This window comes from Oncorhynchus clarkii, chromosome 10 (genome assembly GCF_045791955.1).
Source record: "Oncorhynchus clarkii lewisi isolate Uvic-CL-2024 chromosome 10, UVic_Ocla_1.0, whole genome shotgun sequence".
In the NCBI taxonomy this organism is placed as follows: domain Eukaryota; kingdom Metazoa; phylum Chordata; class Actinopteri; order Salmoniformes; family Salmonidae; genus Oncorhynchus; species Oncorhynchus clarkii.
Window position 1 is genome coordinate 20683092 of NC_092156.1, and position 72089 is coordinate 20755180.

Genomic DNA, 72089 nt, shown 5'->3' on the forward strand with positions numbered 1-72089 from the left:
CGATATTCTCCAGCCTGAGCCCAGGGTCCTTCTCCGTTCAAAATCTTCTCCCATGTCCAGGAGTCCTGAGATTTCGGCCGCTGCTGCTGCTGCTGCTGCCCGTTACCACGCTGCTTGGTCCTTTGGTGGTGGGTGTTTCTGTAACGCTCGTCGTTGGGAGATAGAGAGGAGGACCAAGGTGCAGCGTGGTAGGTGTTCATATTCTCTTTTAATGAAAACGAATACTCGAACGAAAACAACAAAACACGAGAACGAAATGAAAACAGTCCAGAACGGTGAAATACAAACACAGAACAGAAAATAAACACCCACGAAACACAAGTGGAAAAAGGCTACCTAAGTATGATTCTCAAGCAGAGACAACTAACGACACCTGCCTCTGATTGAGAAACAAACCAGGCCAAACGCAAACACAACATAGAAAACGGAACATAGACCACCCACCCAACTCACGCCCTGACCATACTAAAACAAAGACAAATCAAAGGAACTAAGGTCAGAACGTGACAAATGGACGCCATTTAACCGATTGTCACAATCTCCGTACAATCAGCACGAACCCCTCGGGATGTAGTGCTCAACAGTGCATCCCACTTGTAAAGCAGCTGCTTCATCTTGATGTTATTCTTTATCAAAAGATACCCCAAAGCTTTTCCATTTCAAACAAGCGCTCTCTTCTAGCCACCATCGTCGTAGCCAACGTTCTTGTTGTTGTTGTTGTTGTTCTTCTTCTTCTTCTGTGGGTTTTATAGCGGACTACAACCCCAAAAGGTGTATTGCCGCCACCAACTGGACGGGTTGAAAAAAAAAGGTACAAAATCTAATCCATACATGATAGGGAAACTTAATCCACCCAAATAAAAATAGTAAATTGACAAAAACAAAACAAAACTCCCACTTCTCCATATCTCCTTCTCAGGCTCTAGGGCCTGAGAGTACGGCTTGTGACAATATTCCCTGTTCCTCCGCCGACAAATCTTTCACTCCCAGGAAATGCTCCGCCGCATCCACAATAATATATTTTTTCCTGCACCTTCTGGCAAAGATCACCATAGCTATAAAGGCCACCTTCTTAAAAATATCAAGGTCCTGCTAGTGAAAGGCAAACCCTGAAGCCTATCCACCAGCATGGACTTTTCAGGAGCACCATTCAAACCCTCAACACTTTAAACAACTGCTGCATATGAAATGCTCTGGACAAGCCTAACTTTGGCCACCTAATTTTCTTTCACCCTTGTCGGGCATTGAAATGACGTGGCTTCATGGTTCCCACCACAATCGCAACATGTCACATTTTCATCACTTTTATAACACGTGATGTTTTCCACAACTTGAATATCTCGGTTTCTCCCGTCTGCAAACACTTGAAATAATGACCAAAAGCTTTACAGTGATCCCACTGCATTGGTCTTGGGATAAATGCTCTGACTTTGTAGTTTATATACCCCAACTGCATTTTAGTAGGGAGAAACTTCAAATCAAAAAACGAAAGAACAGAAAAGCTCTTCACTTCATCATCATTCACCACACGATTCATCCGATGTGCATCAGTCACTCCAGGAATATTTTTCATCTCTTCAACATCGACTTTCAACGTAATGTCAGATATTACCATCTTGAAGGGTGCCCTGTTCCAAAGAGACACACACAACACGTCAAACTTATCAAATCGGTTGAAACGCAGCACACGTTCCTTCTGATCCGCAGAAGTACAAAAAAATCTAAACAAGCCCGCCTCTTGTGATCCTCACAGCCTTCACTTTACCCATAACACACTCCACCAGTGTGGATAGCTCAAATGGATTCTTCAAGATTGGTATTTCGATCAGCTGCGCCTCATTAACAAACCACACTCCTACAAGATATGAAGAGACATTCTCAGCACTGTACAATACTTTGCTCTGTTTTCCATTCTTTTGGACAATATTCCAATTCTCCTTCATTCTACCACCATTAGATTCACAATCCACTTCAGCGTCCGCTTCCGCCACCTTTCCACATTGTGGCCTCTCCAGGTTCCAACAGCTGGTTCTTCTTCTTCTTCTTCTTCTTCTTCTTCTATGCTATATTGGCGATCACACAATTTAATATGCATTCCGCCACCTACTGTGCGTGATGGGAAACATGATTCCAAAATATGGAAGAAAATAAAACAAAAAAATACCAAACTACCAAAATATAAATAAATAAACTAAATCAAACAACTTTTCAAAAAAATAAAAAAATAAAACACAAATCTGATCCCTACACAGGCTCAAAGGGAACCTGGGAGGGCGGGCCACCTTTTTAACACCCAGGATATCAAACATTTACTGCAGGCTGTGGTGTGTCCACCACTATGTCTTTACTAGCATGAATTGTTTTCTCAATTCTTTTAATCGCCTCCACATAGGAGATTCGATTGACCGCTCTAACTTTTGCCACCTCAATCTCCGTCACGCTTACAGGGCACTTCAGGTAATTGGGATCATGATCCCCACCACAATTGCAACACCGTCGTCCTTCTACACACCATTCTTCAATATACTCTGTCTGTCTGCACACACTTGAAACATGGCCAAATCCTTTACAATTCTACAACTGCAATGGTTTGGGGACAAAAGCTCTTACAGTGTATCTTGCATAACCAAGCTTCACATGCGTAGGTACTTGCTCTTTATAAAAAAAAAAACAGGACATACAGCATTTCTTCTCTTTCTCCATTTAACCAATGAGTCAGACGCCGGGCACCAACCACACCAGGAATTCTCTTCAGGGAGTTAACCTGAACATCCGTCGTCACCCCTGAGATGACTCCTTTGACCGGTGCTCTACTGCGAAGTTAAAACCACAAAACTTATTTTGTACGGATTCTTTTGAGGCTCACTGCAATCTTCCTCTGTTCTTCAGAAATACAATTAATCAAAATAAGACCCCTCCTGGTCACACTGATAGACTCCACTTTTCCCAATGCGTACTTCACAATTTTCAACACCTAAAATGGGTCTTCCACATATGCACCCCTACTCAATAAACACATCCCAACAAGAAGTGATTAATTATAATTCATACAAGTATCATCCACTCCAATTTTAGACAATTTCCTTTTTTTCCAGTTTTCAAAACTACTGTTGTCCCTTCAGAACATTAATCTTCACCAACTTTGCTCAACGCTCTGCTTGATTCAAACTCTTCATCCATCTTTCCCCAACCATTATTGAACCCTGCTTCTTCTTCTTCTTCTTCTTCTTCTTCTTCTTCTTCTTCTTCTTCTTCGGGATTGGGTTGGTGGATCGCATCTGACTTAAAGGTTCATACACCGCCACCTTCTGTACTAAAGTGTGAGGCCAGTCACGGCTGACCTACATTAAATTCTCTTCATTATTCCTGTTTCTAAAAGGAAAAACATGCACCACCAACTAACCCTACACCTATATACCACTATTTCATCAAAATTTAAATCACCACCCCATTTACCCTAACCCTAATCCTAAAATTGCATACACCCAGGTACTTCTCTGCAGCTGCCACCTAAACTCATGAAAACCCCACCAACCCATTCCACTACTTTGACCCTATTAGCTCCTGCTCTATGCCAACGGCCTGGGAGGACCTGACACCACCCCTCAACACACCCTGTAACCATTCTGAAGTCAAATCTCGTATACCCAAATACTTCTCTGCAGCTGCCACCACAACATCTATTCTCTATGGTTTACGTTCCATTTCTGCGGTACAGTTACTTAATAACCATTGCTATGAACGCCAAGAAGCCAACCTAACTGTTAGGACTTTTATGAATAAATGACTAAACAATATTCCCACTATAAATAGAACTGTAACTAAGTAAACGTATACTCTGTTTTATTATATCTGATTAACAATATGAATTCATAAGTGAGGGATTGTGGAGCCTGAAACAGGGGGTAATTAAATTAAATAAATACCATTCCAGCCAGGTTGGAGAAGATTGGAAGTTGGGGTTTTTAAGTAAGCAGAAAAGGTCATTAACCTATGGTTGAACCGACGCAACTTAGCTCTGGAAGGTTTAGATAAGGCAGTGAGTGCTTTCCCAAGTTTTCCGTTAACTGGAACTGTCAGCTAAGTGGTGATGGATAATGGTGAGGAGTCAAGAGTTAATTAAGTTATATTGTGTGTCATGTGTGTACGCTAGTAGGTCGGAATGAACTTTTAGACCTGCCTTGTCTTGGTCGAGAGGAGGAGATTCATTCTAGAACCAATGACGTCATATTTTGTATATAAACGGTTGTTCGTGGTTACATGGCAGCGCGCTCCGAGAATAAATACTATTATCTATTTTTCATAAGACTGGTCTCCGTCTATTTTATGCAAATAAGAATCTTACAAATTCTCATAAAATAGACTAAGTGAATTAAATTAATGAAAACATATTGGAATAATGAAATTATACCAACACTAACCCTCTGTGCTGGCACAAATCTACTACTATCCCTCACCCTTGACCCATCCTCCTCCACTTTCTTCATTACCTCAGCATACACCCTCTGCACTATTCTGACTCTGGCCACATCAACCTGCCTCTCTCGCACCTTACACCGCCGATCCGCCGGCAAGATGAGCACCCCTACCATTGACACACAACTTTATCCACCCAAACTATACAATCCTCTGTCCCATGCCCTCCTGCACAATTCACACATCTTGGAATCTCCTTCCTACACACTGCTGCAACATGACCATGAAACTCTAACAGGATAACTGATATATCCTAACATGACTTTGTCTGGTAGAGGCTCTGACAGGCTTTGGTTACGTAACTTGGGTTTCTTGCTTTGCTCTTCGGAACAGGGCATCATGGAAAGGAGTAGCGTTACGTTTGGAGGTGGAGCAATTTAAGTTGAAAATTCCTGGTGTTTGTGATGCCCGCCGTTTGGTGCGACGTAGAACCGGTGGGGAGCGTAGTAAAACTCTAAAGGGCTGACAATGACTCCTCTGTTTTACTACGCTCCCCACCGGTTCTACGTCGCACCAAACGGCGGGCATCACAAACACCAGGAATTTCAACTTAAATTGCTCCACCTCCAAACTTAACGTTACTCCTTTCCATGATGCCTTGTTCCTAAGAGCAAAGCAAGAAACAGATATTGACCCAAGTTACGTAACCCAAGCCTGTTCCCTCTGTTCAGAAGAAACACAAACAAATATCACAAGTCCACTACAGGCTACCTTCACTGTTTCAACTGCCCCCAACTCCTTTCTCACCCACCCTGAAACCACAAATAGATCAGCCAAAAGGCAAGGGTCTACTTTCTCCAAAAATGTAACTCCTACTGGTCCAGATTCTTCTTTATCATGTCTGATGCTTCCTAAACATTCATCTTCCCAATTACACTTAGCTCTTCATCTTCCTCGCTATCTATAAACACATCTAACACCACGCTCTTGCTGCACCTTCATCCACTACATTGCTTGTAGAGCACGCACTGATGGCGTTCCTCCAAACCCAACTTCTGTTAATTAGCCCACTAATGGCTATCGCTGACCTCTCCATGCTTCCTTCACCTTACAAACATTTACCACACCGACGACTGACTACATTACCCCAACCATGGTTCTAATATGGAAATAATAATGTCCCATAAATACTTTAATATTTTAAATTCTTCAGCATTTTGCTTTGATAGGCTATCGATTTATGACGTGGAAATGTCTCAATGTATTTATTTTGTCTCAAAGAGTCTCTCTCTCACACCATCGCACAAACACACCCTTTCTGGGCGGTGCAATGCTTAATAGGCTATACTCTTATCTATCCTGAGGGAGTTGCAGTGATCCTCCTAGCTACATTTTCCCCAGCAGATCCGAGCAGATTAGATGTGTTTGTCATTGGAAAGGGTTTCATTTCTATACAGTAAGTACTGTCTATCAACAGATAACAGATTAACATATATATTTACTATTAACAGATGGTTGTTCTAAGAATAAGGAAAGCCCACAAAAGACGTTATGCACTTTTATGTTTGAGCATTGTTGGCTTCATCATGTACCGGTACCTGGGGTAAGTAAGATAATAATATTTGACTTATTATTCATTCTATGGCATGTTTTATGAGCATGAATTGATAGACTGAAAAAATGTTTTGTCTTCACTTCAATGATTAGCCCTACTCTGAAGTATTGGACTTTCAGTATGTAAAAATGATGAATACAACTGTGTGTGGTTTCATGCATATCATTTCTTGATAGTGGATAACACAAAAGTACCTTATTTTATCCATATTATCTATTTATATGATTGGAGGACTATGTCCCATCTGGAACTTCAGCAAACTTGGGGTCTAAAAATAAAAAAATCTCCAAGCACAAGGCTATTAATTGGAGTAGCCTAGAAAGGAGTGCTACTTGTGTGACCTGTATTGTTCAATATTTATTGACCCAAATCAACGTGACACGGACAATTCTTGCCTAGTACTGCGCCCGGAGGCAGGAGAATGAGCAGGAGAGTAGGTTTGAGTGCCAACTCGTCCCAGTTCACCTTGGAGGGAGAAACATTCCGTATTCTGGGGGGATCCGTCCACTACTTCCGGGTCCCTAGAGCCTACTGGAGAGACCGCCTGATGAAAATGAAGGCTTGTGGCATCAACACCCTCACTACGTAGGTAGCATACAATCACTAAGGCAATCACTACCTTTGACCATCTGAAATGGCATGCTATTCATAGAGCACTACTTTTGACCAGAGTCCTATGGGTCCGAGTAGTGCACTATACTAAATAGGGTTCCAATTTGGTCGTGACTTAAGCCTACAGTACAATAGTTACTAATAAAATAAAATATAATTTTATTTGTCACACGCTTTGTAAACAACATGTGTAGACTAACAGTGAAATGCTTACTTACGGGTCCTTTTCAAACAATGCAGAATTAAAGATAAAAATAAATACATTTGAAATAGTAAACCGAGGAATTGAATAACGAATAACAATAATGAGTAAAAAAAACTTTGGCTGTACACAGGGAGTACCAGTACCGAGTCGATGTGCAGGGGTACAAGGTTGTTTATGTAGCTATGAATATATACAGTAGGTAGGGGTAAAGTGACTAGGCAACAGGATAGATAATAGACAGTAACTGCAGTATATGTGGTGAGTGTGAAAGTGTTTGTGTGAGTGTGTGTGTGTGTAGCATCAGTATGCATGTGTGTGTGTGTGTTCAGTGTGCCTGTGGCATCAGTGTGCGCATGTTATGTGTGTGTGTGTGTGTGTGTTTGTTGTAATAGTTCATGACTGGTCATTTGTTGGGCGATAATGAGGAGCATTCTGTTTATCTTGCAGATATGTACCATGGAGCTTACATCAGCCAGAGAGAGGGGTTTTCCACTTCCAAACAGAGTTGGATTTAGAGTAAGGACCCCCTGTTCCTCCTCTTCTCCATTTACAGTTGAACGTTTGCAGCTTTCCATTGCTCTATACAAACACAAACAATTGCCTTTCATCTTATTTATCCCCCCTGGCATTAATACTCAAACGACTGAAATGTATTGGCAATTTCATTCTACATCTTTTGGCATCAGGTGTTGTTATTACTCGAGCTGCCATGCTCATGGGAGTGAGTAGCAGATGCACTATCCTGACAACATCCAATGCATCTCCACAACAACAGCGCTTGCTGTGCAATTAATGGCACTGAGGTCAGGTCACATGATTCCCATGTTTCCAGGGGACTTGGGTTCACACCAATTTCATATGTCTATAGTTCACAGAATATATGCAAATCTGATGCTCAAGTGAAACTACACTCCAAAATCAGACCTCAGTCCAGAAGTGGACTTATTTTCATATCTGAAAAGAAAAGACAATCTTTGGTACAGAGTGATGTCCCTGTTTTTTCCACTGGTGTTGAGGTGATGTAACTGGTGTACCTGACTGATTATAACTCTTCATCGTGTCTTGTTTTCCCAGAGCCTACATTAACTTGGCTGCTGAGGTAGGACTCTGGGTGATCCTGCGTCCAGGGCCATACATTTGCTCTGAGCTCGACCTAGGAGGGCTGCCGAGGTCAGTCAGCTGTCGGTTTATCTATTTGTATGTTTGCCTGTCTATCTGTCTGTCTGACCTTCCATTTTTAAACCACTGCATTTGGAGTTTGGTGAAATTGAGGCCAACGGAGCCATCCATTTTGAATAGGAGACTCTGTCCTACACTACTTTACTGTTGAATTGTCTACTCTTAAGAGCCAGGACATTTCTGAGGCAACATTCCTCAGTAAATGTAATAAGGAAGTCGGAGCGTGTAAATGTGTTTTGCACAGAGGCACTTGATCTAGCAACACAAGGTACCATTTTGATTGTAATATGCGACCATGGGAACCAGGGTAAACAATTTATGCTATACCCCAGGGAGGAGTGGATTGGCTGTCTTCTACCTTTCTGTCCTCCTGGGAATATGACTCAACAGTTCATGAACAGTGAGTTTCACTGACTACAACACCCCCAATTATCTTTCTCCCTGGCAGATCTAATAATACTTTTCCACTCTCTTTTCTTCCCTCGGTTAAGTTGGCTTCTTCGTGACGAGAGTATGAGGTTGAGGACTACTCACCCAGGATTTGCTGAGGCAGTCAATACGTTCTTTGACAAGCTCATTCCAAAAGTGGTTCCTCTACAGGTCATTACTTGGTTCCTATTCGAATAGAACCTGGCTGTAGCCAAACTAAAGCTATAGCTAGGGAATATATTAGCGGTATAATTGTCCTATATCATTTGAAAATGTATTTTTGTTTTTTTCAGTTCAAGAAAGGAGGGCCCATCATTGCTGTACAGTTGGAAAATGAATATGGATCATTTGCAATGGATAACACTTACATGCCTTTCATCAAGGAGGTAATCATACACACACACGCACACACACACACACACACACACACACACACACACACACACACACACACACACACACACACACACACACACACACACACAATGTAATTACGGTATGTATGGCATTATCCAATTAGGTTTTATAATGTGTGGGTCATGTCCAGTATTGGTACTCACTACTGTGTTTCTTCATAGGCTCTACAGTCCAGAGGAATCAATGAGCTCTTACTGACGTCAGATAACCATGAGGGATTAAAAGAAGGGGGTGTGACGGGAGGTACAGTTTATCATTACAGTAGACGCACTTAGAGTCCTTATTTTACACCGTCCTTGTGTCCACTTTCACTGATCAAAGTTCTGCTGTCATTTTACAGTATATTCCTTTCATTCCAACCTATCTTATAGTAATCAGAACAGTGAATCTACAGAAACTAAATCAGGGGGACATCAAGTATTTGAATGCTATTCAGGTACGTCTCATCCACTCCACTTGCTCCTCATCTTCATATTAGAACATTTTCAACAAATGCTTAGCAAAGGTTACTAGGAAGATCAGCAAAGTATTTATACATTGGCCACATATTAAAATGACACAAGTCTGTATTGATCATGTGTATGTTGTGGACTGTATATTTATGCATGGCAGCCCAATAGCCCCATGATGGTGATGGAGTGCTGGACAGGCTGGTTTGATGCATGGGGAGACCTCCACCATGTCCTCGCTCAAGAGGGTAGGGTTGTATTTTTAAGCTTACTTACTTACTTAGGCTTTGTCGTGGTCCCTCCATTTCTCCCTATCCTGAACCTCTTTCCATGTGTTTACCTTCATCTTTCCAGTATATGCAGGATTCAGCAATGATTTAAAAGTAGCAGTCAGTGAAATGACTAATATTCCTTTAGCTTATTCTGTAGTTTTTCAGACTGTGGAGTTTTTCTGAAGCTGCTATTCATGAACATATTCTTGTGCCTGTCATTTCCACATTAACATGCTTCTACAAAATGTCAGTTATTAAATTGTTTGATATCTGCGATGAACATGAATGATCTCTTTGTTCGTCAGATATGGTTTCTGCTGTACGGGAGATTCTGAGACGCGGCATGTCCATCAACCTGTACATGTTCCACGGAGGGACTAACTTTGGCTTCATGAGTGGAGCACTGACAAACCCAATCTACAAGGCACTAATCACAAGCTATGGTATCTTATCCAGATATTTATTACAGGTTTTAGCAGCATTCCAATTTACACTAGTGGCAATGTGTTTTGAAGTTTCCTCTCACAATTTAGTTTTGTATTGTATTATCTTGTATTACACATTGCCACCAGGGAGTGGCAGTGTGTACCAACATGTCATAAGAGATCTTCCCTGTCCCGACTGATGATTGCTGTTATCCAGATTATGATGCACCTCTGTCCGAATCGGGAGAATACACGCCAAAGTATCACCTTCTCAGGGATCTATTCAGTCAGTACCACAGTAAGTTGATCACTAAACGTAAAAATAATAATTAAACAGCCCGACTTTTGTCAACTTTAAGGGCTGGTTTCCCAGACCAATAGAGAATCCCCATTGAAAATGTGTTCAAATCCAGGGTTAGTTTTACTGTAATCTGAGTCTCGAAGACTGTGTGTGACCTCACTGTCTGATGACTCCCTTGTCCTTGTGTGTCGGAGGTGAGAAGCTCCCTGATATGCCAGCCCTGCGTTGGAAGGAGACGTATGAGCCAGCCATCATGTACCAGCACCTCTCTCTGTGGGACGCCTTGACCTTCGCTGAGGAGGTATGCGTGTGCATATGTGTGTGTGTGTGTGTGTGTGTGTGTGTGTGTGTGTGTGTGTGTGTGTGTGTGTGTGTGTGTGTGTGCTGGTCCATGTGTAGGTCGGTCTGTGTGTGGGTGTGGGTCTGTTTGTGCCTCTGTGTGCATATGTGCGTATGTGTGTATGTACTGTATGCGTGTGTATGCGTATGCATGGGTCAGATCTACACCAAACTTACGCTTCACGACTGTGTGTGTGTGTGGCTCTTTATGTCTCTCTAGCCATTTAAATCACCAACCCCAGTCAACATGGAGAATCTCCCAGTGAACAGTGGGAATGGCCAGTCCTATGGCTATACCCTCTATGAGACCATTATAACCAGTGGAGGCTCCCTCAAGTCTGGAGACAATGTACGGGACAGAGCCCTGGTGGGTCTACACATCCTATAGACACGATGTCTTGTTAAAATATAGAGTTTATGACACAGTTCTATCACATTTTTTTATTCAAATGGTCCTGTTAATGTGGAAATCTATTATGATTATTTTATTTACCTTTATTTAACTAGGCAAGTCAGTTAAGAACAAATTCTTATTTTCAATGACGGCCTAGGAACAGTGGGTTAACTGCCTGTTCAGGGGCAGAACGACAGATTTGTACCTTGTCAGCTCGGGGGTTTGAACTTGCAACCTTCCGGTTACTAGACCAACGCTCTAACCACTAGGCTACCCTGCCGCCCCGATTATTTTATGATAAAGAAGATGGGAAAATACAGTCATGTTTGAAAGCATTTATTTGACAGATGTGAAGTTTGTTTTTAGGTGTTTGTGGACAGACACTACATTGGCATTTTCAAGCATCAGAATCTGGAGCTAGCGGTGCCTGATGGAAAGGTACTGCAAGATGAACACGAGGCCTACTGGAAGCTACTTCCAAATAGTACCTACAAGCTTTTCAAACTTTCATAATTGTCAACAACAAAAAGTATGGAGCCAAATAATGATTTAATATTCTAACTACAGGAGAAACGGACATTGAGCTTACTGGTTGAGAACTGTGGACGAGTTCACTATGGGAAAGCTCTAGATAAACAGCGCAAAGGTGCACACCTATTTTGCCTATATTATTCTACTGTAGCAGAAACCGATAACAATGTCCTTATTTTCAGCTTTGATGCCTTTTTATAGTCTGTGTTGTATTTTAGGTCTCGTAGGTGACATTCTATTGAACAACAGTCCTTTGAGGGACTTCACGATATACAGTCTGGATATGAAAACCAGCTTTATTGATAGGTTTGTACATTTTAATTTTCAACTTGTAGTACTTGTAAACAATCAAGTTCATAAAAAGTCATTTTTATGAGCTTGAGCACTACAGATACCAATCAAGTAAACCAATGTTTGCGTGTGGACATTTCATGGAACACATTTCTGTTGGTGGCCCAGTCTTTGATGGTATGCATGTACATATTAAACAGTGTGGCATTAATATATTTGTGACTATACCTTGAGTAATATCTATTTCAGCCTCAACCAGGCGCCTTGGATGTCCCTTCCGCACGTTCCCAGTTTCCCTGGATTCTTCCTGGGAAGAATGTTTACCTACGGCTATCCAAGTGACACCTTCGTCAAGCTACCAGTGAGTAAATACAGTCATATTATACTGTGATACTTTGGCTGTGACACTTGTTATGGTGTGCGTGCTTCTCTCTGATGCTATTGTATGTTTGTTATCGTGGAAGTGGAGCAGGGAAGTCTTGTGATTAAGGGCCTGATTTTCAGACTTAGGAAATGCACAATGAGCTCTTTGGGAGTGTCTCCCTTATGCGGACTGAATATATTGAATTAAACCGCTGAAAAACCTCCCACTTGCTGGCAAGTAGATTTCCTCATGGAGTTTTCATTCAATGGTGTTTTCAGTACAGTTATCTAAAGCCATCCCTTTAAATACGGTGTACCATTAATGATACTTTTTTTATAGACTCAATATAATATATTGAGATAACGGGTTCAGAATATTAGGGATCAATGAAAGAAAGCCATCTAAACATATGCATATTCAGAGCTTGAGAGGATCTTCAGAGAAGAATGGTAGAAACTCCTCAAATACGGGTGTGCCAAGCTTGTAGCGTCATACCCAAGAAGACTCGAGGCTGTAATCGCTGCCAAAAGTGCTTCAACAAAGTACTGAGTAATGGGTCTAAATACTTACAGTACTAGTCAAAAGTTTGGACACACCTACTCATTCCAGGGGTTTTCTTTATTTTACTATTTTCTACATTGTAGAATAATAGTCAAGACATCAACACTACGAAATAACACATATGGAACCATGTAGTAACCAAAAAATGTGTTAAACAAATCTAAATATATTTTATATTTAAGATTCTTCAAAGTAGCCACCCTTTGCCTCGATGACAGCTTCGCACACTCTTGGCATTCACTCAACCAGCTTCATGAGGTAATCACCTGGAATGCATTTCAATTAACAGGTGTGCCTTGTTAAAAATTAATTTGTGGAATATCTTTCCTTCTTAATGCGTTTGAGCCAATCAGTTGTGTTGTGACAAGGTAGTGGTGGAATGCAGAAGATAGCCCTATTTGGTAAAAGACCAAGTCCATATTATGGCAAGAACAGCTCAAATAAGCAAAGAGAAACAACATTTTTTAACTTTAAGACATCAGGAACATTTCAAGATCTTTGACAGTTTCTTCAAGTGCAGTTGCAAAAAACCATCGCTATGATGAAACTGTCTCTCGTGAGGACCGCTACAGGAAAGAAAGACCAAGAGTTACCTCTGCTGCAGAGGATAAGTTCATTAGAGTTACCCCACCTCAGAAATTGCAGCCCAAATTAATGCTTCACAGAGTTCACAGAGTTCAAGTAACAGATACATCTTAACATCAACTGTTCAGAGACTGCGTAAATCAGGCCTTCATGTTCGAATTTCTGCAAATAAACCACTACTAAAGGATACCAATAATAAGAAGAGACTTGCTTTGGCCAAGAAACACAAGCAATGGACATTAGACTGGTGGAAATCTGTCCTTTGGTCTGATTAGTTCAAATTTGAGATTTTTGGTTTCAACCGCCATGTCTTTGTGAGACGCAGAGTAGATGAACGGATGATCTTCGCATGTGTTGTTCCCATCGTGAACCATGGAGGAGGAGGTGTGATGGTGTGGGGGTGCTTTGCTGGTGACACTGTCAGTGATTTATTTAGAATTCAAGGCACACTTCACCAGTATGGCTACCACAGCATTCTGCAGCGATACGCCATTCCATCTGTTTTGCTCTTAGTGGGACTATTATTTGTTTTTCTTCAGGACAATGCCCAAAACACACCTCCAGGCTGTGTAAGGGCTATTTGACCAAGGAGAGTGATGGAGTGTTGCATCAAATGACCTGTCACCCTCCACAATCACCTGACCTCAACTCAATTAACATGGTTTGGGATGAGTTGGACTGCAGGGTGAAGGAAAAGCAGCCAATAAGTGCTCAGCATATGTGGAAACTCCTTCAAGACTTTTGGGAAAGCATTCCAGGTAAAGCTGGTTGAGAGAATGCCAAGAGTGTGCAAAGCTGTCATCAAGGTAAAGGGTGGCTACTTTGAAGAACATAAAATATATTTTAATTTGTTTAACACATTTTTGGTTTCTACTTGATTCTATATGTTATTATAGTTTTGATGTCTTCACTATTATTCTACAACGTATAAAATAGTCAAAAATAAAGAAAACCCTTGGAATGAGTAGGTGTGTCCAAACTTTTGATTGGTATTGTATATAAATGTCATTTTTCATTATTATTATTATTTTTTTAACAGTTTTAGCTTTGTAGACTAATGAGGGGGGGGGGGGGGGGGACAATTTAATCAATTTTAGAATAAGGCTGTAATGCAACAAAATGTTGAAAAAGTCAAGGGGTCTAAATACTTTCTGAATGCACTGTACATATCATGTTGAAATGTTTGCTTTCATATGACTGGTTTCACATTTGTCTCCAGCGATCATAAGTAAATATCATATCATCTAAAATAATTGCTATTTGTAATTACAATCCCCTTCTCCAAACTCAATTACCTAGCTCTTATCAATTTCTACATTATAGCGCATGGAGAATGGTGTTATTTCTATAGCAGATGTTTTTCCACTTGGAACCGACCTGCGCGGCCTTATTCATGGTTTCCTCATGCGTAAAGGTGGTGAAATGATGAGGGTATTAAATCATGGCAGAATACGGCGTATCTGTATACTCACCTCCGCCATACATTTCTATGATCTCCACCACAAACCAATAGCTAGCTGGCTGTCACACGCGTTTTCTCACACACAAGTTCAAGGTCAAAATACGCATAAAGATAAAAGTGCATAAAAAGGGAATAAAGTCCCATAGCTCAAATCTGAATTCCTCCTACGTGAATTGTAAATAGATACATTTTCTAAGAATGAACTAGAAAATCCCTGTTGATAGTATTTCTGGTATTGAAGTAGTATGTTTGAGGTGGCTTTCAGCAAGCACATTAATTATTTATGAGGCGTAAACTAAAGGGGATGACAGTAAAGTTATGATGTTGATCATTTTGTAATGCCTATAATAATCTTTGCAGGGCTGGGGCAAAGGGGTGGTCTTCATCAATGGTTTGAACCTGGGGCGCCACTGGTATATCGGCCCCCAGCAAACACTCTACCTCCCAGGACCTTTTCTCAACAGTGGAGTAAACCAGGTAGGACTCACTACAAGCACTTAGTCAGCAACATTATGATAAAATAAGACATACATACATGCTCTTAGGTTCTTAGTCTTAGGTTCACAAAGTTGTGTTTACTTACAGTCTCGTTCAGTTACCCTCATGTGTTTCTTCATCATCTTCATTTTCATCAACATCATAATCATCATCGTCATGCAGGTCATTGTGTTTGAAGAGCAGGAAGCTGATAATAAAATCACGTTTGAAGAGACTCCTGATCTGGGCATGGCTGTGGACATTCAGTAACTGCATTCCCAAGCTACTGTACTTTTAATAAACAATAATACTGGATGGATCTTATTTTAAATTTTTCTCTGGGACCCAAAATGCTGTACATTGTATGGGGATAACTCACCATACAATATTGTTCATCATTTTATTGACGTAAATATCATCCAAACTGGATTCTTATTGAATCTAGTAATGAGAACAAAATATCACAGCCTAAAAACAAAGATATTTTCAACTAGAATCATTGTGTTGGCTAAACAAGTCATCAACGTCTGTATGTGTCATGATGACAAGTATTTTGGTTATAACAAATGGCATGTCATGTTAATGATAGCATTCTGGTGACCCTTGCTTCCAAACAAAATGTTATACCTGTATCATCTGACCACTGATTGATAGACTACAAGAGCTTCAGCAGTTTTATTTTAGTATTCATCATGCATCAAATTGGCAAATATGAGTTAGTGTGCTGTATGTGCTTGGCACTTCAATAATGTATCTTCCCTGAGACCAGGACTGTATAGGACTAATTAATACAAAATTAAACCAATGCTATGATTTTGAACAGAAATGACAATATCAACAAGAATAATAAACCACGTCAAACAAGGAAAGCAAAGAGATGCTGACATACTAAGTACATTTTTTTGATCGTATTTACATATAAATATTACAGTGGCAGTTTACAATGCAGAAGTATTCCTTCTGTTTACCTTTGATTATCAAATCAAAGGTCAATAAGTGGCGTTTGGGGTCCAGACTGGTCAGAAAATGACATACTGTATCAAGGGAAGACTATTACTGGCATGTATCCTGTGACTGTAGTATGTGTTGTGAAATAATAATATTGCATTGACTAGCATTATAACATGTATTTTTTATTTTTAAAATAAAACGATTTCACTGGCAAACGTCCTCACCTATTTTCTGTTGGAGGTGAAACAGCATTTCACACCAAAATGAACATAGGCAGCAGAGCCTGATCTTGAAGTGCTGATACAATCAGTAGTGTTATGTGATCAGTAATTCATGTGCAAATGGACAAAAAACAAACAACCAAAAGTCTGTGTGCATGTGCGTCATGCACATGTATGTATGAATGTATGTATGTGTGTGTCTGTGCACACGCATTTGTATGTCTGTACACTGTGCACGCCTATCTGTGTATGTGTATGAGACGTGTCCTAATTAGTTATTTGAGGGAGTGTAGCTGTCTGTGTCTGTTCAGTGTTTTACAGTGGAACGTGGGAAGGGTTCATGTCCTCTCCAGATCAGTCTTTCAGTCAATGCTGACTCGAGTCAGACAAGGACCCCTTTATCCAGGTCTGCTCCACACCCCAAGAACAGTCCGCTCTACGACAAAGGGAGCCCAATCACCAGCAAACAAGGGCCATTCGGGTCCCCTGATTGGTCCGGTTTGGTCCAGTACCTAGTTTTAAGGATGTTGATTGGACAGTTGTTTTGTGTCGGCTGGGTTGACAATGCTTCTTATTGGCCACTCTATGGAACCACCGACAGTCTTTTGTCTTAAGCTGCACTCTGGCGACTGGCTAGCTCCTCGTGTACAGCTTCCATCGATGCATCAGTAAAACGCTTAGCTAGATACAGTATCACCATCTTTGAAGCTATGCTTTGATATTCTACGCCTGTATTGATATGTGGCTATGTGCTACTTGTAGTTGACAAGGTCTGACTCCCTGTACAGTACTATTACTGTAAATACATATTAAACTCCAATCCTGCCTGCCTTGTCTTTTGTCAGTCCATTTGGAATGACAGTCATATTTATTAATAACTCAATGGTGTAAAGTATATGGGCTTAGGAGATAAAGAAAATACATAATTAAGAAATAATTTCAGAGTTACATTTTCATTAATACCAAACATTGAGAGAATTGTTTAGGCAACTGGTTTTGAAGAGGGGTTCATAGACATTAAACCATAAAAATAGCTTTTTAGTATGGATCACTTGTCAAGTTTTTATTTTATGAAATCATGACATCCCTGTTATACAAATTCAGACAGATTCGGCAAAGCTTTACTCTGTGAATAATAAAATAATATGAAATGTTTTAATATAATAATAATAAGCTCACAGAGGCTCAGATAGACAGGTTGGCCCTCAGACATAAGGTTGCAAAATTCCGTTTGAAAAACCTGTGAACTTTGGGAAAGGTACATAATCCCAGTCAATGTAAAGCTTTCTTATTACCTGTGTTGGAAGAAGTTTCATATCTCCACGTTGGAGTCGGTAAATCCTTTCTTTCCCTCATTCACCAGAACAGGCTTCTCTGTCCTAGTGTGCCATACAAGTACCTGGTGGGTGGGGGGGGGGTTCAAGTTAAAAGGGTGGAGAAGGTACAGCTGAAAGCATGTTTGTACCAGTTCAAAGATCCACAAATCTTTGTGCACCTTTTCTATTGTGTTTTTGAAGATGTTTGTATTGTTGTAGAGAGCGGAAGTATGATTCACTTGTTAGATTCGCACTGATATTCAAACATGGTCAACATTTGCTGAAGGTATATGGAGTGTGGAACTGTGTGTGCGAGTGTGTGAACACAGGTGAGATGCAAGGGGTCTAAAACACATGGGTTTATGAAACAACATGCATTTTCTAAAGCATTTGATCGGAAGTACATTTCATGAGGCAAAATGTAAAATTTTTTGAGGAATAAAGGCCTTAGCAACTGAAAGCCTATTGAAATCCATACAGTAAGAGCATTATTCTCCTCCATTTACAGTGGAAAAGAACAACTAAAAGACAAGTTTGCTTCAGTGACTTCCTGTGCTGTGCATACCACTATTTGTTATGACCACATTTTCAGAGCACCAAACTAGTTGAAATTAAGTCACTAAAACAAGATTATAATGTCAGTGTAATATCAGCTTGTCTTGTAATGGTCAACAGTCACAACACACCTCTTTAATATAATAATAGTATTAGCCATTTAGCAGACACTTTTATCCAGAGAAACATACAGTAGTGAGTGCATATATTTTCTTATGGGTGGAATCAAACCCACAACCATAGTGTTGCAAGCACCATGCTCTATCAACTGAGCCACACAGAACAACTATCAGTTCCTCACCTTAGTGCAATTAGCAGCCTTGGGCTCCAGGTCATTGAGGGTGACCAACTCCCGCAGTAAGCTGCTCTCCTGGTATCCTCCCTTGACTCCCCGCAGCTTGAAGTAGGCCTGAGGTTTAAAGAGAATGAGGCGGAGGTTCACCGCAAACCCTGCCATGTCTATGGCAAAGGGTCGGTGGGGGTCAAACACAGTCTTCCATCCATACACCTTGCCAAGGGTGTTGACCTTAGGGGACTCGTAGCGCAGGCCGCCCACAAAGGCTACAGGCCACACCGACACCTTCCTCGTTGAACGCATCTACACAAGATGAAGGAGAGAGAGGGTTGTTCCCATAGAGATTTGTATTCTACATATGGTTGAGTCATTGGTTGGAGAAGGATTACCATGTGATCAATAAGTATTGATTTTCCAGTATATTATATAAATGTATTTTAGCATGCGCAAATAGGCAGGTGTCAAGTGATGCCTATGTTTTTAGGCTGTGCATTTATCTAATGGAATACTGTAAGGATTCATGTTCTTTATGTCATTACACAGTTAGTGTGCACTGAAGCCAAAAATGTAGCCTATTTTGGTAACTCAAGAGGAAACAACTCTGTACTGCACAACATCTCTCCCTGTTCCACTCACCTCCTCAAACAGCTCCAGACTGTAGGTGTTGTCATCATCTGCAAAGTAGACGATACCTGGCTGGCTGTGTCTATTATTGGATCTGAACGTCTCTCGGAGCCAGCGCAGGGCCAGGTTCCTCTGCATGGTTCCCCGGGGTATCCTGGGGTCCCTCGTGTCCCCACGCAGCTTATAGTTCCTGGGTGTCTCCACGTTGAGGTGAGTGTAGTTCAGGCTTGTTTCCCGGAGAAGCCTGGTGACCAGCGGGGTTCGTCTCGGAGAGTCCTCCACCAGGATCCAGTGCAGGTTAGGCACGTGGAGGAAGGTGTTGGCCAGACGTGTCAGCTCTGCCTTCTGGACCGGCCGGCTGTAGGTTGGGGTGACGACGTGGAGGGTGGGGAGGACATCAGACCAGGGCGGCGGGCGGCTGTAGACGTATTCGGTGTGTACCACCTCCACAATGTCCTTGTTGTTCTCAGAGGAGCAGGGCTTCTTGAGGGTGAAGGTGTTCCGGGAGTCTCGTCGACTCTCTTGTCTGTCATCTAGGAGAAGGGAAAGAAAGCTGGTATTGTTGGTATAATAAACTATTATAGACTGTTTAGAAACTGTATGTTTCCAGAAAGATGACCTTCGTAGAGAGTAAGGCAAGATCTAGTCGTGCAAATAGTTGTACATAGTTATACAGTTGTATAGTTGGACTTACCCATATGTTATGGAGAATTTTTTTGAACAAACGTATCATTCTGAAATCTAATGCCATGCTCTTTTGTGAGACATGTATTCTCCTTGGGATAAATATAATATACTCATCACTAATTTATAAAGGAATGAAGTAGTTGTCAGACTAATATGAGTTAGTTTAAGGTGTGAATCCGAATAGAGAAATACACTACATGACCTAAAGTATGTGGACACCTGCTCGTCGAACATTTCATTCCAAAATCCAACCCCCCCCCCCCCCCCCTGCTGCTATAACAGCCTCTACTCTTGGGGAAGGCTTTCCAATAGATGTTGGAACATTTGCTGCGGGATTTGCTTCAAATTCAGCCACAAGCGCATTAGTGAGGTTGGCACTGATTTTGGGCGATTAGGCCTTGTATTGTAACCAAGGACAGATTTGTATGCACTCCCATTCTGTGAGCTTGTGTGGCATACCACTTCGCGGCTGAGCCGCTGTCGCTCTTAGATTTTTCCACTTCACAATAACAGTACTTACAGTTGACCGGGGCAGCTCTAGCAGGGTAGAAATTTGCCAAACTGACTTATTGGAAAGGTGGCATCCTATGATGGTGCCATGGTGGGGCTGTTCAGTAAGGCCATTCTATTGATAATGTTTGTCTATGGAGATACTTAAAATGTTAGGTGGGGGAAAATGCCCAAAAAAATCAGCTGTAAAATCAGGGACATGTGTAGACGTTGTTATTTTTAATCATGTCTCTAAAGTGTACTATATAAAGAGGAGTATCCCAAAATAAGCAAAAATGGTTTCCTTTACTAGAGAGACTAACCATGAAACCCCCCTAGGTAAATGCAGGAACGACTTTTACCCTTTCGAGCAGCTAGCAAGGGGTTGATGGCACCCTGATGCCAAACAGTGATGAGTAGCGTCCAAGGCAACACGATCAACACGATGGCCAGAATGTCTCGTCTCTTCGGCATCTCCGAGGTCAAACCTGAGCCACGTCATTACCTGCAACACACAACAGATGGGGAGTGTTATGTGCTTAGTCTCCTTTACACTTTTACAGTTCCCTCTGGAAATATCGTTTTGATATTGGCAACACATTAACAGTCTACTTACAGACATGTTAACATGTCGTTTTCCTCTGTTTTGACATGCAATGATTATTGTTAGCCAATTGACCTGTTAAGGCTAAGAGGTGGGTCTGTAAGCATTGGTTAAACTGCCAGTAACTGCATGATTCATGTGCTCATACTCCATGCAAGCCTCATAACTTGTCATCAGAATATATAAACTCAGCAAAAAAATAAATGTCCTCTCACTGTCAACTGCGTTTATTTTGTGTAAATATTTGTATGAACATTACAAGATTCAACAACCGAGACATAAACTGAACAAGTTCCACAGACATGTGACTAACAGAAATTTAATAATGTGTCCCTGAACAAAGGGGCGGGATCAAAATCAAAAGTAACAGTCAGTATCTGGTGTGGCCACCAGCTGCATTAAGAACTGCAGTGCATCTCCTCCTCATGGACTGCACCAGATTTGCCAGTTCTGTGAGCCCTCACCCTCCGATCCAACAGGTCCCAGACGTGCTCAATGGGATTGAGATCTCGGCTCTTAACTGGCCATGCAGACACTGACATTCCTGTCTTGCAGGAAATCGCGCACAAAACGAGCAGTATGGCTGGTGGCATTGTCATTTTTTATTATTATTTTTTAAACATTTTTATTTCACCTTTATTTAATCAGGTAGGCCAGTTGAGAACAAGTTCTCATTTACAACTGCAACCTGGCCAAGATACAGCAGAGCAGTGCGACAAAAAACAACACAGTGTTACACGTGGGATAAACAAAAGTACAGTCAATAACACAATAGAAAAATCTAAATACAGTGTGGTCAAATGGCGTAAGGAGGTAAAGCAATAAATAAGCCATAGTAGCGAAGTAATTACAATTTAGCAAATTAAGACTGGAGTGATAGATATGCAGATGATGATGTGCAAGTAGAAAAACTGGTGTGCAAAAGAGCAAAAAAAAGTAAATAAAAAAACAATATGGGGATGAGGTAGTTAGTTGGATGGGCTATTTACAGATGGGCTGTGTACAGATGCAGCGATCGATAAGCTGCTCAGATAGCTGATGCTTAAAGTTAGTGAGGGAGATATAAGTCTCCAACTTCAATGATTTTTGTAATTCGTTCCAGTCATTGGCAGTAGAGAACTGTAAGGAAAGGCGGCCAAAGTAGGTGTTGGCTTTGGGGATGACCAGTGAGATATACCTGCTGGAGGCGTGCTATGGGTGGGTGTTGTTATGGTGACCAGTGGGCTGATATAAGGTGGAGCATTACCTAGCAAAGACTTATAGATGACCTGGAGCCCGTGGGTCTGGTGACGAATATGTAGCGAGGGCCAGTCGATGAGAGCATACAGGTCGCAGTGGTGGGTGGTATATGGGGCTTTGGTGACAAAACAGATGGCACTATGATAGACTGCATACAGTTTGCTAAATAGATTGTTGAAGGGTATTTTGTAAATTACATCGCCGAAGTCGAGGATCGGTAGGATAGTCAGTTTTATGAGGGTATATTTGGCAGCGTGAGTGAAGGAGGCTTTGTTGCGAAATAGGAAGCTTGTTCTAAATGTAATTTTGGATTGGAGATGCTTAATATGAGTCTGGAAGGATAGTTTACAGTCTAGCCAGACACCTAGGTATATGTAGTTGTCCACATATTCTAAGTCAGAACCGTCCAGAGTAGTGATGCTAGTCGGGCGGGCGAGTGCGGACAGCGATTGGTTGAAAAGCACGCATTTAGTTTTACTAGCGTTTAAGAGCAGTTGGAGGCCACGGAAGGAGTGTTATATGGCACTGAAGCTTGTTTGGAGGTTTGTTAACACAGTGTCCATAGAAGAGCCAGATGTACACAGAATGGTGTCGTCTGTGTAGAGGTGGATCAAGGAATCACCAGCAGCAAGAGCGACATCGTTGATATATATAGAGAAAAGAATCAGCCCCGAGAATTGAACCCTGTGGCACCCCCATAGGGACTGCCAGAGGTCCGGACAACAGGCCCTCCGATTTGACACACTGAACTCTACCTGAGAAGTAGTTGGTGAACCAGGCGAGGCAGTCATTTGAGAAACCAAGGCTGTTGAGTCTGCCGATAAGAATACGGTGATTAATAACTTCTTATGGCTGGGGGTCAGTATTGAGTAGCTTGGATGAATAAGTTGCCCAAAGTAAACGGCCTGCTCCTCAGGCTCAGTTGCTAATATATGCATATTATTATTAGTATTGGATAGAAAACATTCTAAAGTTTCTAAAACTGTTTGAATGATGTCTGTGAGTATAACATAACTCATATGGCAGGCAAAATCCTGAGGAGAAATCAAAACAGGAAGTGAGAAATCTGAGCTTTGTATGTATTCACCACAGTCCCCAATGAAATCCCTTGAGATATTAATGATGTTGCACTGCCTAGGGGTTCCACTAGATGTCAACCATCTATAGAAATTTGAATGAGGCTTCTCCTGTGTTGTGGGGGTGAATGAGAGCAGAATCTATCAGGTGTCTGGCAGTCAGCCATTTTCTGATTACGCTTATTCCTCATGGTATCCACTTGCGTTTCATTGCTCATGAAGACACAAAGGAATACTCCGGTTGGAACTTTATTGAAGCTATATGTTAAAAGCATCCTAATGATTGATCTTGCACTTAGTTTGAAATGTTTCTTCGACCTGTAATATGACTTTTGGAAGTTTTTGTCCGACGCAACGCTGACCAGAATGAGCGTTTGGATATGTATACCAAACGCGCTAATAAAAGAAGGTATTTGGACATAAATAACGGACATTATAAAAACAAAACAAACATTTATTGTGGACCTGGGATTCCTTTCTGATGTAGATCAAAGGTAAGGGAATATTTATCATGTAATTTCTTGTTTATGTTGCCGCCATCATTGGGGCTATTGACTTTTACTTCTGAGCGGCGTCTCAGATTATTGCATGGTTTTCTTTTTCCATAAAGTTTTTTTGAAATCTGACACAGCGGTTGCATTAAGGAGAGGCACAACACTGTCTTTTATCGATGGCGGTTAAGATATCGTTTAGTACCTTAAACGTGGCTGAGGTGCACCCGTGACCAGCTCGGAAACCGGAATGCACAGCAGAGAAGGATTCGAAATGGTCAGTAATCTGTTTGTTGACTTGGCTTTTGAAGACTTTAGAAAAGCAGGGCAGGATGGGTATAGGTCTGTAACAGTTTGGGTCTAGTGTCACCCCCTTTGAAGAGGGGGATGTCCGTGGCAGTTTTCCAATCTTTAGGAATCTTGGATGATACAAAAGAGAGGTAGAACAGGCTAGTAATTGGGGTTGCAACAATGGCGGCGGATAATCTTAGAAAAAGAGGGTCCAGATTGTCTAGCCCAAATGAAGGTCTGTGAAGTTATTTGGATTTTTACGAATTATCTTTGAAATACAGGGTCCTGAAAAAGGGGCGTTTCTTTTTTTGCTGAGTTTATATATACACTGCTCAAAAAAATAAAGGGAACACTTAAACAACACAATGTAACTCCAAGTCAATCACACTTCTGTGAAATCAAACTGTCCACTTAGGAAGCAACACTGATTGACAATAAATTTCACATACTGTTGTGCAAATGGAATAGACAACAGGTGGAAATTATAGGCAATTAGCAAGACACCCCCAATAAAGGAGTGGTTCTGCAGGTGGTGACCACAGACCACTTCTCAGTTCCTATGCTTCCTGGCTGATGTTTTGGTCACTTTTGAATGCTGGCGGTGCTTTCACTCTAGTGGTAGCATGAGACGGAGTCTACAACCCACACAAGTGGCTCAGGTAGTGCAGCTCATCCAGGATGGCACATCAATGCGAGCTGTGGCAAGAAGGTTTGCTGTGTCTGTCAGCGTAGTGTTCAGAGCATTGAGGCGCTACCAGGAGACAGGCCATTACATCAGGAGACGTGGAGGAGGCCGTAGGAGGGCAACAACCCAGCAGCAGGACCGCTACCTCCGCCTTTGTGCAAGGAGGAGCAGGAGGAGCACTGCCAGAGCCTTGCAAAATGACCTCCAGCAGGCCACAAATGTGCATGTGTCTGCTCAAACGGTCAGAAACAGACTCCATGAGGGTGGTATGAGGGCCCGACATCCACAGGTGGGGGTTGTGCTTACAGCCCAACACCGTGCAGGATGTTTGGCATTTGCCAGAGAACACCAAGATTGTCAAATTTGCCACTGGCGCCCTGTGCTCTTCACAGATGAAAGCAGGTTCACACTGAGCACATGTGACAGTCTGGAGACGCCGTGGAGAACGTTCTGCTGCCTGCAACATCCTCCAGCATGACCGGTTTGGCGGTGGGTCAGTCATGGTGTGGGGTGGCATTTCTTTGGGGGGCCACACAGCCCACCATGTGCTCGCCAGAGGTAGCCTGACTGCCATTAGGTACCGAGATGAGATCCTCAGACCCCTTATGAGACCATATGCTGGTGCGGTTGGCCCTGGGTTCCTCCTAATGCAAGACAATGCTAGACCTCATGTGGCTGGAGTGTGTCAGCAGTTCCTGCAAGAGGAAGGCATTGATGCTATGGACTGGCCCGCCCGTTCCCCAGACATGAATCCAATTGAGCACATCTGGGACATCATGTCTCGCTCCATCCACCAATGCCACATTGCACCACAGACTGTCCAGGAGTTGGCGGATGCTTTAGTCCAGGTCTGGGAGGAGATCCCTCAGGAGAACATCCACCACCTCATCAGGAGCATGCCCAGGCGTTGTAGGGAGGTCATACAGGCACGTGGAGGCCACACACACTACTGAGCCTCATTTTGACTTGTTTTAAGGACATTACATCAAAGTTGGATCAGCCTGTAGTGTGGTTTTCCACTTTAATTTTGAGTGTGACTCCAAATCCAGACCTCCATGGGTTGATAAATTTGATTTCCATTGATCATTTTTGTGTGATTTTGTTGTCAGCACATTCAACTATGTAAAGAAAAAAGTATTTAATAAGAATATTTAATTAATTCAGATCTAGGATGTGTTATTTTAGTGTTCCCTTTATTTTTTTGAGCAGTGTGTGTATATATATATAGTGCCTTCGGAGAGTATTCACTTTTTCCACATTTTGTTATGTTTCAGCGTTATTATAAAATTGATTAATTGAAAAAAAATCCTCAGCAATCTACACACAATACCCCATAATGACAAAGAAAAAACAGCTTTTTAGACATTTTTGCAATTGTATTAAAATTTTAAACAGATTTTCGTAAGTATTCAGATCCTTTGCTATGAGACCTGAAATTGAGCTCAGGTGCATTTTGTTTCCATTGAACATCCTTGAGGTATTTCTACAACTTTAATGAAGTCCACCTGTGGTAAAATCTATTGATTAGACATGATTTGGAAAGGCACACACTTGTCTATTTAAGGTCCCACAGTTGACAGTGCATGTCAGAGCAAAAACCAAGCCATGAGGTCGAAGGAACTGTCCGTAGAGCTCCGAGACAGGATTGTGTTGAAACACAGATCTGGGGAAGGGTACAAAAAAATGTCTACAGTTCCTCCAAGAACACAGTGGCCTCAATCATTATTTTTTTGTGTGTTTAAAAAAAATAATGTTACCCCCTTTTTTCTCCCCAATTTCGTGGTATCCAATTGTTAGTAGCTACTATCTTGTCTCATCGCTACAGCTCCCATACGGGCTCGGGAGAGACGAAGGTTGAAAGTCATGCGTCCTCCGATACACAACCCAACCAAGCCGCACTTCTTAACACAGCGCGCATCCAACCCGGAAGCCAGCCGCACCAATGTGTCGGAGGAAACACCGTGCACCTGGCAACCTTGGTTAGCGTGCACTGCGCCCGGCCCGCCACAGGAGTCGCTGGTGCGCGATGAGACAAGGATATCCCTACCGGCCAAGCCCTCCCTAACCCGGACAACGCTATGCCAATTGTGCGACGCCCCATGGACCTCCCGGTCGCGGCCAGTTACGAGATTGGGCGCGAACTGGGCGAGTCTCTGGTGGCACAGCTGGCGCTGCAGTACAGCGCCCTCAAACACTGCGCCACCCAGGAGCCCTCTCAATCATTCTTAAATGGAAGAAGTTTGTAACCACCAAAACTATTTCTAAACTGAGCAATTGGGGGAGAAGGGTCTTGGTCGGGGAGGTGACCAAGAACCCGATGGTCGCTCTGACAGAGCTCTAGAGTTCGTCTGTGGACATGGGAGAACCTTCCAGAAGGACAACAGTCTCTGCAGCACTCCACTAATCAAGCCTTTATGGTAGGGTGGCCAGACGGAAGCCACTCCTCAGTAAAAGGCACATGACAGCCTGCTAGGAGTTTGCCAAAAGGCACCTAAAGATTCTCAGACTATGAGAAACAAGATTGTCTGGTCTGATGAAACCAAGATTAAACTCTTTGGCCTGAATACCAAGCATCACGTCTGGAGGAAACTTGGCACCATCCCTATGGTGAAGCATGGTGGTGGCAGCATCATGCTGTGAGGATGGTTTTCAGGAACTGGGAGACTAGTCCGGATCGAGGCAAAGATGAACGGAGCAAAATACAGAGAGATCCTTGATGAAAACCTGCTCCAGAGCGCTCAGGACCTCAGACTGGGGCGAAGGTTCACCTTTCAACAGGACAATGACCCTAAGCACACAGCCAAGACAATGCAGGAGTGGCTTCGGGACAAGTCTCTGAATGTCCTTGAATGGCCCAGCCAGAGCCCAGTCTTGAACCCGATCGAACATATCTTTAGAGAGACCTGAAAATAGCTGTGCAGCAACGCTCCCCATCCAACCTGCCAGAGCTTGAGAGGATCTGCAAAGAAGAATGGGAGAAACTCCCCAAATACAGATGTGCCAAGAAGACTCTATGCTGTAATCACATCCAAAGGTGTTTAGGAAAAATTACTGAGTAGAGTAAAGGGTCTGAATACTTATGTAAATGTGATATTTAAACATGTCTAAAAACCAGTTTTGCTTCGTCATTATGGGATATTGTGTGTAGAAGAATACTGTTTAATTAATTTGAGAATAAGGCTGTAACGTAACAATGAGGTAAAAGTAAAGGGGTCTGAATGCTTTTTTTTTCTTTGTTATTTTTAACCATTTACATTGCAGACTGAATTAAAATACAAATGATCTAAGCTCTGAATATGGATTGTTTTTAGATTAAAGCCACAATCCTGAACTTGTGTTTTAGCCCAATGGCAGCCCCATAATTTTGCTTCCCAGAAAACATGCCCACATTGGCACAAATGTTGTCCCCAAGTAGGCTGCCAACATTGGGCCAATGTGCCTTTGCTGGGCTAGCCTGTGTTGGGCTGATGTGGGATTGCTGTGGGCTAGCTTGTGTTGTGCTGGTGTGGGCTAGCACACACCTTTCTGAACCATGGGTTCATTATAAAGCGTTGAACCTAAAGAATCAGTGACAGTAATTCTCCACTTTTCAAATGGGCTAGATTTATCCAGTTCATAGATGGATGGGTTGGCCCATGGTGGAGCTAGCTACCATCTAACGGGCGACCATTGCGGCAATGTTAAATCTGTCTGAATTCACCACATGCTAACCCTCCATTGAGGTTCTGCTATAGCTCCCAGACGTGTTCTGCAGAGATAAAGCATTTGCAAAGGAACCTGCTGCCCCTTCAAAGCCATTGCACCCTAGAAAATATGTCAGAGACGGCTGCAAGCTTTCATTTCTTTCTGCCTCATAAAAAAGGCAAGCTGGAACACTACATATAAAGAATAGCTCCTACTGCTAATGATCTGAGAAAGCATAAATTGGTTGTATTCCTAGGTTTTTGAATGACATCTGATGTTTAAATCGTTATTGTGCAGGTTCAAAGCATTAGTACTTCCCTCTCTGTGCAGATTATCTAGTTCCAATTGACTACTTATACTATTGGCAGCTGGTGGAAGGATAAATGGGGAGGACAGTAAACCCAAAATCCGAAAATGAGAAATTATACAGAGCTGTAAGCATAGAAATGCCAGGTGTTTCTTAGATCATGATGTGAAATCTGCGGGGAGATCTCATTTTAGCAAACTTTACAGTACTGTCGGCTTAAGGTATTACTCTCTGACTTCAATCTAGTAGTAGAATCGTGTTTGTTTCAAATTAAAGGGATATATTATGTAAGAAAACAACAGTAATTTGTAATTTGGGTGAACTATCCCTTTAAATCCACAAGTATGTTTGACTTAAAATCATTGGGTTAAGAAATTATTCTGTCTCATTCTGTCCAGAGCTACTCACGTGCAAACCAACCAACCAACTGACTGACTGTTTTGGTTGAAAGGATGACCAACACAAATGCTGATCTCTTGGCTCCCCAAAAGCATGATTAACACATTTCACAACTAAACACATTTAAATGCATCAACATAAAAGGAAACAGAGAGATAGTGTATTGGGCTCAGAGACTGTCTATTCGGCCAGGTAGGATATATGTATTCCATAAATCAAATACTACTCTTTAAGTTACCACCTATCTCCAACCAAAACAGGAGGGATAAATAAGGCACAAAAAATAGCCACCCACCCTCTTTTCATTCTCCTCACCTTCGCTGTGTGAACAAGACAGATAGGCTTGTTAGTCACAGCTCTTTAGATTTAATTAATCCTTGATTAAAGAGGATAAACCTCAGTCTGGGAGATCAAAGGGACACAGTATCTAATTTTCGAGCTAGGCGAGTCGTGTTGGGGGTCTCTTTGTTAATTAGGTATAATGAATATCTGGAGGGCAATTGACATTACAGAGTATCCTGGAAATCAACTTCGAAAACTTGGAAAAAATTACTTGAAAAATAGAAACTTCTGTCTGAGACACAAACATTACTTTAAATCAAACCTTATGAAAGCTCTGAGCCCTAATGCAACATCATTATAGCCTACATTACCCATTAGGACAGTATCAGCACAATGTCATATTATGGCCAACCTGTGGAAAGAGAATTCAATCCTAACACCAAACCACCATGTTCAACTGGTTGATTGTATGATAACAGTTATGTTAATGTAAACCCAGCCAACATGACCCCATTGACCCCATGTGGGTATTCAGTGGGCAAGGTTAGCCCACAACAATCCCACATCAGCCCATCATGTGCTAGCGAACAAAAACCCAACACAGGCTAGACCATACCAAGCCCCCACCAGCCCAACATAACCACACCAAGCCCCCACCAGCCCAACATGACCATACCAAGCACACACCAGCCCAACATGACCACACCAGGCCCACACCAACCCAACACGACCACACCAGGCCCACACCAACCCAACCCAACACGACCACACCAAACCCATACCAGCTAAACACAACCACACCAAACCCACACTAGCCCAACACAACCACACCAAGCCCACACCAGCCCAACACAACCACACCAAGCCCACACCAGCCCAACACGACCACACCAGCCCCAGGCCCACACCAACCCAACACGACCATACCAAGCCCACACCAGCCCAACACGACCACACCAAGCCCACACCAACCCAACAGGACCACTCCAAGCCCAACACGTGCTAGCCCACACCAAGTCCACGCCAGACCAACACGTGCTAGTCTACACCAAGTCCACGCCAGACCAACACGTGCTAGCCCACACCAGCTCAACACGAGCTAGCCTAAAACAGCCCAACACAGACTAGCCCACACCAATCCAACACAGGCCAGCCCATACCAAGCCCAGCATGGACTAGCCCACATCAAGCCCAGCAAGGGTTAGCCCACACCAAGCCTAGCACAGGCTAGCCCACACCAAGCCTAGCACGGGCTAGCCCACACCAAGCCTAGCACAGGCTAGCCCACACCAAGCCTAACACAGACTAGCCCACACCAAGCCTAGCACAGGCCAGCCCATACCAAGCTCAGCAAGGGCTAGCCCACACCAAGCCCAGCAAGGGTTAGCCCACACCAAGCCTAGCACGAGCTAGCCCACACCAAGCCTAGCACGGGCTAGCCCACACCAAGCCTAGCACGGGCTAGCCCACACCAAGCCTAGCACGGGCTAGCCCACACCAAGCCTAGCACAGGCTAGCCCACACCAAGCCTAGCACAGGCTAGCCCACACCAAGCCTAGCACAGGCTAGCCCACACCAAGCCTAGCTAGAGGCTGGGGCTCATTAGAAAGGGAACACGTCCAGCATTGCTCCAACATGGCACTACATGGCAAGCCTAAAGCTGACACACTGCATTATAATTATGTAATCAGTTTGATGTGGTATTAGAGCAACCATGACTAATATCTATATTCATTGTTAACGGGAAATTCCACCCTTTTTCAACATTAAATTCAATATCTTCAGCACCACCCCAATATCAAATTGTGAAAATGGCAGGTTGCTATGTTTTCTAGTCAAAAAAATAGAAAGCAAAGAGTTTCCGATGACATAATCCGGTGACACTGATGACATCATCTGGTGTGCATCATGTGATATTAAACAACTATGAGCAGGTGAAGGTTAGTAAAATGTGTTGCTATTTGTCATTAGCCTCATTTCTAAGATCTGTGTATGTTTTGTGTTTGGCAAATATAAATAAGTAGAGTTAAAAACAGACTATGAACATAAAATATAAGATGTTACTGTTTTAAGCAGTTATTTGATGATAGTATATTAAGTCTAGTTTTATTTACTAGGAGGATTGAATCATTATAATTTCCACAAATTTACAAATTTTTCACTTCCTACCTGGTCCAGCTTCCACTGTACAATTAGTAACAACATGTACACTTGATCTTGTAAATGAGGACCCTGTTCTGTAACTTCACATCTGCTACATCTAGAAAAGCTGCCTGTCTGCCTGACCTCAGAAGAGGTGCAGGGCGATTCTCAAGTACTTATTTTTGTTTACAGACTCCATTTTGCGTGGTAAGCAAAGCACACACCATGGATGTCATTATGTGATTGGACTGAGTCAAGACAAAACCATGACCTTGTTCTTCCTCACTAAACAGTGATGAAAAGAGGAACAACAACAACAATGGTGTTTTCTCTTGTGTCGGTATTTTAAGACGTGAATGGACTGTAAAGTGTATCATACTGGAATAATATAGCCACAGGTCATAATAGGGGTATTATTCAAATCTGCAAACAAACTTGTATTAAAAATCTTGAGCTTAAAAAGCCAGACAAGCAAAGCCAACCCAGTGTAGATATATTAAATGTTTATATTCATGATGTGAACTCAGCTTGTTTTACATGCAAAGCTTTTCTGAGTGACAGAATAATATCAAAGCACATCACACAATACAACCCCCCCCCCCCCCCCCCCCCCCCCCCCCCCCCCGAGGACATTGGAATGATGGAATGAGAAAACCCCCCAACACACAACACTTACAGTATCTGACTTATCTGACAACAAACCAACTTACTTTTTTCATTGTTACTCCCTCGTTTCACTTACTGTATTGATGTTTGTAAATGCTCACTACCTCTTATGTGCTTACTACTGACGCCAACTAATAGTTACATATTTTTCAGCTTTGTGATGCCTAGATATAGTAGATGTGCAAACTGAATCTAACTGATAGGTACTGTAGATATAACAGCCACTTTTTCAAATGCTTGGCAGCTCTGGAGTTTGTCCTCTGAATGCCATAGATTTGGGGGACTGACAGCAAGTCTCACTGCATGCTCCATGGTGACAGAGACATCACGAAGAGCCTCGCGTGCATGTCCACACACACACACACTCACACTCACACTTACACTCAGTGAAGGAGCTGGACAAGGACCAAACCATAAACCACACTGGAAGAAGCAGGGATCCTTACTAATGGAAACCACTGGGGTTGGCCTTGTTACATGTGGGAATGGCCCGGTAACTGTAAGCAGGCCACCCATAAACTCTGGTTGGACCATGCGGGTGGTTCAGTCGGCAAAACATTTGCGGGTCTTTTAATAATCAAATGCGGACACTTATCAAGGCAGCTATATTGCCTCTGCTGTGAGCTGCTTGTTGCAATACTATACAGGCTCTCAGCCACAAAGTCAATGGGATGGCTGTAAAGTCAAATTGCCATCGACAATGGTTGTGGTACAGTAGGACACCTGGCAGTAGGACAAAAGGACACCGGGCAAAAAAAATGCTCATTCATTAAATATGAATAAACGTTTACCATATCATTAATGGAGACATTCCCCACAACCTTGAGTTCATGTATATTACCGGTATACAATATGGGTGGATTGCACAGGAGACTGCTGAGGGGAGAACGGCTCATAATAATGGGCGGAACGGAGCAAATGGAATGGAATCAAACACATGGAAACTGTGTTTGATTTATTTGATACCATTCAGTTATTCCGCTCCAGTCAATACCACGAGCCTGTTCTCCCCATTTAAGATGCCACCAACCTCCTGTTGTGGATTGCAGATTGAGGAACCAAAAGGGTCATTTTGCTGATGAATGTATCCTGATCATGAATGCATTCATGTTGTGCAGCTCAATCTCATCAACTTGAAGTCTAGACTACAACAATATTGTTATATGTAAAAAAAAAAAATCAAGAAGCCAAGATAGGACCTCAACCATTTTTTTAAAGCTTCAAATTGAAATAGAGCCAATCCATCAAGTCAAGACGAAGTATAGATGCACTCTCTTAATTTGATCACGGGCAGCATAAAATGCACAATTTTGTCTATTCGATGTTTAACAGGAGGGAAAGGAAAGGGGGTTCATTTAGCACTTAATAAGATTGAAAGCTCCTTGTCATCTATTTAATGAACAGCACCAGTTAACCCAAACTATATATACAGTTAAAGTCGGAAGTTTACATACACCTTAGCCAAATACATTTCAACTCAGTTTTTCACAATTCCTGACATTTAATCCTAGTAAAAATCCCTGTTTTAGGTCAGTTAGGATCACCACTTTATTTTAAGAATGTGAAATGTCAGAATAATAGTAGAGAGAATTATTTATTTCAGCTTTTATTTCTTTCATCACATTCCCAGTGGGTCAGAAGTTTACATACACTCAATTAGTATTTGATAGCGTTGCCTTTAAATTGTTGAACTTGAGTCAAACATTTTGGGTAGCCTTCCACAAGCTTCCTACAATAAGTTGGGTGAATTTTGGCCCATTCCTCCTGGCAGAGCTGGTGTAACTGAGCCAGGTTTGTAGGCCTCCTTGCTCACACATGCATTTTAAGTTCTGCCCACAAATTTTCTATAGGATTGAGGTCAGGGCTTTGTGATGGCCACTCCAATACCTTGACTTTGTTGTCCTTAAGCCATTTTGCCACAACTTTGGAAGTATGCTTGGGGTCATTGTTCATTTGGAAGACCCATTTGCGACCAAGCATTAACTTCCTGACTGATGTCTTGAGATGCTGCTTCAATATATCCACATAATTTTACTTCCTCATGATGCAATCTATTTTGTGAAGTGCACCAGTCCCTCCTGCAGCAAAGCACCCCCACAACATGATGCTGCGACCCCCGTACTTCACGGTTGGGATGGTGTTCTTCAACTTGCAAGCTTCCCCTTTTTCCTCCAAACATAACGATGGTCATTATGGCCAAACAGCTCTATTTTTGTTTCATTAGACCAGAGGACATTTCTCCAAAAAGTACGATCTTTGTCCCCATGTGCAGTTGCAAACCGTAGTCTGGCTTTTTTATGGTGGTTTTGGATCAGTGGCTTCTTCCTTGCTGAGCGGCATTTCAGGTTATTTGGATATAGATAATTTTGTACCCGTTTCCTCCAGCATCTTCACAAGATCCTTTGCTGTTGTTCTGAGATTGATTTGCACTTTTCGCACCAAAGTATGTTCATCTCTAGGAGACAGAACACATCTCCTTCCTGAGTGGTATGAGTGGTCCCATGGTGTTTATACTTGCGTACTATTGTTTCTACAGATGAACGTGGTACATTCAAGCGTTTGGAAATTGATCCCAAGGATGAACCAGACTTGTGGAGGTCTACATTTTTTTTCTGAGGTCTTGGCTGATTTATTTAGATTTTTCCATGATGTCAAGCAAAGGTAGGCCTTGAAATACATCCACAGGTACACCTCCAATGGACTCAAAATATGTACATTCTTCTAAAGCCATGACATCATTTTCTGGAATGTTCCAAGCTGTTTAAAGGCACAATCAACATAGTGTATGTAAACATCTGACCCACTGCAATTGTGATACAGTGAATTCTAAGTGAAATAATCTGTCTGTAAACAATTGTTGGGAACTTTACGTGTGTCATGCACAAAGTCGATGTCCTAACAGACTTGCAAAATTCTAGGTTGTTAACAAGAAATTTGTGGAGTGGTTGAAAAACTATTTTTAATGACTCCAACCTAAGTGCATGTAAACTTTCGACTTCTGATATCAAAACACTCAGACGGGTCTTTTTGTGTTAAATCCCAGTCTCAGTGGGGAAATCCACAATGTTGTCGGCATTAACGACCGTCACAAGGTGGGAGTAGGACAGGAAAGATGCTTTAGGTTAAGGTTATAAATATGTCAGCGTGGAATACAGTGGATTGTTGTCCATTTTAAATGTTAAAGAGAAAGTAGACTAATGTATTGGTTTTAATATGTGAAGTGCACATACAGATGCAGACATTTTTTGCATGCATACAGCATGACACAGCATCATGGAGTGTTATCAGTGCCAATTATAAAATACAATAATTACGGTGATTGTTTTCAATTAAAATTGTCAAAAAGAAACAAAAATAGATGCTTAGCAAAGAGCAATTTCTCAAGCAAGAATTTTGATAGGACTGTTTGGGAATGGTCTGAGTGGGGAGGGGAAACTGAAAACTTCTGTTATTAGACAAAAGATTTGGAACTCTCTTTCTTATTGGTACATTAACTAATTTACTGCATGGTGATGTCACCATGGAAGGCCAAAACTCCATCCCACAAAAACAGGCTCAATTTCAGGCAGTCTTTTCAAACAGCTCTTACACTAAACGGGCATCACAATTTCACAGTATCATTTCAACCTCATGGTATGGAAATATATATAGAACACAGGAAAATCACATTTTTGACTGCACTGGTCAGTAGGAACCAATCTTTGTGTTCCCATGAGTGGTCTGCATGGGCATCCAAGCAGTAACCGAATCATCATTATAAATACTACCTATTTGTGCCACAGACCTACATGACATGTAGTTCTCAGGTCAATCCAATTGGATCAGTCCCTGAACCTGGACAGCAGGTTAAACATTCTTGACTTATTGAGATCATAGAAATAGAATCTCTAGAACAGACATACCCATGTGTGTCAACACTCTTTGATGGTGGTCATTATTTTCCTGTGGTTGAGATTGGGACTGATTCCAAAATAAGAGGGAAATCAAATGCCACAGCAACTCAAACATGAATGACTCGTCATACTCACAAGGACATTGGATCTGCTGCTCTTCTCAGAAAGGCAAATCCTGTAGTGTCTGGTGATGGTGCTATAGTGTGTCAGACGGGACCCATTAAGTCAGCTTCCTCCTCTCTCTCCAGTAAACTAGACAAAGTGATTTGCCCCACTGAGAAGCTATGAGTCTGAGCAGGCTGATCCGGGCAGTGCGTTCGGGCGGGAGTATTCGATCCACCGGCAGCAGGGTACTCTTCCTCAATGCCAGCCCCTGTGGAGACAGAAGAGGTCATCCCTCTGGAAGAATGCTGCTTCTCATTCCTAAAACAAAGGCTGTGATTGTTGAAAGCTGACGGAAGGAGAAGGGGGGCATGGGGGCATGGTGGGACAATGGAATAAATCACGTAAAAAATGTCACAGCCCTCTGAACGGAATTTTAGGGATGAGGCATTGAAAAACAAAGCGAGTGATGCATACCATTCAGGTCTTTCATCTGCAGTACAAGCAGCAGTCACATGGGTAGTCAGACAGACAGTTGCATTAATTTCCTGACTAGCGTTATGAAAGGGCCACATTCTGAGCAGAATTCCTAAAGCCCCCAAACTGCCACATATTTGACATGGTAAAAATAATCCTCTAATCGAAGGAATTTCACAGATGGTAAAAAAGAAAACCGACTATACGAGAGGCAGTACAGTGAGACATTTCTAAATTGGATCAAGATTGGATTGAAGAACATGCTGATAGTGATAATTTAGCTGGAAATTAGCTAAATACTTTTGGCATGGGGATTAGAATACTGTTGTTTCTCTGAGGAGTGCATGCAGCAGGTGTTTTGGATGAGGAGGAACTGTCTGTGAACTCCCTGCCCTGTGACAGACTAGACCAGTCAAGATCAAAGCTACTGTATTAAAATGGCAATGTGAAATAAAAGAGTACTCAGAATGAGTGAATTAGTCATTTTAAGATAAATTGTTCATCAGTGAAGTAATATAAGATTATATTGAATGATGTGTCAAATTCTGTATATGCTTTGGACTCGATAACCTCTTCAGCAAAGAAAACATTTGTCAGATTTCTTCAGAATTTGTCACAAAAAAACCCAACAACAACTGATGACATGTTTGAAATCTCACAACCCATTTATTCTTTAGTACCAGACAGGTGAGACAGACAGCATCAACTTCTTGAAAAGGCATGCACCCCGTCTGTCTCCTTTTTTGAAGAAGATATTTGTTAGGGTATTTTACTTTAAGGGCCATGACAGAAGACGATGGAAGGCAGCTCACAAAATAAGATTACAGGATGACAGAGAGAAGGGTCCCCTTGAAAAACTCCAAAATCTGATTCTGGCAGTTGGCTCCTGTTGACTGACAAGTCTGTCTTATTTCCTAATCCAAAAAGATAATAAAATCAATGACAAATGTTATCATTTCATTTTATAAAAAAAAAAAGGCTTTGTTAACCTCATTGTGCGAGAAAGTCTTCTCTTGAATGATGCTTTATATTCCAACCAGTGTTGGGGAGTCATTTCCTAAGTGTAATTCAACTAGCAATTTAACTCTATTTTGCAGTAGCTTGGTGGTAGTTTAACTAAATGTAAATCTTTGTAGTGTTTTGCAGTAGTTCATAACTTGTTTGCCATGTAGTGTAGTACATATTTGGCAAATTTGACATGGTAAAAATATGTTTCTCTCTCCCTGACCACTGGACTAACTTGATGCACTCACTCTCTGACTGTTATACAGATCTCACTGCACTGTTATCATCTGACTCCAGAGAGTGATGTGTTCTTGCAGTCATGTTTCTTACCTTTGTATTATGATAATCAGACACTACTTTTTCTAAGTAACTTTAGTTAAACAAACTATATTTCTCTTAAGGGTTTCTTAACTGTAGCTCAACTTCTTCCAGTGTGAAGTACTTGGTAGCTTGATAAACTATATTTTCAAAGTAGCTTTCCCAAAACTGATTTAAAACACACATGAATCACTAGAATTTGTTTGTTTTCTCATCCAATTGCCTTGGGTCCATTCACTCAAGTCTTCTAATTAAAGCAGTTGGATGCTCTTAAAACGAGCTCTGTTCATAGTAAAGGACCACTTTCAGGGAGAGATAACAAACCCATCACTACACTGCCGATACCACCCATTCTTCTCTCTTAGTTGGAAAATATTTAAAAGTGTGTTTCTGCATTCCTGTTTCAGTGAAACTCTTAATTTTGATCGTAGCAAATCGAATGTTTTGACAATTGCTTTCTCCAATATCGCCAAGTTAGAAGGAACAAAAATGTTGCACAACTGGCAAAAAAGTGGGGATGTGGTAGCATTGGCTTCTACCACCTCTGTCCACTCTGCCATTCTCCCATTGCTTGTTCATTACAGCTCTTCCTTCACCCCACAGTCTGTATCCCTGGTATTATTCCTCCCATTGTAAAGGGATATAGCCAAGGTCAGCTGGTCTTGTGCCTGCTCAGTTGCAATAAAACACTTGCAATTTATCCAGGAGGAGCAGCATCTACACTTGCTCAAACTACTTTCCTATTAGAGCACTAGCGTGCTGCACTGAATGTAATGCTTTAGGTCTGGGTGTTTGAGTACTCTATCATGCTTCACGATACCAGAAATACATTCCATAGAAATGACTCATATCTTCTATTCTTTTGTAGTTTGAGACAATTTAAACAATTGTTCAGGATATAAAATGAGTCATTGTTTTCTGACTGTTTTTTTTTTAGAGCCACTGAGTGAGTATGTGAAACCTACTCTTGAGTTGAGACCAAGTGGAAAAAAGCTTAGGTACAGAGAACAAAATATTCTATATATGTGGCATTTCTCAAGATAGAATATCCTAAACACAATTTACAGTATGATTTAAGAGAACTGGAAAATCAACCGCTACACATAAAATTTTAATTGGAGCCATATTGGAATTCCAACATTTCCAAAGTGTATCTTCTTCCATCTGTCTCAGCCCAATATAACAAATACAGTATCTCTTCCTCTGATAAATATCTCTCCATGCTCTATTTAATTGTTCAGGTAGGATATGAGAATACAACCACAAATGAACCATGATCAATGTCTGCCTTCTGTCAAGGTTTCTGAATGAGGCAACACATTGGTAGCTGAGTACTGTAGTGATATATAACTAATAGTAATCATCTTCATTACTTGGATTAACTGAAAGGTATAGTATATATATACAGTGCCTTGCGAAAGTATTCGGCCCCCTTGAACTTTGCGACCTTTTGCCACATTTCAGGCTTCAAACAGAAAGATATAAAACTGTATTTTTTTGTGAAGAATCAACAACAAGTGGGACACAATCATGAAGTGGAACGACATTTATTGGATATTTCAAACTTTTTTAACAAATCCAAAAACTGAAAAATTGGGCGTGCAAAATTATTCAGCCTCTTTACTTTCAGTGCAGCAAACTCTCTCCAGAAGTTCAGTGAGGATCTCTGAATGATCCAATGTTGACCTAAATGACTAATGATGATAAATACAATCCACCTGTGTGTAATCAAGTCTCCGTATAAATGCACCTGCACTGTGATAGTCTCAGAGGTCCGTTAAAAGCGCAGAGAGCATCATGAAGAACAAGGAACACACCAGGCAGGTCCGAGATACTGTTGTGAAGAAGTTTAAAGCCGGATTTGGATACAAAAAGATTTCCCAAGCTTTAAACATCCCAAGGAGCACTGTGCAAGCGATAATATTGAAATGGAAGGAGTATCAGACCACTGCAAATCTACCAAGACCTGGCCGTCCCTCTAAACTTTCAGCTCATACAAGGAGAAGACTGATCAGAGATGCAGCCAAGAGGCCCATGATCACTCTGGATGAACTGCAGAGATCTACAGCTGAGGTGGGAGACTCTGTCCATAGGACAACAATCAGTCGTATATTGCACAAATCTGGCCTTTATGGAAGAGTGGCAAGAAGAAAGCCATTTCTTAAAGATATCCATAAAAAGTGTAGTTTAAAGTTTGCCACAAGCCACCTGGGAGACACACCAAACATGTGGAAGAAGGTGCTCTGGTCAGATGAAACCAAAATTGAACTTTTTGGCAACAATGCAAAACGTTATGTTTGGCGTAAAAGCAACACAGCTGAACACACCATCCCCACTGTCAAACATGGTGGTGGCAGCATCATGGTTTGGGCCTGCTTTTCTTCAGCAGGGACAGGGAAGATGGTTAAAAGTGATGGGAAGATGGATGGAGCCAAATACAGGACCATTCTGGAAGAAAACCTGATGGAGTCTGCAAAAGACCTGAGACTGGGACGGAGATTTGTCTTCCAACAAGACAATGATCCAAAACATAAAGCAAAATCTACAATGGAATGGTTCAAAAATAAACATATCCAGGTGTTAGAATGGCCAAGTCAAAGTCCAGACCTGAATCCAATCGAGAATCTGTGGAAAGAACTGAAAACTGCTGTTCACAAATGCTCTCCATCCAACTTCACTGAGCTCGAGCTGTTTTGCAAGGAGGAATGGGAAAAAATTTCAGTCTCTCGATGTGCAAAACTGATAGAGACATACCCCAAGCGACTTACAGCTGTAATCGCAGCAAAAGGTGGCGCTACAAAGTATTAACTTAAGGGGCTGAATAATTTTGCACACCCAATTTTTCAGTTTTTGATTTGTTAAAAAAGTTTGAAATATCCAATAAATGTCGTTCCACTTCATGATTGTGTCCCACTTGTTGTTGATTCTTCACAAAAAAATACAGTTTTATATCTTTATGTTTGAAGCCTGAAATATGGCAAAAGGTCGCAAAGTTCAAGGGGGCCGAATACTTTCGCAAGGCACTGTATATATACACTGCTCAAAAAAATAAAGGGAACACTAAAATAACACATCCTAGATCTGAATGAATGAAATATTCTTATTAAATACTTTTTCTTTACATAGTTGAATGTGCTGACAACAAAATCACACAAAAATGATCAATGGAAATCAAATTTATCAACACATGGAGGTCTGGATTTGGAGTCACACTCAAAATGAAAGTGGAAAACCACACTACAGGCTGATCCAACTTTGATGTAATGTCCTTAAAACAAGTCAAAATGAGGCTCAGTAGTGTGTGGCCTCCACGTGCCTGTATGATCTCCCTACAACGCCTGGGCATGCTCCTGATGAGGTGGCGGATGGTCTCCTGAGGGATCTCCTCCCAGACCTGGACTAAAGCATCTGCCAACTCCTGGACAGTCTGTGGTGCAATGTGGCGTTGGTGGATGGAGCGAGACATGATGTCCCAGATGTGCTCAATTGGATTAAGGTCTGGGGAACGGGCGGGCCAGTCCATAGCATCAATGCCTTCCTCTTGCAGGAACTGGCCTCCTCCACGTCTCCTGATGTACTGACCTGTCTCCTGGTAGCGCCTCCATGCTTTGGACACTACGCTGACAGACACAGCAAACCTTCTTGCCACAGCTCGCATTGATGTGCCATCCTGGATGAGCTGCACTACCTGAGTCACTTGTGTGGGTTGTAGACTCCGTCTCATGCTACCACTAGAGTGAAAGCACCGCCAGCATTCAAAAGTGACCAAAACATCAGCCAGGAAGCATAGGAACTGAGAAGTGGTCTCTGGTCACCACCTGCAGAACCACTCCTTTATTGGGGGTGTCTTACTAATTGCCTATAATTTCCACCTGTTGTCTATTCCATTTGCACAACAGCATGTGAAATGTATTGTCAATCAGTGTTGCTTCCTAAGTGGACAGTTTGATTTTACAGAAATGTGATTGACTTGGACTTACATTGTGTTGTTTAAGTGTTCCCTTTATGTAGATTTTGCAGGTTTTCCGACTTACAAAATATGTAGAGATCTGTAATTTTTATCATAGGTACACTTCAACTGTGAGAGACGGAATCTAAAACAAAAATCCAGAAAATCAAGTTGCATGATTTTTAAGTAAATCATTTGCATTTGATTGCATGACATAATTATTTGATCACCTACCAACCAGTAAGAATTCCGGCTCTCACATACATGTTAGTTTTTCTTTAAGAAGCCCTCCTGTTCTCCGCTCATTACCTGTATTAACTGCACCTTTTTGAACTCGTTACCTGTATAAAAGACACCTGTCCACACACTCAATCAAACAGACTCCAACCTCTCCACAATGGCCAAGACCAGAGAGCTGTGTAAGGACATCATAGATAAAATTGTAGACCTGCACAAGGCTGGGATGGGCTACAGGACAATAGGCAAGCAGCTTGGTGAGAAGGCAACAATTGTTGGCGCAATTATTAGAAAATGGAAGAAGTTCAAGATGACGGTCAATCACCCTCGGTCTGGGGCTCCATGCAAGATCTCACCTCGTGGGGCATCAATGATCATGAGGAAGGTGAGGGATCAGCCCAGAACTACACGGCAGGACCTGGTCAATGAATTGAAGAGAGCTGGGACCACAGTCTAAAAGAAAACCATTAGTAACACACTACGCAGTCATGGATTAAAATCCTGCAGCGCACGCAAGGTCCCCCTGCTCAAGCCAGCGCATGTCCAGGCCAGTCTGAAGTTTGCCAATGACCATCTGGATGATCCATAGGAGGAATGGGAGAAGGTCATGTGGTCTGATGAGACAAAAATAGAGCTTTTTGGTCTAACCTCCACTCGCCGTGTTTGGAGGAAGAAGAAGGATGAGTACGACCCCAAGAACACCATCCCAACCGTGAAGCATGGAGGTGGAAACATCATTCTTTGGGGATGCTTTTCTGCAAAAGGGACAGGACGACTGCACCGTATTGAGGGGAGGATGGATGGGGCCATGTATCGCGAGATCTTGGCCAACAACCTCCTTCCCTCAGTAAGAGCATTGAAGATGGGTCGTGGCTGGGTCTTCCAGCATGACAACGACCCGAAACACACAGCCAGGGCAACTAAGGAGTAAGAAGCATCTCAAGGTCCTGGAGTGGCCTAGCCAGTCTCCAGACCAGAACCCAATAGAAAATCTTTGGAGGGAGCTGAAAGTCCGTATTGCCCAGCGACAGCCCCGAAACCTGAAGGATGTGGAGAAGGTCTGTATGGAGGAGTGGGCCAAAATCCCTGCTGCAGTGTATGCAAACCTGGTCAAGAATTACAGGAAACGTATGATCTCTGTAATTGCAAACAAAGGTTTCTGTACCAAATATTAAGTTCTGCTTTTCTGATGTATCAAATACTTATGTCATGCAACAAAATGCAAATGAATTACTTAAAAATCATACAATGTGATTTTCTGGATTTTTGATTTTTTAGATTCCGTCTCTCACAGTTGAGGTGTACCTATGATAAAAATTACAGACCTCTACATGCTTTGTAAGTGGGGAAACCTGCAAAATCGGCAGTGTATCAAACACTTGTTCTCCCCATTGTGTGTGTGTGTGTGTGTGTGTGTGTGTGTGTGTGTGTGTGTGTGTGTGTGTGTGTGTGTGTGTGTGTATATGTATGTATGTATGTATGTATGTATGTATGCATGTATGTATGTATACACACACACACACACCTACTCATTCAACGGTTTTCCTTCATTTTTACATTGTAGAATGTAACAGTGAAGACATCAAAACTATGAAATAACACAAATCATGTAGTAACCATAACAGTGTGTGTGTGTGTGTGTATATATATATATATATATATATATATATATATATATATATATGAGAGAAGTGTATATATTTTATATTTGAGATTCTTCAAAGTAGCCACCACCGCTTTGCAAACCCTTGGCATTCTCTCAACCAACTTCACGAGGTAATCACCTCGAATGCATTTCAATTAACAGGTTCACCTTGTTAAAAGTTAATTTGTGGAATTTCTTTCCTCCTTAGTACATTTGAGCCAATCAGTGGTACTATGACAAGGTGGTGGTGGGGCTATTTGGTAAAAGACCAAGTCCATATTATGGTAAGAACAGCTCAAATAAGCAAAGAGAAACGACAGTCCATCATTACTTTAAGACATTGTCAGTCAATCTTGAAATGTTAAGAACTTTTAAAGTTTCTTCAAGCGCAGTCGCAAAAACCATCAAGCCCCATGATGAAATTGGCTCTCATGAGGACCGCCACAGGAAAAGAAGACCCAGAGTTACCTCTGCTGCAGAGTTTAAGTTCATTAGAGTTACCAGCCTCAGAATTTTTAGCCCAAATAAATGCTTCAGAGTTCAAGTAACAGACACATCTCAACATCAACTGTTCAGAGGAGACTGCGTGAATCAGGTCTTTATGGTTGAATTGCTGCAAAGAAACCACTATTAAAGGACACCAATAAAAATAAGAGACTTGATTGGGTTTAGAAACACGAGCAATGGACATTAGACCGTCCCTAGGAGGGGTGAGTCACTGACGTGGTCTTCCTGTCTGGGTTGGCGCCACCCCCCTTGGGTTGTGCCGTGGCGGAGATCTGTGTGGGCTATATCCTTGTCTCAGGATGGTAAAGTGTAAAGGGATAAAGAATATGTACATAAAGATATGAATGAGTGATGGTACAGAACGGCATAGGCAAGATGCAGTAGATGGTATTGAGTACAGTATAAACATATGAGATGAGATGAGTAATGTAGGGTATGTAAACATTATATTAAGTAGCATTGTTTAAAGTGGCTAATGATATATTTTACATTAATTTCCATCATTAAAGTGGCTGTAGTTGAGTCAGTGTGTTGGCAGCAGCCACTCAATGTTAGTGGTGGCTGTTTAACAGTCTGATGGCCTTGAGATAGAAGCTGTTTTTCAGTCTCTCGGTCCCTGCTTTGATGCACCTGTACTGACCTCGCCTTCTGGATGATAGCGGGGTGAACAGGCAGTGGCTGGGGTGGTTGTTGTCCTTGATGATCTTTATGGCCTTCCTTTATGACCTTTATGGCCTGTGACATCGGGTGGTGTAGGTGTCCTGGAGGGCAGGTAGCTTGCCCCCGGTGATGCGTTGTGCAGACCTCACTACCCTCTGGAGAGCCTTCCGGTTGTGGGCGGAGCAGTTGCCGTACCAGGCGGTGATACAGCCCGTTAGGATGCTCTCGATTGTGCATCTCTAAACGTTTGTGAGTGCTTTTGCTGACAAGCCAAATTTCTTCAGCATCCTGAGGTTGAAGAGGCGCTGCTGCGCCTTCTTCACGACGCTGTCTGTGTGGGTGGACCAATTCAGTTTGTCCGTGATGTGTACGCCGAGGAACTTAACTTACTACCCTCTCCACTACTGTCCCACTACTGTTTCCTGAAGTCCACAATCATCTCTTTTGTTTTGTTGACGTTGAGTGTGAGGTTATTTTCCTGACACCACACTCCGAGGGCCCTCAACTCCTCCCTGTAGGCCGTCTCGTCGTTGTTGGTAATCAAGCCTACTACTGTAGTGTCGTCCGCAAACTTGATGATTGAGTTGGAGGCGTGCATGGCCACATAGTCGTGGGTGAACAGGGAGTACAGGAGAGGGCTCAGAACACACCCTTGTGGAGCCCCAGTGTTGAGGATCCATGGGGTGGAGATGTTGTTACCTACCCTCACCACCTGGGGGCAGCCCGTCAGGAAGTCCAGTACCCAGTTGCACAGGGCGGGGTCGAGACCCAGGGTCTCAAGCTTGATAACGAGTTTGGAGGGTACTATGGTGTTAAATGCAGAGCTGTAGTCAAATCAAATCAAATTTATTTATATAGCCCTTTGTACATCAGCTGATATCTCAAAGTGCTGTAAAGAAACCCAGCCTAAAACCCCAAACAGCAAGCAATGCAGGTGTAGAAGCACGGTGGCTAGGAAAAACTCCCTAGAAAGGCCAAAACCTAGGAAGAAACCTAGAGAGGAACCAGGCTACGTGGGGTGGCCAGTCCTCTTCTGGCTGTGCCGGGTGGAGATTATAACAGAACATGGCCAAGATGTTCAAATGTTCATTAATGACCAACATGGTCAAAAAATAATAATCACAGGCAGAACAGTTGAAACTGGAGCAGCAGCACGGCCAGGTGGACTGGGGACAACAAGTAGTCATCATGCCAGGTATTCCTGAGGCATGGTCCTAGGGCTCAGGTCCCCCGAGAGAGAGAAAGAAAGAGAGAAAGAGAGAATTAGAGAGAGCACACTTAAATTCACACAGGACACCGAATAGGACAGGAGAAGTACTCCAGATATAACAAACTGACCCTAGCCCCCCGACACATAAACTACTGCAGCATAAATACTGGAGGCTGAGACAGGAGGGGTCAGGAGACAATGTGGCCCCATCCGATGATACCCCCGGACAGGGCCAAACAGGAAGGATATAACCCCACCCACTTTGCCAAAGCACAGCCCCCACACCACTAGAGGGATATAATTCTATTTCCGGTGCCGACAGAGATGGCCGCCTCGCTTCGCGTTCCTAGGAAACTATGCAGTATTTTTTTGTTTTTTACATGTTATTTCTTACATTGGTACCCCAGGTAATCTTAACTTTTATTACATACAGTCGGGAGGAACTACTAAATATAAGAGCAACTCACCATCATTAAGACCAGGAATATGACTTTCCCGAAGCGGATCCTGTGTTCTGCCTTCCACCCAGGACAACGGATTTGATGACAGCCGGCGACCCAAAACAACGACGTCGTAAAAGAGGCAAACGAGGCGGTCTTCTGGTCAGGCTCCGTAGACGGGCACATCCCGCACCACTCCCTAGCATACTACTCGCCAATGTCCGGTCTCTTGACAACAAGGTTGATGAAATCCGAGCAAGGGTAGCATTCCAGAAAGACATCAGAGACTGTAACTTTCTTTGCTTCACGGAAACATGGCTCACTCGAGAGATGCTAACGGAGTCGGTGCAGCCAGCTGGTTTCTTCACGCATCGCGCCCATAGAAACAAGCATCTTTCTGGTAAGAAGAGGGGCGGGGGAGTATGCCTTATGATTAACGAGACGTGGTGTGATCATAACAACATACAGGAACTCAAGTCCTTCTGTTCACCTGACTTAGAATTCCTCACAATCAAATGTCGACCGCATTACCCACCAAGGGAATTCTCTTCGATTATAATCACAGCCGTATATATTCCCCCCCAAGCAGACACATCGATGGCCCTGAACAAACTTTATTTGACTCTATGCAAACTGGAAACCACATATCCTGAGGCTGCATTCATTGTGGCTGGGGATTTTAACAAGGCTAATCTGAAAACAAGACTCCCTAAATTGTATCAGCATATCAATTGCGCAACCAGGGCTGGTAAAACCCTGGATCATTGTTATTCTAACTTCCGCGACGCATATAAGGCCCTCCCCCGCCCTCCTTTTGGAAAAGCTGACCACGACTCCATTTTGTTGCTCCCTGTCTACAGACAGAAACTAAAACAAGAAGCTCCCGCGCTCAGGTCTGTTCAACGCTGGTCCGACCAATCTGATTCCACGCTTCAAAACTGCTTCGATCACGTGTATTGGGATATGTTCCGTATTGCGTCCAACAACAACATTGACAAATACGTTGATTCGGTGAGCGAGTTCACTAGAAAGTGCATTGACGATGACTTACCCATAGCAACGATTAAAACATTCCCAAACCAGAAACCGTGGATTGATGGCAGCATTCGCGTGAAACTGAAAGCGCGAACCATTGATTTTAACCAGGGCAAGGTGACCCGGAAACATGACCGAATAAAAACAGTGTAGCTATGTCCTCTGACAAATCAACTGTAAATTTCGGTGTTCTTCAAGGTTCCGTTTTAGGACCACTATTGTTTTCACTATATATTTTACCTCTTGGGGATGTCATTCGAAAACACAATGTTAACTTTCACTGCTATGCGGATGACACAGAGCTGTACATTTCAATGAAACATGGTGAAGCCCCAAAAATGCCCTCGCTAGAAGCATGTGTTTCAGACATAGATTTTTTTTGTAGTAATGTGTTGTATTGGATTTACCACATTTTTTGTGGTATTACTTTTGTGCTTTGTTGCAAACAGGATGCATACTTTGGAATATATATTGTGTGCAGGTTTTCTTCCGTTCACTCTGTCAATTAAGTTAGGATTGTGGAGTAACTACAATGTTGTTGATCCATCCTAATTTCTCTCCTATCACAGCCATTAAACTCTGTAACTGGCCTCATGGTGAATTCCCTGAACTGTTTCCTTCCTCTCCGGCAACTGAGTTAGGAAGGACACCTGCATCTTTGTAGTGACTGGATGTATTGCATCCAAAGTGTAATTAATAACTTCACCATGCTCAAAAGGATATTCAATGTCTGCTTTTTAAAATATTTTTACCCATCTACCCGTAGGTACCCTTCTTTGCAAGGCTTTAGATAACCTCCCTGGTCTTCGTGGTTGAGTCTGTGTTTGAAATCCACTGCTGAACTCGGGGACCTTGCAGATACATTTCCGTTCAAAAGTTTGGGGTAATTTCCTTGTTTTTGAAAGAAAAGCACATTTTTTGTCTATGAAAATAACATTAAAGTGATCAGAAATACAGTGTAGACATTGTAAATGACTACTGTAGCTTGAAACGGCAGATTTTTAATGGAATATCTACGTGCATAGGCGAGCAGCAACCATCACTCCTGTGTTCCAATGGCACGTTGTGTTAGCTAATCCAAGTCAATCATTTTAAAAGGCTAATTGATCACTGGAAAACCTTTTTGCAATTATGTTAATGAAGCTGCCACTTGAGAACTTGTGAGGAATCTGTTTCTCAAACCAGACACTCTAAATGTCTTGTCCTCTTGCTCAGTTGTGCACCGGGGCCTCACACTCCTCTTTCTATTCTGGTTAGGGCCAGTTTGCGCTGTTCTGTGAAGGGAAAAGTACACAGTGTTGTACGAGATCTTCAGTTTCCTGGCAATTTCTCGCATGGAATAGCTCTTACAGTGGAATACAGTGTTAGGTTTTCACCAGACATAATGGGACCATTTTCAACCAAAAAGTGATTATTGATTGCCAAAAAACTCCTGGAAGCATCTGGATGATCATCAAGAATCTTTTATGAATGTTCTGTGGTCAGATTAGTCAAAAGGATAACTTTTTGGATGACATGGGTCCCATATTTGTGCTCCCGAGTGGCGCAGCGGTCTAATGTACTGCATTTCAGTGCTAAATGCGTCACTACAGACCCTGGTTCGATTCCAGGCTATATCACAACCGGCCATGATTGTGAGTCCCACAGGGCGGCGGACAATACGGCCAGCATCGTCCTCGTTAGGGTTTGGCTGGGGTAGGCAGTCATTGTAAATAAGAATTTGTTCTGAACTGACTTGTTAAATAATATATAAGTTATGCTTGGCGAAAACCATCACTGCATTCCACAGTAAGAACCTAATACCAACGGTCAAGCATTTTGGTGATGGTTTAGGGATGCTTTGCTGCCTCCACAGTGACGTGAGATACTCAACAACTGCAAGTGTTTGGTTGGAGTCATTGCAGCTAAAGGTGGCACAACCAGTTATTAAGGGCAATTACTTTTTCACACAGGGGTATTGGGTGTTGCATAACTTTGTTTATGAAATAAATTAAATTAGTACGTAATTGTTGTTATTTTTTCACTCAGGTTCCCTTTATCTAATATTAGTTTTGGTTGAAGATCTGATAACATTCAGTATGAAAAATATGTAAAAGTAAAGAAAATTAGATAGGGGCAAATACTTTTACACAGTAAAATCGATTGATCCTCCTGATCAAGACAAATTCAGCGATTGCTTTGCCATATCTGTCCCGTGAAGCATTCGAGTTGGATAAATGTCTTTCTAAGGACTGCCCCTTTGATGTAACGCTGCAGTGAAGTGATATAAAACGATGTCACGATGCAGCCGAGAACCAGAGGGAGGCGAGTAGAAGTTGATTCAACAGAGGACATTTACATGGTCCTAGGAATGGACTCCACAAGTAATTGGTGCAGATGTAACAAGTTGCATTAACACAAAACTGTAATGAACACGATGTGAGACAAAGAGATGGTTTCAAGCGCAGGATGCAGTAGGTGTTTATTTGTAAAGGACCACAGAAGGAGAAAGGTAGCTTGGTCCAGGGGCAGGCAGAAGTTCATACACGGGGGGTCCAAAAAGGCAACAGTACAGGCAGGGAAAAGGCTAGTAACATCATCTGGGAGATCAGGCAATAGGTTGATTACAGGAAATCCAATAGGTTAAGGTTCAGGCAGGGAATAGGCAAAAGGCGTTGTTAGTGAGGCAGGCAAAAACTATCATATACGGGAGGATTAAATTACAGGCAAACCAGAGCTCTGACTAGAAGTGTGTCACCAAACAAATAATACCTCGCAAAGAACTGAACTAAATAGTGTGTGATAATGACATACAGGTGTATGAACAGGTGATCAGAATTCAGGTGATTGGAATCTGGAGAGTGAGCTGCTGTCAGGGGATCTATGTGTTTCAGAGTGTGAGCTGGAAAGTGAGCTGCGTTCAGGGGATCTACATGTTTGAGAGTGCGAGTTGGAAGCAGACTTTACATAAACTGCATGTGTTGTCCCCGAACCCATACTAACATGATTGTTCTGTACCCCTCTGGATAGTACACAGTATATTATACAGTATGTCTTTCAAAATCAAGCAAAACTAAACCCACGTGATGATTAATCAAACTGATGTCCTTATTATTGGAGGCGTGATAGGAATGTGCCCTTTTCATTGACTTATGAATAATAAGTGCCTTTTTCTGTACATCATGCTTCAGGAGTTAGTGTTTTAGTCACAGACACAGAGGATGTTTATACCAACTTGCTGTACTTAATTACAGCACTGTATATTGAAGGACAAAGAAATGATAGAGGCCACAGACAGACAAAGGAGCCGACTTGTCTTTGTCGATTGAAACCCCCCTTGTGACTCCAATACAAACCACACTATTACACTTAATGACAGTTGCTATGGCAACAAAGGCACCACAGCTCCAGGCAATGAGTGGGGGTTCTGGGTACCGGCTTGTTGTGTTCCTCTCTGCTCCCAACTCCTGCTGCTCCTCATCCCTTTGTGTTTCAAAAGTAACGTCTGATTTGTGATCACACATGGGTTCAAATAGTAGCCTATTTGTTTTCTTTCAAATACTTTGACTGTTTGATTGAACATGCCTGGAGTGAACGATGGGTGTGGGGTTTTTACTTTGGGACTATTCCATTGTTCCATTTGTTTTGATACATGGTCTATTCAGAGCGCTGTTTATTTCAGTAGTAGTCCTCCCATGTATCGTAGTTTTTGGCCATCCTCACTAACGACGCCTTTTTGCCTATTACCTGCCAGTACTTTTGCCTATCAGATTTCCTGTCGTCAACCTCTTGCCTGATCTCCTGGACTACATTATTAGCCTTTTCCCTGCCTGTACTGTTACCTTTTTGGAGTCCCTATATATGACCTTCTGCCTGTCCCTGTCCCTGGACCCAGCTACCTGCCTCCTCCTGTGGTATTTTACTAATAATCACCTGCGCTTGAAACCAGCACACTGTCTCCCATCATACTCATTACAATAATATACAGGAGAAAGATCGCCTTAGGGTAAAGATAGCCATGCTACAAGCCCAGCTTCAGACGCAATCGTTAGGCAAGGGTAATTTAAGTGTAGGAAAGGATGAAACGGCGTCTGTGCCACAAATAAGTACAGATAGTAGTATAAATCCCCTCGCACAGTCCCCGCAACCGGACAACTTTCTCATGGCTTCTTGAAGGAAATGCTGTAGGAATGCTCAACCGGTGTCCCTCATTCAGCAGACAGAAACTTTCAACCGGTTCTCCCCATTAAGCAACTAGTCAGAGGCCGAGGCTTCTCTGGTCTCTCCTCCACCCGTTATGGGGTCTGAGACGCTGAAGCTTCCCACCATTAGCTCTGACAAATTGAATACTCTAGTAATTGGCGACTCCATTAACCGCAGTATTAGACTTAAAAATAATCATCCAGCGATCATAGGCTGTTTACCAGGGGGCAGGGCTACCGACGTTAAGGCTAATCTGAAGATGTGGCTGGCTAAGGCTAAAACTGGCGAGTGTAGAGAGTATAAGGATATTGTTGTCCATGTCGGCACCAACGATGTTAGGATGGAACAGTCAGAGGTCATCTAGCGCAACATAGCCTCAGCCTGTAAATCAGCTAAAGATGTGTCGGCATTGAGTAATTGTCTCTAGACCCCTCCCAGTTAGGGGTAGTGATGAGCACTACAGCAGAGTCTCACAACTAAATCACTGGTTGAAAACTGTTTTCTGTCCCTCCCAAAATATAGAATTTGTTGATTATTGGCCCGCTTTCTGGGACTCACCCACAAACAGGACCAAGCCTGGCCTGCTGAGGAGTGACGGACTCCATCCTAGCTGGGGGGATGCTCTCATCTTATCTATGAACAGGGCTCTAACTCCACTAGCTCCACAATGAAATAGGGTGCAGGCCAGGCAGCAGGCTGTTAGCCAGCCAGCCTGCCAGCTTAGTGGAGTCTGCCACTAGCACAGTCAGTGTAGTAAGCTCAGCTATCCCCATTGAGACCGTGTCTGTGCCTCGATCTAGGTTGGGCAAAACTAAACATGGCGGTGCTCGCCTTAGCAATCTCACTGGAATAAAGACCTCTATTCCTGTCATTATTGAAAGAGATTGTAATATCTTACATCTCAAAATAGGGCTACTAAATGTCAGATCCCTAACCTCCAAGGCAGTTATAGTCAATTAACTAATCACTGATCATAATGTTGATGTGATTGGCCTGACTGAAACATGGCTTAAGCCTGATGAATTTACTGTGTTAAATGAGGCCTCTCCTCCTGGTTACACTAGTGACCATATCCCCTGCGCATCCCGCAAAGGCGGAGGTGTTGCTAACATTTCGACACCAAATTTCAATTTACAAAAAAACAGAAAAAAAAAGACTTTTCGTCTATTGAGCTTCTAGTCAAGAAATCTATGCAGCTTATTCAATCACTGTTTATAGCTACTGTTTACTGGTCTCCTGGGACGTATACAGCGTTCCTCACTGAGTTCCTTGAATTCCTATCGGACCTCGTATTCATGGCAGATAATATTCAAATTTTTGGTGACTTTAATATTCACATGGAAAAGTCCACAGACCCACTCCAAAGGGCTTTTAGAGCCATCATCGACTCAGTGGGTTTTGTCCAACATGTCTCTGGACCTACTCACTGTCACAGTCATACTCTGGACCTAGTTTTGTCCCATTGAATAAATGTTGTGGATCTAAAAGTTTTTCCTCATTATCCTGGACTATCGGACCACCATTTTATTACGTTTGCAATCGCAACAAATAATCTGCTCAGACCTCATCCAAGGATCATCAAAAGCTGTGCTATAAATTCTCAGACAACCCAAAGATTCCTAGATGCCCTTCAAGACTCCCTCCACCTACCCAAGGACGTCAGAGTACAACAATCAGATAACCACCTAACTGAGGAACTCAATTTAACCTTGCATAATATTCCAGATGCAGCCGCACCCCTAAAAACAAAAAACATTTGTTATAACAAACTAGCTCCCTTGTATACAGAAAATACCCGAGCCCTGAAGCAAGCTTCCAGAAAACTGGAATGGAAATGGTACTTCACCAAACTGGAGGTCTTCCGACTAGCTTGGAAAGACAGTACAGTGTAGTATCGAAGAGCTTGATCATCCTATTTTTCCAACTTAATTGAGGAGAATAAGAACAATCCAAAATATATTTTTTATATTGTTGCAAAGCTAACTAAAAATTCCCCAAGAGAGGATGGCTTTCACTTCAGCAGTGAAATTCATTAACTTCTTTGACGAAAAGATTAGGATCATTAGACAGCAAATTACGGACTCATCTTTAAATCTGCGTATTTCTCCAAAGCTTAGTTGTCCTGAGTCTGCACAACACTGTCTGGACCTAGGATCAAGGGAGACACTCAAGTTCTTTAATACTATATCTCTTGACACATTGATGAAAATAGTCATGGCCTCTAAATCTTCAAGCTGCATACTGGACCCTATTCCAACTAAACTACTGAAAGAGCTGCTTCCTGTACTTGGCCCTCCTATGTTGAACATAATAAAAGCCTCTCTATCCACCGGATGTGTACCAAACTCACTAAAAGTGGCAATAAAAACGCTGCTCTTGAAAAAGCCAAACCTTGACCCAGAAAATATAAAAAACTATCGGCCGATATCAAATCTCTCATTCCTCTCAACATTTTTAGAAAAAGCTATTGCACAGCAACTCACTGCCTTCCTGAAGACAAACAATGTATACGAAACACTTCAGTCTGGTTTTAGACCCCATCATAGCACTGAGACTGCACTCGTGAAGGTGGTAAATAACATTTTAATGGCGTCATACCAAGGCTCTACATCTGTCCTCGTGCTCCTAGACCTTAGTGCTGCTTTTGATACCATCGATCACCACATTCCTTTGGAGAGATTGGAAACCCAAATTGGTCTACACGGACAAGTTCTGGCCTAGTTTTGATCTTATCTGTTGGAAAGATATCAGTTTGTCTCTGTGGATGGTTTGTCCTCTGACAAATCAACTGTACATTTCGGTGTTCCTCAAGGTTCCGTTTTGTTTTCACTATATATTTTACCTCTTGGGGATGTCTGTCACGTCTGCTCCTGCTCCTCCCCTCCGGCGTGCGACGTCACCAGATTACTAACCACCATTCCTGGGATTTATCATTACGTACACCTGGCACTCATCATTACCCGCACCTATGATTCACACCTGGACTCCATTACCTTCATCATTTCCTCCCTTTTATATGTCACTCTCCCAGTGTCACTCACCAGTTGGTATTCCTCTTGTGTATCGGTGTTCTGCCTTATGTTAGTGTCGTGTTCTTGGTTTTGTTATTTTATTAAAACGTTTCACCTGCTTCCGACTCAGCACCCCATCATTACAGAATACCAACTCAAAATATGGAACCAGCAGGACAACCGGACATCTCCCAGATGATCAATGAACAAGGTGACCTTCGTCAACACCATGATCAGCTGGCTCAACTGGGGACGGCCAGGGGAAAGGTTCTCCGCAGTCTACAATGTCTCAACAGAGGATATTCTAGAGCCAGTCTACCCAACGAGTCAGCACACCAGCCCATTCAGCAACCCGCTCAGGTCAGCAATGCAATCTATCCCTCCAGGAGAAATATGACAGGACACCATCCAAATGCCGTGGGTTCCTCCTTCAGTGCTTCCTCTATTTCGCACATCAAATGGGTGCTCCCACCACTGAGAGGTCTAAGGTTGCTACAGTTATTTCTCTGCTGACTGGGCGGGCTTTGGAATGTGCTAGGGCCGTCTGGGAGAGAGGAGCTTGAGTCTTATTAGGGATTCATGGCTCTGTTTCAAATGTATTTTCGATCATCCCGCGGAGGGCAGAGAGGGAGGTGAGCGTCTGCTTCAGCTACAGCAGGGGAATCAGATGGCTGCTGAGTATGCGTTCACCTTCCAGACAGTAAATCAAATCAAAGTTTATTTGTCACATGCGCCGAATACAACAGGTATAGGTAGACCTTACAGTGAAATGCTTACTTACAGGCTCTAACCAATAGTAGCAGCTTCCAGGGGATGGTATGAGCCGGCGCTCAGCACGTTATTTAGAAGAGGTCTGTGCGAGGAGGTCCAGATGGAACTGGCCTGCCGAGATGACAACCTCAACCTGGACACACTCATTGTGATGGCCATCCATCTGGATAACCTCCTCCCGGAGCGTTGGCATCTACATCGCTTCTCTCCCTCCTTCGGCGAGTGTTTGGGATCAGAGCCTGAACCCATGGAGGTAGGGGTCACACACCGTCCCAGCGGCGGAATGAAGCAGAGGCATGCAGCTGGGGCTCTGTTTGTACTGTGGCCAGGGAGGGCAAAAGTGCCAGCTGTGTCCGTTACTTCAGAATCGGAGATCCTCTAGAGCAGAGGGACGGTCACATGATGTTACATCCCCTGGACCAGGAGTGAGTATTCCATCTACTGCTCTTCCTGTTAGACTATTTTTAGTACCCATCACTCTGGCCCCAATGCCCTGTATCTACAGCTTTAGTGGATTCCAGCGCCACGGGGAACAGTATGGATTAGATCCTTGCCTCCTCTCTCAATATTACTACCTACCCGCTCTTCTCTCCATTTCCAGTTTAAGGTCTCGACTGTTGGCCTCTAGGATCTGGAACCATCACACACATCACCCAACCACTAACCCTCACCATGGAGCCCAATCCCCAGGAAAACATCCCCTTCTTCATCACCTATGCACCAGTTCACAAGATCATCCTCAGCCTACCTTGGCTTCAGCGCCATAACATCTCATGGTCGAGGATGAGAATCACCGACTGGTCAGCTGAATGCCGGAAGACCTGCTTTCCTGACCCCTGCTCACGCCGGTTGAGAGTCCCGTTTGCCCTCCAGCCCAACATCCCAGAGGAATATCAGGATCTAAGGGAGGTATTCTCCAAGACCTGTGCTACCTGTCTCCCTCCTCATTGCCCCTGGGACTGTGCCATTGACCTGTTTTCCTGTGCTACACCTCATCCGCAGATCCAAGTCCACTGCGTCGGCTGGTTTGTTCTTCGTGGCCAAGAAGGAGGGAGGATTACGCCCTTGTATCGATTATCGTGGACTCAATGACATCACCACGAAGTATCGGTACCCTCTCCCGCTGATGCCATCGAGCAGCTCCGCGAGGCCCGGTTCTTCACCAAACTGGACCTGCGGAGTGCCTACAATCTCATTCGCATCCGGGAGAGGGATGAATGGAAGACAGCATTCAGCACGATGTCTGGTTACTATGAGTACTTGGTTATTCCCTTTGGTTTAGCCAATGCTCTGTCAGTGTTCCAGGCATTCGTCAACGAGGTGTTCAGGGACATGCTCGGACGTCAGGGGATTGTGTACATTGATGACATCCTGATCTTCTCGACTAACCTGGAGAATCACATCACTCACGTTTGAGCAGTCCTGGAATGCCTCTTGGCTAATCCCCTGTTCGTCAAACTGGAGAAGTGCCAATTCCACCAGAGGGCTGTCTCCTTCCTGGGTTACCAAATCAGCCCGCAGGGAGTGAGGATGGAGGAGAAGAAGGTAGATGCGGTAAGGTCATGGCCAGTCCCATCCACCATCAAGAGGTTACACCGGTTTTTGGGGTTTTCCAACTTTTACCGCTGCTTCATCAGGATCTTCAGTGCCATCACCGCCCCTCACCTGCCTCCTCAAGAGTGGGCCTCGTAGGTTGGTTTGGTCTGTCTCCAGAAGCCGACGAGGCCTTTCATCTTCAAGTGGCGTTTCACCTCCGCCACTTGCTAAAGCACGCCAACTTTTGTGGTTGAAGTAGACGCATCAGAGGTGGGTATAGGGGCAGTTTTGTCACAAAGACAGTGACACTGAAATTGTATCATGTTCTTTCTTCTGCAAGAAATTGCCCCCTGCATAGAGGAATTACGACGTCGGCGATAAGGAAGCTCTTGGTGGTGAAGTTGGCATTAGAGGAGTGGAGACACTGGCTGGAGGGTGCCAAGGAACCATTCGTCACCCTCACTGACCATCGGAACCTTGAGTACATATGGACAGTTAGGAGACTGAATCCGCGCCAAGTCAGGTGGGCCCTCTTCTTCACCAGGTTCGACTTCACGCTGACATATCGCCCTTCCAGAGGGCACCCATAATACCGTCCTCCCGAGTCATGGGTCCAGTGATTTGGACGTAGCTGTGGACATCCGCCAGGTCCTAGAGAGGGAGCCCGCACCCCGGAATTGTCCTCCCACATGCATCTACATTCCCACAAAGATAAGGGATCGACTGCTGACCTGGGCACACACAGCTGTCGTTGCTGGACATCCAGGTATTTCTCGCACCATCCATTCCATCACTGAGAAATACTGGTGGCCCACCTTGGTGCAGGATGTTACGCGATATGTCAACTCCTGTTCCGTGTGTGCTCAAAACAAGTCCCCCCAGATTGCTCCATCCAGCAGGGAAGCTCCTGCCACTTCCCAAGCCTCAGCAACCTTGGTACCATCTGTCCATTGACTTTGTTACTGATCTTCCCCCTTCTGATGGTTTCACCGTGTTAGTGGATAGATTTTCCAAGTCATGTTGTTTAATCCCTCTTCCTGGTCTCCTACTGCTCTCCAGGTCACTGAGGCACTCTTCCAGGAGGTCTTCCGGCATTATGGCCTTCCGGAGGACATCGTCTCGGACCGTAGCCACCAATTCACACCCAGAGTATGGAGGGCCTTCTTGGAGAAGCTTGGTCACGGTTAGTCTCACATCCGGGTATTGGCCTCAGTCTAACGGGCAGGTGGAGAGATGAATCAGGAGCTGGGGAGGTTCCTGAGGAGTCACTGTCAGGAGCGGCAGATGAGTGGTGACATTTCCTTCTTTGATCAGAGTACGCCCAGAACTCTCTGTCACTCCTCCACTGGGTTGACCCCCTTCCAGTGTGTGTGTTGGGTTTCCAGCCGGCCCTGGCCCAGTGGACCCAATGAGGTGACATACGGTAGTGACTTGGTAATTGGAACCTGTATCTCACCCTCTTTTCATGTCTCTCTTCTCAGGCCGGTGGTTCCTTGTCCCCTAGTTGATGCTGTCCCCCACGACACCCCCACTCCCCTGGACATCAAGGGGAGCCCGGCGTGCTTTGTCAAATCCCTACTGGTCTCTCGACATCGTGGGGGTCGGCTCCAGTATCTGGTGGACTGGGAGGGGTATGGCCCTGAGGAGCGGTGTTGGGTTCAGGTGGAGGACATTCTGGACCCCAACATCATCTGTGATTCCCACCTTCGCAGCCCGGATCGACTCCTCGCCCTCGGGGTCGTCCCCCTAGTCAGTGTCATACTGCGGCTGGAGCCGCACATCTGAGGGGGGTTACTGTTACGCCTGCTCCTGCTCCTCTCCTTCGGCTTACGACGTTGCCAGAGTACTAACCACCGGTCCTGGGATTCATCAATATGCACATCTGGCACTCATCATTACACGCACCTATGATTCACACCTGGACTCCATTACCTTCATAATTTCCTCCGCTTTATATGTCACTCTCCCAGGGTCACTCACCAGTTGGTATTGCTCCTGTGTATTGGTGTTCTGTCTTATGTTAGTGTCGTGTTCTTGGTTTTGTTTTATTAAAACGTTTCACCTGCACCTACTTCCGACTCACCACCCCTCTGCGTTACTCTGGACCCGGATCTCTTTTGACGAACATATCAAGACTGTTTATCAAGACTGTTTACATACATGTATGTTTTGTTCGATAAAGGGAATATTTATATCCAAAAATCTAATTTTCCATTGGCGTGTTATGTTCAGTAGTTCCAAAACATGCAGTGATTTTGCAGAGAGCCACATGAATTCACAGAAATACTCATAATAAACATTGATAATAGATACAACTATTATACAAGGAACTTTAGATAAACTTCTCCTTAATGCAACCGCTGTGTCAGATTTCAAAAAAACTTTACGGAAAAAGCATAATCTGAGTACGGCACTCAGACGACAAATCAAGCCAAACAGATAAAAGCCATGTTGGAGTCAATATTAGTCAGAAATAGCATTATAAATATTAACTTACCTTTGATGATCTTCATCAGAATGCACTCCCAGGAATCCCAGTTCCACAATAAATGTTTGATTTGTTCAAATAAAGTTCATAATATATGTCCAAACACCTCCTTTTGTTTGCACGTTTAGTAAACAAATCGAAACTCACGAGGCGCGGGCAATTCCGTTGTGTTGTGACAGGTTATGGGTGGTATACAGAAGATAGCCCTATTTGGTAAATGACCAAGTTCAAATTATGACAAGAACAGCTCAATTAAGCAAAGAAAAATGACAGTCCATCATTACTTTAAGACATGAAGGTCAGTCAATGGGGAAAATTTAAATAACTTTGAATGTTTCTTCAAGTGAGGTTGCAAAAAACATAAAGCGCTATGATGAAACTGGCTCTCATGAGGACCGCCATTGGAAAGGAAGACCCAGAGTTACCTCTGCTGCAGAGGATAAGTTCATTAGAGTTAACTGCACCTCAGATTGCAGCACAAATAAATGCTTCACACAGTTCAAGTAACAGACATATCTCAACATCTGTTCAGAGAAGACTGCGTGAATCAGGCCTTCATGGTCAAATTGCGGCGAAGAAAACACTACTAAAGGACATCAATAAAAAGAAGAGACTTGCTTGGGCCAAGAAACATGAGCAACGGACATTAGACTGGTGGAAATCTGTCCTTTGGTCTGATGAGTCCAAATTTGAGATTTTTGGTTCCAACTGCTGTGTCTGTGAGACGCAGAGTAGGTGAACAAATTATATCTGCATGTGTGGTTCCCACAGTGAAGCTTGGAGGAGGTGTGATGGTGCTTTAATGGTGACACTGTCAGCAATGTATTTAGAATTCAAGGCACACTTAACCTCTTGGAACTCCCCATACCGGATCCGGTATCAGGAATACAGACTCAAGCTCATTACCATAACGCAACGTTAACTATTCATGAAAATCGCAAATGAAATGAAATAAATATGCCATCTCGCAAGCTTAGCCTTTTGTAAACAAAACTGTCATCTCAGATTTTCAAAATATGCTTCTCAACCATAGGAAAACAATAATTTGTGTAACAGTAGCTAGCAAACAAAGGATTTAGCGTTAGCATTAGCGTTAGCATCCAGCACGCAACATTTCAACAAAAACATAAAAGCCTTCAAATAAAATCATTTACCTTTGAAGAACTTCTGATGTTTTCAATGAGGATACTCTCAGTTGGATAGCAGATGCTCAGTTTTTCCAAAAAGATTCTTTGTGTATTAGAAATAGCTCCGTTTTATACATCACATTTGGCTACCAAAAAAAAACCGAAAATTCAGTCCTCAAAACGCGAACTTTTTTCCAAATTAACTCCATAATATCGACTGAAAACATGGCAAACGCTGTTTAGAATCAATCATCAAGGTGTTTTTCACATATCTCTTCATTGATACATCGTTCTTGGACACATGCTTTCTCCCCTGAATCAAATGGTAAAGTGGAAGCAGCTGGCAATTGCGCACCGAATTCGACGCAGGACACCAGGCGGACACTTGGAAAATGTAGTCTCTTATGGTCAATCTTCCAATGATATGCCTACAAATACGTCACAATGCTGCTAAGACCTTGGGCGAACGACAGAAAGTGTAGGCTCATTCCTTGCGCAATCACAGCCATATAAGGAGACAATGGAAAACAGAGCTTCAGAAATTCTGCTAATTCCTGGGTGATGCATCATCTTGGTTTCGCCTGTAGAATGAGTTCTGGGGCACTTACAGACAAAATCTTTGCAGATTCTGAAACTTCAGAGTGTTTTCTTTCCAAAACGGTCAAGAATATGCATAGTCGAGCATCTTTTCGTGACAAAATATCGCGCTTAAAACGGGAACGTTTTTTATCCAAAAATGAAATAGCGCCCCCAGAGATCCAACAGGTTAAAACCTCTTCATCCTACCCCCTCCTTTTTTGAACATTCTGTTAAAAATCGCGCAACTTTTCAGCGTCCTGCTACTCATGCCAGGAATATAGTATATGCATATGATTAGTATGTGTGGATAGAAAACACTCTGAAGTTTCTAAAACTGGTTAAATCACGGCTGTGACTATAACAGAGCGTGTGTTTCATTGAAAAACGCAAGAAAAACTGCTCTCTGAAAGCAAAAAATAATTTCCATAAGTCACTTCCACCAGTTGTTAAAAGAGAACAGAATTTAATGGGAATTTGCCTGCACCTCATACAAATTCCGCACGATGGCGCCATTGTACTAATTTTCAATTGAATTAATTGTTGGAAAATACATCTGTCTGACCTCCAGTTTTCCAGTCTTCACCCGGAAGCAGTTTAGGGAGAGATCAGATGGCATTGTTTTTGAAGTGAGGACCTATTGAAGAGACATCGCCCTGTAATCATTTTGATAGATTATAAACGTTTACTAATACCTAAAGTTGGATTACAAAAGGATTTCGAAGTGTTTTGTGAAAGTTTATCGTCGACTTTTTTAATTTTAAAAAATTACGCAGCGTTTAAAAACGATGATTTTTTCTGAATGACACAGCTTCAATACAAAGCTATTTTGGGTATATATGGACCGATTTAAACGAAAAAAAGACCCAATAGTGATGTTTATGGGGCATATAGGAGTGCCAAGAAAGAAGCTCGTCTAAGGTAATGAATGTTTTATATTTTATTTCTGCGTTTTGGGTAGCGCCGGCTATCGCAAAATCTGTTGTTTACGTGTCGAGCTGGCATTTTGGGGGGTGCATGCTATCAGATAATAGCTTCTGATGCTTTCGCCGAAAAGCATTTTAAAAATCTGACTTGCTGGCTAGGTTCACAACGAGTGTAGCTTTAATTCAATACCCTGCTTGTGAATTTTGATCAAGGTTTGAGTTTTAACGAGTACATTTAGCATTTAGCGTAGCGCATTTGCATTTCCAGGTGCCTAGTTGAGACATCTGCGTCTCAAGTAGGATCAAGAAGTTAACAAGCATGGCTACCACAGTATTCTGCACTGATACGCCATCCATCTGGATTGCATTTAGTGGGACTATCATTTGTGTTTCATCAGGACAATGACTCAACACACTTCCAGGCTGTGTAAGAGATATTTGACCAAGAAGGAGAGAGATGAAGTGCTGCATCAGATGACCTGGCCTCCACAATCACCCAACGTCAACCCAATTGAGATGGTTTGGGATGAGTTGGACTGCAGAGTGAAGAAAAAGCAGCCAACAAGTGCTCAGCATATGTGGGAACTCCTTCAAGACTTTTGGAAAAGCATTCCAAGTGAAGCTGGTTGAGAGAATGCCAAGAGTGTGCAAAGCTGTCATCAAGGCAAAAGATGGCTACTTTGAAGAACCTCAAATATAAAATATATTTTGATTTGTTTAACACTTTTTTGGTTACTACGTGATTCCATATGTGTTATTGCATAGTTTTGATGTCTTCACTATTATTCTACAATGTAGAAAATAGTACAAATAAAGAAAAACCCTTGAATAAGTAGTTGTGTCCGAACTTTTGACTGGTACGGTTTATATTTAGCACTTTTTTTAAAACAAATGTACTCTCATATAAAATTCAAGATTTTTTTAACTGGTACCACCTTTCGATGGTGGGTTCATATGAGTTTGTAACCTAAATCGGACGCTACAAATGTTTTTGTGAGAAGACAGATTTCTGGGATGCCTCCTGGTCTGACAAACTCCACGGTAGCTCTGCCACCTTCCATCGCAGAGGCGGAAGGCTGACTTCGGCAGAGTCAATAAAAAAAAACATGCATATATCTCTCGCTTAAACAGACAGATTTTTTAATGGGGATTTTTTTATTATGCTAGTAATTGACTATAGGGGGTTGTTGTCCAGTAGTCACCAAGCATTGCTAGCTGTAACTCTTGATGAGAGCAAGTTAGCTCTGGTAATAACTTTAGATTCATTCCCTGGAGTAGATTTACAGGTTAGAATGTCAAGATAACCGAGAACAACATGATTAATTACACCTAAGCAAAGCAAATACGTTCTGTTGACTACAGTCTACACAGCTACTACAACTCATTAATCCCAATCTGTTTCCGCATAGCTCTTATCAAGCAGTAAATATATTGATCAAAGTAACATGAAATCAGGTTTAATGAAGGCTGATATGGTTTCAAATCTATCCTACAATGTAGGTACACTTTGTACAAAAATACTTTCAAAAGATTAATTCTAATAAACTCAGCAAAAAAAGAAATGTCCTCTCACTGTCAACTGCATTTATTTTTAGCAAAGTTAACGTGTAAATATTTGTATGAACACAACCAGATTCAACAACTGAGACAAACTGAACAAGTTCCACAGACATGTGACTAACAGAAATGGAATAATGTGTCCCTGAACAAAGGGGGGGGGGGTCCAAATCAAAAGTAACAGTCGGTATCTGGTGTGGCCACCATTTGCCAGTTCTTGCGTGAGATGTTAACCCACTCTTCCACCAAGGCACCTGCAAGTTCCCAAATCAAAAGTAACAGTCGGTATCTGGTGTGGCCACCATTTGCCAGTTCTTGCTGTGAGATGTTAACCCACTCTTCCACCAAGGCACCTGCAAGTTCCCAAATCAAAAGTAACAGTCGGTATCTGGTGTGGCCACCATTTGCCAGTTCTTGCTGTGAGATGTTACCCCACTCTTCCACCAAGGCACCTGCAAGTTCCCAGACATTTCTGGGGGGGTGGGGGGCGGCCCTAGCCCTCACCCCCCGATCCAACAGGTCCCAGATGTGCTCAATGGGATTGAGATCCGGGATCTTCGCTGGCAATGGCAGAACACTGACATTCCTGTCTTGCAGGAAATCACGCACAGACCGAGCAGTATAGCGGGTGGCATTGTCATGCTGGAGGGTCATGTCAGGATGAGCCTGCAGGAAGGGTACCACGTGAGGGAGGAGGATGTCTTCCCGGTAACGCACAGCATTGAGATTGCCTGCAATGACAACAAGCTCAGTCCGATGATGCTGTGACACACCGCCCCTGACTATGACGGGCCCTCCACCTCCAAATCGATCCCGCTCCAGAGTACAGGCCTCGGTGTAACGCTCAATCCTTCGACGATAAACACGAATCCAACCATCACCCGTGGTGAGACAAAACCACCTCTCATCAGTGAAGAGCACTTTTTGCCAGTCCTGTCTGGTCCATAGGTGACGTTGTTGCCTGTGATGTCTGGTGAGGACCTGCCTTACAACAGGCCTACAAGCCCTCAGTCCAGCCTCTTTCAGCCTTTTTCCGGACGGTCTGAGCACTGACGGAGGGATTGTGCGTTCCTGGTGTAACTCGGGCAGTTGTTGTCGCCATCTTGCACATGTCCCACAGGTGTGTTGTTCGGATGTACCAATCCTGTGCAGGTGTTGTTACATGTGGTTTGCCACAGCGAGGACGATAGCGCTGTCCGTAGCGCTGTCTTAGGTGTCTCACAGTACGGACATTGCAATTTATTGCCCTGGCCACATCTGCAGGCCTCATGCTATCTTGCAGCATGCCTAAGGCGCGTTCACACAGATGAGCAGGGACCCTGGCCATCTTTCTTTTGGTGTTTTTCAGAGCCAGTAGAAAGGCCTCTTTAGTGTCCTAAGTTTCTTTTTTTTGCTGAGTTTGTTAAAAACACAATCTATATTTTCAATCTATTTGCAATAAACTTGCTGAAATTGAAAATGCATTTTAAACAAGTTTAGCTCTAAATGTGTTTGCATTGTTATTACAAAGAAACACAATATTTAGAAGAAAAAAAATCTACATTTTCAGTAGGGAAATAGTTTCTTCTGTTTAGAACATGACACTCAGGATGCTAACTGACCCATGACACATAATATTTTTTGTCTTCAACATGTCCTTTGGTGACGGCAACAAAACAACACAGAAGACATGGAGGAGTTCAGGACCTGTACATGGTTCACTCCCTTCAATGAACACAAGACTGAAAGACTGACTAGATTAACCTCTAGCATCTCCAAGTGATAAAGGACTTGGACAAAGGAGGCATCAATGAAGAAAGAGAGACGATTAGAACTTACTTTAAGTCTTAATTGTAACTCCAGTCTGACAGCGTTCCCCTTGCTGCGTAGAATCCAATTCAGTCCATGAAATCCAGTTCACTCTCCTATGTTTCCAAGCTCTGTTCCACTTCCAAGACAGACTCAAAGCCTTTTTACATTTCATTTCATGCCAACACTGTAGCTGACATTCCTATTGAAATGTTCAACCCCGAAAAACACCTGGCTGAAAGGAGAAGCAGAAAATAATCCCAATGCTCACTCCTTGCTTCGGTTCACACGCATACAGACATGGGAATAGATAAGGCAGCGCATCCTGTAGTATACAGTACGCACTCTCTTGCTTACTCTCTTTTCCTCTCTCTCAGCTCTCTCCCTTTCTAGCTTGCTCTCTCAGCTCTCTCGGAGCTCTCTGTCTCTCTCGCTTGCTCTCTCCCCTCTGTCCATCTCTCCCACTCTCTTTCTCTCTTAGTGCTGGTGCTTAGCTGAATCTGGCAGAGGGAGAGAGAGAGAGAGGCAGACACCTTGGAGTGAGACATTTGTGAGTGTGTTTATAAGGGACTAACGGAGTATCTCTTTCCAGGCAAAGACCACCCCCCACACCTTGTAGAAATGAGTTAGCTGATTGCATGTACTACTGGCGCACAAAGTGGCTGGATGGCCTGGCAAAAAAGAGAAAGAAAAAAATGAAAAAGATAAGGTTTCTCTTGACTCTCAGACATCAGGTTTTTGTTTCAATAATAATTTCAGAAGCACCTGTGTAATATGTGTCTGTTTTAAAATGTGTTAAAACAGACATAATATACTGTAGCGGTATTTATTAGAGAGGGGTAAAGATAAAGATTTTGTTCAGGCGCCAGGCAGGTATTAACTATGCCGAAAGGAAAAGAGTAGAATAGGCGGAGTACCACTACCAGACCCACACACATTAGCAGAAGAGACTGCCCAGAGTGTAGCCTGTTTACCAGATAGCCAGTGGAGAGAAAAGGGAATTACACACCCTATAAAACCCACATCACAGCACAGGGGTAACCCCACCAGAATACCTCATATTATTATAATAATAATATAATAATAATAATAATAATAATAATAATGGCAGCGCAATTGAACAGCAACTTCATAGAAACAATTTACAAGAAAGAACCCAGTCAGGGGATTTGCAATAATCTGAATTATCTTCCAGTGGAGGAGTGCAGAGGGTATGAATGTGGGTGGCGTTCACAGACAACAAAGGGGGCTTGCCGGTGTACTGTCTGACCATCTGATGTTTTGTTGGTTTGTATGTCAAAGCTTCGCATCAATGTTGCTACTAATCCATGCGATCCATAACCGGTGTGGTCCCAAACGATAACAACCACGACCTAGAGCGGTCACACCGATGATTGAGTTAAATACTTTATAAACTACACACGCTGAAAATAAACAAGGGCATCTGCAGCATAGCACACACAATCAAACTGCCGCGCCAACCATGAGCTCCTCCCCAAAGAGCTGAAAGAGCTGTCTTTATTTCCTCCTTCCTTACTGCTGATGCGCTCTTAAAGTGGCAGCGCACGGTGAAGGCACCGTGCAAGATTTCGCCACAATACAGTTGAAGTCGGAAGTTTACAAACACCTTAGCTAAATACATTTCAACTCAGTTTTTCACAATTCCTGACATTTAATCCTAGTAAAAATTGTCTTAGGTCAGTTAGGATCACCACTTTATTTTAAGGATGTGAAATGTCAGAATAATAGTAGAGAGAATGATTTATTTCAGCTTTTATTTCTTTCACCACATTCCCAGTGGGTTAGAAGTGTACATACACTCAATTGGTATTTGGTAGCATTGCCTTTAAATTGTTTAATTTGGCTCAAACGTTTCGGGTAGCCTTCCACAAGCTTCCCACAATAAGTTGATTGAATTTTGGCCCATTCCTCCTGGCAGAGCTGGTGTAACTGAGTTGGGTTTGCAGGCCTCCTTGCTCGCACACGCTTTTTCAGTTCTCCCTACACATTATAGGATTGCGGTCAGGGCTTTGTGATGGCCACTCCAATATCTTGACTTTGTTGTCCTTAAGCCATTTTACCACAACTTTGGAAGTATGCTTGGGGTCAGTGTCCATTTGGAAGACCCATTTCTGATCAAGCTTTAACCTGTCTAGGCCTCGCGTTCCGCTCGCCAACAGCCAATGAAATTGCAGGGCGCCAAATACAAATCAACAAAAAGCTCATAAATGTAATTTCTCAAACATACAAGTATTTTACACAATTTTAAAGATAACATTCTCATCCAGCTACAGTGTCTGATTTAAAAAATGCTTTACAATGAAAGCTCCACAAACGATTATGTTAGGTCACCACCAAGTCACAGAAAAACACAGCCATTTCTCCAGCCAAAGAGAGGAGTCACAAAAAGCACAAATAGAGATGAAATGAATCACTAACCTTTGATGATCTTCATCAGATGACACTCATAGGACTTCATGTTACACAATACATGTATGTTTTGTTTTATAAAGTTCATATTTATATCAAAAAATCTCATTTTACATTGGTGCATTACGTTTAGTAGTTCTAAAACATGCGGTGATTGTGAAAAGAGCCACATGAATTCACAGAAATACTCATTATAAATGTTGATGAAAATTCAAGTGTTATGCATGTAACTTTAGATACACTTCTCCTTAATGCAACCACTGTGTCAGATTTCAAAAAAACTTCATGGAAAAAGCATAATCTGAGTACGGCGCTCAGAGCCCAAACCGGCCAAAATAAATATCTGCCATGTTGCGCAGTCAACATTAGTCAAAAATGGCATTATAAATATTCACTTACCTTTGATGATCTTCATCAGAATGCATTCCCAGGAATCCCAGTTCGATAAAGTTAATCATTTATGTCCAAACACCTCCTTTTGTTTGCGCGTTTAGTAAACATATCCAAAAGCGTGTTCAGGTCCAGTAGGACGAAAAGTTCAAAAAGTTATATTACAGGTCGAAGAAACTTGTCAAACTAAGTATAGAATCAATCTTTAGGATGTTTTTATCATAAATGTTCAATAATGTTCCAACCGGAGAATTCCATTGTCTGTAGAAAAGCAATGGAACGAGAGCTACCTCTCATGTGAAATGCGCGTGACTGAGAACGAGGCTGCTGCCAGACCGCTTAGTCAAACAGCTCTCATCCGGCCCCCCTTCGCTGTAGAAGCCTGAAACACGGTTGACATCTAGTGGAAGCCTTAGGAAGTGCAAAATAACCCATATCCCACTGTGAATTCGATAGGGGCTGAGTTAAAAAACTACAAACCTCAGATTTCCCACTTCCTGTTTGGATTCTTTCTCAGGTTTTTGCCTGCCATATGAGTTCTGTTATACTCACAGACATCATTCAAACAGTTTTCGAAACTTCAGAGGGGTTTCTATCCAATAATAATAATGACACTTTTGTTGTTGGCGAAATACTTATTTTCCACCATAATTTGCAAATAAATTCATAAAAAATCCTACAATGTGATTTTCTGGATTGTTTTTCTCATTTTGTCTGTCATAGTTGATGTGTACCTATGATGAAAATTACAGGCCTCTCTCATCTTTTTAAGTGGGAGAACTTGCACAATTGGTGGCTGACTAAATACATTTTTTGCCCCACTGTAGATGTCCTAACCGACTTGCCTAAACTATAGTTTTAACAAGAAATTTGTGGAGTGGTTGAAAAACGAATTTTAAAGACTCCAACCTAAGTGTATGCAAACTTCCGACTTCAACTGTATAATGATTAGGTTAATACTGCTCTGCATTGTACTCTATGTTCTTATAGTATATCGTACAGCAATACAGCAAGTGAAGCATTTATTTCATGTATAGCATTGAGTTATCCTTTGAAATATCACACATTTAAAATCATTCATGTACAGCCTATTTATTTGTCTGCCCACTTTTGACAGGGGTGACATTTAGAAGAAATACAACATCTAACAAATTCAAACCTAACCTTTACAAATACTGCGCAGTGGCCATACATCAAGAGACTCATATGAATTGGAAACTGGTTCAAGGTATTCAAATATTGAGCTTGTGTGATGGTCTAATCTAAAATCTCTCACATTTTGAGCTTCACAGATGATGGCAGGGTGTTAGCTTTCCGTTTAAGCTGATTTGAAGTTCTATGAACATGCTCTACATTTCACTTATTTGTATTTATTTAACCTGTATTTATAAAGGGAGTCAATATTGAGAGCATCTTGACTGGCTGCATCACTGCTTGGTATGGCAATAGCACCGCCCTCGATCACATGGCACTACAGAGGTTGGTGCGGATAGCCCAGTACATCACTGGGGCGCGGGCTCCCTGCCATCCCTCTACATGAGGCGGTGTAATATAGTCACCCAAGCCATAGTGTTCTCTCTGCTTCCGCACAACAAGCGGTACCGGTGCATCAAGTCTGACACCAACAGCCTCCTGAAGCATTTCTATCCCAGAGACATAAGATGGCTTAACAGCTAACTATATAAATAACTAACAAAATGGCTACAAGGACTATCTGAGTTACCCCTTTATTTGCATTTTATGCACTCACAGGGCCCTACACACTCACACACACTGACACTCACTTCACAATTTGCTCACACACACATATGCACATACATTCATACTGACTACACACACGCACACCCACTCACATACAATCATCATATACCCTGCTGCTACTCTGTTTATCATATATACTGTTGCCTGGTCACCTTATCTCTATACATATCTACTTCTATCACTCCAGTATCCCTGCAGATTGTAAATTTGGTACTAGAACTGACTGACCCTGTATATAGTATGCTTACTTACTTTCTCTTGTTCGTATTATTTCTTATTTGTATTTCTTGTGTGTTTTTGTTCTACCTTATATTATTTTTAGTATTACATTGCTATTGATTACTGATTACTTACCTTTACTACTATAGCCCATACAAACGCATTGAATAGCCCATTCATAAATGGCAACAAAAAAAATCAACAAATAAATCATAAGGAATAAGGTTTTGAAGTGTCTGTCCTAAAAATGGGAGATAAAAGAAAGTTCAGGAAATATTTAAGTGTTTTGGACACATATTTAAACCTTTTTTTTGTTGCCACAAAACTACAGTGCCTTGCGAAAGTATTCGGCCCCCTTGAACTTTGCGACCTTTTGCCACATTTCAGGCTTCAAACATAAAGATATAAAACTGTATTTTTTTGTGAAGAATCAACAACAAGTGGGACACAATCATGAAGTGGAACGACATTTATTGGATATTTCAAACTTTTTTAACAAATCAAAAACTGAAAAATTGGGCGTGCAAAATTATTCAGCCCCCTTAAGTTAATACTTTGTAGCACAACCTTTTGCTGCGATTACAGCTGTAAGTCGCTTGGGGTATGTCTCTATCAGTTTTGCACATCGAGAGACTGACATTTTTTCCCATTCCTCCTTGCAAAACAGCTCGAGCTCAGTGAGGTTGGATGGAGAGCATTTGTGAACAGCAGTTTTCAGTTCTTTCCACAGATTCTCGATTGGATTCAGGTCTGGACTTTGACTTGGCCATTCTAACTCCTGGATATGTTTATTTTTGAACCATTCCATTGTAGATTTTGCTTTATGTTTTGGATCATTGTCTTGTTGGAAGACAAATCTCCGTCCCAGTCTCAGGTCTTTTGCAGACTCCATCAGGTTTTCTTCCAGAATGGTCCTGTATTTGGCTCCATCCATCTTTCCATCAATTTTAACCATCTTCCCTGTCCCTGCTGAAGAAAAGCAGGCCCAAACCATGATGCTGCCACCACCATGTTTGACAGTGGGGATTGTGTGTTCAGGGTGATGAGCTGTGTTGCTTTTACGCCAAACATAACGTCTTGCATTGTTGCCAAAAAGTTCAATTTTGGTTTCATCTGACCAGAGCACCTTCTTCCACATGTTTGGTGTGTCTCCCAGGTGGCTTGTGGCAAACTTTAAACGACACTTTTTATGGATATCTTTAAGAAATGGCTTTCTTCTTGCCACTCTTCCATAAAGGCCAGATTTGTGCAATATACGACTGATTGTTGTCCTATGGACAGAGTCTCCCACCTCAGCTGTAGATCTCTGCAGTTCATCCAGAGTGATCATGGGCCTCTTGGCTGCATCTCTGATCAGTCTTATCCTTGTATGAGCTGAAAGTTTAGAGGGACGGCCAGGTCTTGGTAGATTTGCAGTGGTCTGATACTCCTTCCATTTCAATATTATCGCTTGCACAGTGCTCCTTGGGATGTTTAAAGCTTGGGAAATCTTTTTGTATCCAAATCCGGCTTTAAACTTCT

At 42.6% G+C, this 72089-nt stretch overlaps 2 protein-coding genes across 2 annotated transcripts; one reads left to right on the forward strand and one right to left on the reverse strand.

Moving 5' to 3' along the window:
• Positions 1–5854: 5854 nt before the first annotated feature.
• Positions 5855–16490, forward strand: LOC139418136 (beta-galactosidase-1-like protein 2). Its single transcript, XM_071167349.1, has 19 exons — positions 5855–6019; positions 6431–6616; positions 7296–7364; positions 7923–8018; positions 8519–8627; positions 8750–8842; positions 9035–9116; positions 9245–9309; positions 9486–9570; positions 9900–10037; positions 10237–10317; positions 10515–10621; positions 10880–11026; positions 11420–11491; positions 11621–11699; positions 11803–11890; positions 12125–12236; positions 15208–15324; positions 15508–16490. Exons 1-19 carry the CDS (start codon positions 5928–5930, stop codon positions 15592–15594), a joined length of 1905 nt encoding a protein of 634 aa, XP_071023450.1. The 5' UTR covers positions 5855–5927; the 3' UTR covers positions 15595–16490.
• LOC139418137 (galactosylgalactosylxylosylprotein 3-beta-glucuronosyltransferase 1-like) lies at positions 15919–36586 on the reverse strand. The gene is made up of 5 exons (XM_071167350.1): positions 36357–36586; positions 20825–20967; positions 19299–19819; positions 18669–18965; positions 15919–17895 (listed from the first exon to the last, which is right to left on the reverse strand). The coding sequence occupies exons 2-5, from the start codon at positions 20934–20936 to the stop codon at positions 17809–17811; spliced, it is 1017 nt and encodes a 338-aa protein (XP_071023451.1). The 5' UTR covers positions 20937–20967; positions 36357–36586; the 3' UTR covers positions 15919–17808.
• Between the last annotated feature and the right edge of the window lie 35503 nt (positions 36587–72089).

Coding starts and splice junctions, on each gene's coding strand:
- LOC139418137 (XM_071167350.1), bottom strand. CDS start 20,936: ATGCCGAAGAGACGAGACATTCTGGCCATCGTGTTGATCGTGTTGCCT. Junction 19,820..20,824: donor CTTGCTAGCTGCTCGAAAGG/GTAAAAGTCGTT, acceptor CCCTTCTCCTAG/ATGACAGACAAGAGAGTCGA. Junction 17,896..18,668: donor AGGCTGCTAATTGCACTAAG/GTGAGGAACTGA, acceptor CCCACCCACCAG/GTACTTGTATGGCACACTAG.
- LOC139418136 (XM_071167349.1), top strand. CDS start 5,928: ATGGTTGTTCTAAGAATAAGGAAAGCCCACAAAAGACGTTATGCACTT. Junction 8,628..8,749: donor CAAAAGTGGTTCCTCTACAG/GTCATTACTTGG, acceptor TGTTTTTTTCAG/TTCAAGAAAGGAGGGCCCAT. Junction 15,325..15,507: donor TCAACAGTGGAGTAAACCAG/GTAGGACTCACT, acceptor ATCGTCATGCAG/GTCATTGTGTTTGAAGAGCA.